Source organism: Salvelinus alpinus, chromosome 9 (assembly GCF_045679555.1).
Source record: "Salvelinus alpinus chromosome 9, SLU_Salpinus.1, whole genome shotgun sequence".
NCBI lineage: Eukaryota > Metazoa > Chordata > Actinopteri > Salmoniformes > Salmonidae > Salvelinus > Salvelinus alpinus.
In genome coordinates this window covers 46,481,543-46,553,631 of record NC_092094.1, presented here as the reverse complement: position 1 = coordinate 46,553,631, position 72,089 = coordinate 46,481,543, and the positions used below count along the sequence as shown (strand labels likewise).

The 72,089-nt window shown below is 41.9% G+C and overlaps 1 protein-coding gene and 1 pseudogene across 1 annotated transcript; one reads left to right on the top strand and one right to left on the bottom strand.

Moving 5' to 3' along the window:
* Positions 1-40,474: 40,474 nt before the first annotated feature.
* Positions 40,475-42,660, bottom strand: LOC139530222 (cytosolic 5'-nucleotidase 1A). The gene is made up of 6 exons (XM_071326429.1): positions 42,318-42,660; positions 42,073-42,195; positions 41,763-41,892; positions 41,548-41,670; positions 41,205-41,374; positions 40,475-40,953 (listed from the first exon to the last, which is right to left on the bottom strand). Exons 1-6 carry the CDS (start codon positions 42,351-42,353, stop codon positions 40,681-40,683), a joined length of 855 nt encoding a protein of 284 aa, XP_071182530.1. The 5' UTR covers positions 42,354-42,660; the 3' UTR covers positions 40,475-40,680.
* Positions 42,661-45,897: 3,237 nt separating this feature from the next.
* LOC139530221 (synaptotagmin-1-like) lies at positions 45,898-55,338 on the top strand (annotated as a pseudogene).
* The last annotated feature ends 16,751 nt before the right edge of the window (positions 55,339-72,089 follow it).

The window sequence follows — 72,089 nt, the reverse complement described above, 5'->3', positions numbered from 1 at the left end:
GTAAATCACCGTCCATGGGAACGGCTGGAGGCAGCTCGGAGAGCGGAGGAAAATAGAGAGAGGAACCGGCGTTATGAGGGGACGCGTCTTGCACGGAAGCCCGAAAAGCCCGTGAGTAACTCCCAAAAATTTCTTGGGGGGGGGGCTAAGGGGTCGTGGGCCTAGGGCAGGTAGGAGACCTGCGCCCACTTCCCAGGCTAACCGTGGAGAGCGGGAGTACGGGCAGACACCGTGTTACGCAGTAGAGTGCACGGTGTCTCCTGTACGTGTGCATAGCCCGGTGCGGGTTATTCCACCTCCCCGCACTGGTAGGGCTAGATTGGGCATTGAGCCAGGTGTCATGAGGCCGGCTCAACGCGTCTGGTCTCCAGTGCGTCTCCTCGGGCCGGCATACATGGCACCTGCCTTACGCATGGTTTCCCCGGTTCGCCTACACAGCCCGGTGCGGGTTATTCCACCTCCCCGCACTGGGCGGGCGACCGGGAGCATTCAACCAGGTAAGGTTGGGCAGGCTCAATGCTCAAGAGAGCCAGTACGCCTGCACGGTCCGGTATTTCCGGTGCCACCTCCCCGCCCCAGCCTAGTACCTACAGTGCCTACACTACGCACTGGGCTACCAGGGCATTTCCAGAGCCCTGTTCCTCCTCCACGCACTCTCCCTATAGTGCGTGTATCCAGTTCGGTGCCTCCAGTTCCGGCCCCACGCACTAAGCCACCTGTGCGTCTCCTAAGTCCTGTACACACTGTCACTTCTCCCCGTACTAGTCCTGAGGTGCCACCAGTGCCGGTACCACGCACCAGGTATAGAGTACGCTTTGAGAGTTCAGTGTGCCCTGTCCCTGCTCCCCGCACTAGTATGAAGGTGCGTGTCCTTAGCCCGGTGCCTCCAGTTCCGGCACCACGCACCAGGTCTACAGTGCGCCTTATCCTATCTGAGCCATCCGTCTCCCGAGCGCCATCTGAGCCATCCGTCTCCCCAGCGCCGTCTGAGCCATCCGTCTACCCAGCGCCATCTGAGCCATCCGTCTCCCCAGCGCCATCTGAGCCATCCGTCTCCCCAGCGCCGTCTGAGCCATCCGTCTGCAATGAGCCTGCAAAGCCGCCCGTCTGCCATGAGCCTGCAAAGCCGCCCGTCTGCCATGAGCCTACAGAGCCGTCCGCCAGACAGGAGCCGCTAGAGCCGTCCGCCAGACAGGAGCCGCTAGAGCCGCCCGTCAGACAGGATCTGCCAGAGCCGCCAACCAGACAGGATATGCCAGAGCCGCCAATCAGACAGGATCTGCCAGAGCCGCCAATCAGACAGGATCTGCCAGAGCCGCCAATCAGACAGGATCTGCCAGAGCCGCCAGCCAGACAGGATCTGCCAGAGCCGCCAGCGAGCCATGAGCAGCCAGAGCCGCCAGCGAGCCATGAGCAGCCAGAGCCGTCAGAGAGCCATGAGCAGCCAGAGCCGTCAGAGAGCCATGAGCAGCCAGAGCCGTCAGAGAGCCATGAGCAGCCAGAGCCGTCAGAGAGCCATGAGCAGCCAGAGCCGTCAGAGAGCCATGAGCAGCCAGAGCCGTTAGAGAGCCATGAGCGTCCAGAGCCGTCAGCCTGCCATGAGCGTCCAGAGCCGTCAGCCTGCCATGAGCGTCCAGAGCCGTCAGCCTGCCATGAGCGTCCAGAGCCGTCAGCCTGCCATGAGCGTCCAGAGCCGTCAGCCTGCCATGAGCGTCCAGAGCCGTCAGCCTGCCATGAGCGTCCAGAGCCGTCAGCCTGCCATGAGCGTCCAGAGCCGTCAGCCTGCCATGAGCGTCCAGAGCCGTCAGTCAGCCATGAGCTGTCCCTCAGCCAGAAGCGGCTAGTAATCCTGAACTGCCCCTCAGTCCAGAGCTGTCTCTCTGTCCGGAGCTGCCCTTCAGTCCGGAGTTGCCCCTCTATCCTGAGCTACCTCTCTCTCCTGAGCTACCTCTCTCTCCTAAGCTCTCCCTCTGTCCTGAGCTATCCCTATGTCCTGAGCTACCTTGTCCCAGAGCTGTCCTTGATTCTGGTGTTGCCCCTAAATTTAGGTGGGGTTATTTGGAGGGTGGTCATTGTGGGGAGGCTAAGGAAGCGGGGATTGATTATGGTGGGGTGGGAACCACGCCCGGAGCCTAAGCCACCACCGTGGTCAGATGCCCACCCAGACCCTCCCCTGGACTTTTTGGTGATGCGTTCGGAGTACGCATCTTGAGGGGGGGGTTATGTCACGTTCCTGACCTGTTTTCTGTTTAGTTTTGTGTGTTAGTTGGTCAGGACGTGAGTTTGGGTGGGCATTCTATGTTATCTGTTTCTATGTTGGTTTAGGGTTGCCTGGTATGGCTCTCAATTGGAGGCAGGTGTTTGGCGTTCCTCTAATTGAGAGTCATATTTAGGTAGGCTGTTCACAGTGTTTGTTTGTGGGTGGTTGTCTCCTGTGTCTGTGTCGATGTTTGCACCATACGGGACTGTTTACGGTTTGTTCGTTTCATGTAGTCTGTTCCTGTTCATTTCGTTCTTCACGTTGTATGTATTTAATAAATCATTCATGTCATTTCAACGCGCTGCACCTTGGTTCAATCCCTGCTCCTCCTCTTCGGATGAAGAGGAGGAGGACCGCCGCTACATCTCCCTGTTATTGTCTCTGAGATCTCCACAGGTCAAATCATAGTAAGGAATTTGACATTGTGGGATGGAGTGAGTTACACAACCAGAATATTATGAAAAGTTTTCAATAGTATACTGCACTTCCAAAGAACCTGACTTGAGGGGAGAGTGTGAGTTGCCTGAAACCATAATTTTTTGGGGGCGCTTGGCATGCCATCAAGCAGCTCACAGTAAGCTTCTGTGTTTGAGAATTTATCGATATACTGCAAACACAAAGTCTCATTCATAAAACGTTAAGTTCAGCACCCATGTATTTATTTATATTTTTTAAGATTTGCTGAAGAATGAGCAACTCCACTTGAGATCAAGGTGTATTCTTAGGAACAGAAAACCATTGAACTGTGGCAGACGAGTGTCATTCTAAAAGCTTGACATTATCTAGTCTGTTCCTGTCGTCTCAATGCTGAAATAAATGGAGTATTTACCTGTGGGTCTTTCGTTGTCTTGCACTCGAGTTTGTTGTGTGTATGCAATGAAGGGAGCAATGGAATATAGATGTACTTGAGGATAGAAAATATGGTCCCGTCCCACTTCATAACTTATTTAAAGTTGTCATAACTTAATCAAAGTTATTCAAAACTGTAAACAGGGTTGCCGTCAATTTGACAGTCACTTACAGGCAGCTAGTAAGGTACTATATTTCATAATGCAGTACAGCTACTGTAATCTAAATACAGTATCAAAGCAAGTACTGTGTAATGACACACAGTACAATATCATAAGATGTAATGTATTATACTGCACAAAAAAGTACTGTAAATGCTTCTGTACTTGTAATGAATGGATTAATTAATTAATGGAATTCATTGAGGGGAAATGGGGTTTGTATTTCACAGTATTTTACTTTAATTACATGGGATTGGTGTTGCATGTTGACTGTGAGGTATTGTGTTTACACATTACAGCATCTCAATGAATATTTGGTGTTTAATATCACTTGCACTTCTAGAGGCCTTAACAAAGGCTTCCAAACTGACAGCGTCCTACTTAGCAAAATGATCAACCATTAAAGGGTTATTAAGACTTGCTCCCACTCCAATCTGTCCCCTATACATTTAAAGTTGATGGGGCACTACTACCACATCACAGCTAAATTGGTATAGCACTCTCACTAACGGGTGCACCAAATATAACCTCCAACAAGGCACACCTGATAATGATCCAGGAAAGACAATACCATGCCCACAGTATTGGCCCAAAGTTTTTGGCACTTCCAAAAATATGGTATGGCACTGTATTCTGAAGGATGGAATGATAGTACCATTCAAAATGTTACTGTCGATAATACCCCAACTTACTATGTCAATGACAGGTTTCCGTTACATTGAAGTTCATTGAAGTTTATTCAAGTTCACGGAAGTTTATTTAAGGCTTTATTTTCCTGAGCAGATTATTTTCTCATCAATTGTATGTCCTTGAGGATTAGATTTATGAATATGGCAATAATTAGAAGAATGTTTTAATTCCCATTGAAAATGATGGAGGCTGATATTTGCTAACTGTTTAGAACACACACACACACACACACACACACACACACACACACACACACACACACACACACACACACACACACACACACACACACACACACACACACACACACACACACACACACACACACACACACACACACACACACACACACACACACACAGAGGGAGAGAGAGAGAGAAAGATGCTACTAGAAGAAGCTCTATATGCCTTATAATTACTCTCTCTGTCCTGAATGGTTATGGAGGCAATAACATCTAGATTGGCCATACGTTCAGCCCGCATTGATGATTCTGGCTATGCTAGCTCCGTGCTGCCATCTACAGTTGTTTTTGTTCCCAACAATATTTATTATTGCCAAATACTGTAGCAGATCCAGCATGAACAGATTGTGGACTGAAGGACATTTCCAGAAACATTTAACCAATCACACAATATCACACTCATAGAGACATTTGTTGTTGAACCTTACATGGTCAAAACTGACCTGACTGGTCAGAGAATCTTACAGTACTTGTAATTGATACATCTGCCACATTAACGTGTCTGTTTTCAGTGCCAATGAGGCAAACTACCCACTGGGTTAAAACTGGTTAAATCAACATTGTTTCCACATCATTTCAACCCCAAAAAATCAATGTGATGACTTTAAATCAACATGGAAAACTGCTTGGATTTGCTAAAAGTCATCAACGTAAGGGCATTTTGTCTTTTAACCTAAATCCAGTGAAATTGTTTTTGTTGATTTCATGTTGAATTCATGTTAATTGACAACTCAAACAAATGTAAATGAAAACTAGACATTGAACTGACATCTGTTCCCAGTGGGCAAGTACTTGATAATCTAGGATCAACTCCTACATTTTAATGTATGTCAAGCAATCAGTTCTCTGACATTTATTTTTCTCAGATTTCATCATGTGAAAACACCCATATGACATGCCAAACAGTAGCAATCTGCAGCAGTTCAAACCAATTACGGAAGTGAAGACCGGTAATGTGATTGATCTCTATTAAATAAAGTAAACACGAACATCGTGCCCTGATTAGAACACCAATTACACAGAGATTTAATGACATTAGCAAATAGGAATGACAATAAAAGTATATGACAGAGAGGCAAAGAGGGTCAGTTTGATTGTGAAGGTTGCCGCTGACATCATAGCGCATCGGTTCTGTGAAGGGGGTCAATATTGTCCAGGTCTACATAAGGCGACCGCTCAGAGGGACCCTGCATTCTCTCTGAGGTGAAGGTCACTCTTCTGCTCCACGCTGCACCAGCCCAGGGTGAGTAACTTTCTGCCCTCATTCCTCTCTGTTAGATCGGGAGAGCCACCACCACTTCAGCTGAATGGAGCAGCTCAAGGTACTTCTAAGGCGTTGAGCCTCTTAGTGCTAGTCTGGTGACTCTGGCCGCTAGGTACCGGGTGAATCGCATCTGGGATTGTTAGTGTTTCACTGCTGTGTTTGTGCTCAAATCTGGTGAAAAAGGTCTCATGTAGGCTTACAGTATGATTAATTCGACTTGTATGACATCTTTGGTCAGATTATGGGACTTGAAGACTAGATCTACTGTGGGACACTGGTGATTCTCTTGTTAGTCCCAAACTATTGAAGGATTTTATTTTTCCAAGGTAAAATCATGGCCTTTCTCATCACCTTGGGACAGATGCTACTGCTCACAACAGTTATCTTCCACCACACAGGATCCCTTCCTCTGTGGGAGAGGTAAGATTCTCTTTTCCACTAATTTAGAGATCACCTTCACTCCATTTGGTCCTCTGCAACTACATCATTTCAACCAGTTTTGCCCGCTGGGATCATACATAGGTAATATAATAATGTATTAGATTTAGCAGACACTTTTAATTTGGTGGTTCCGGGAATCAAACCCACTATCCTGGCGATGCAAGTGCCATGCTCTAGCAACTAATCTATAGAGGACCATGTGTAGTGGGTGTACGTAGCTGGTGTATGTTATCCTACAACATAATATCATGTCATCACTACAGTAACCAAGGGGATCTGGAGGGGATCATCAGGAGTGAGATCAGTCGTTTAAACACCCAGTCCCTGTTCGCCAGGAACTATGTGAATGCCCTGGTTGAAGCCAGCCTGAGGTAAGTTACAGAGGCCCCGTCCATGCTCCTCATATCAACCAATCTCTCTTACTATGGAGGCTTCATGTGTGACATATAACTGCATTAGTTAAATATCCTAATAAGACCATATTGGCAATATAAGCACGAGTACTCACGTTTTCACCATTTCAATTATCCGCCTGTTATTCCACTCAATCCAGATCGGGCCCACAGACGAGACAGTTGGGGGACATTGAGTTTTCCAATAGATACGCTGAGTACTTGAGGTCCAAAGCTAAGCACAGCTCAATCTGCGCCTTCCTCCGACGCATGCAGAGTGCTAAGAAAAGGTAACGTCAGTGTCACCCGTAGAAATAGAATTACTATCACAGAACGTTGACTTGAACGTGGATGTCAGTTTTATAGCTTCTAGTTCTATGACGTCACCAGGGTCATCATATTGTCTCTCTCTCTCTCTCTCTCTCGCTCTCTCTCTCTGTAACAGAACATGAACTAAGTAACAAACATCTTTATGACCATGATGTGTTGTTGTTTCCTGGTGTACTTATCAAAACTCGTAACAGTTTAACACAGGGATGGGCAACATGCACTTTTGTAGGCCCGCTGATTTTTCCCCCCATGGGCCTACAAGTTGCCCATCCCTGTGTTAAACTGTTATGAGTTTTGATGCGTACAGCAGGAAACACCAAGGCATCATGGTCCTTAACCAATCTTTTGGATTGGTAGGGTAAGTCTAGTCAGGTATCTAAACTTGTAGAAATCATAGTCGAATTACCGACCGGGGGCTCACATTGAGTTTGTCACTCTCACTCAGATATCAAAATTTCACTTAGGGCCCCCAAATGGCTAGGTCTGGCTCTGACTGCATGTGTGGGTACGGATGTGGGTATGCAGACCGGGCCGTGAGCCACTGTGGCTCCTCATGATGAGTTGATATTTTTTGTGGCCCCTACCCACATCAAAGTTCCCCATCCCTGATTTAATATATCATAATATATCACTCTGTATGCTTGTCCACAGTGGGTTAGGAGGAGATACAGAGAAGGTCAACCTGCTGTTGAAGCAGTACATGTGTCCCAATGTCTATCACTGGGCGGCTGAGTTATAACTAGAGGACAACAAGGTTGGAAATGTGGGAAACGACTGAAGTCTCCAACTGGACAACTATGGAAGTCTGACTGCCTAATGTTACAGTAGTAACCAGTGGGCTGCTTGAACATTTTAAGATACTATTCTATTAGATTATGTTTAATCAGTCATGGAAAGTTATGACATTTGGAGGTCTCAGGGGTAATACATATGTTTTATTAAATTAGACTAATCTGTAATTATTTGAATGAATTTATTGATACAGAAGGAACATCAGTTGTGGCAAGTTGGATAAGATAAATCTAACGATATGTAGTGAACATGTAAACAGCAACATTCACACATGACAGATATAAATGCTTACAAGACAAACACAAGTCACACAAATAAAATGTTCACTTAAAAGATGTACTGATATCGGTACAAAACTGTTAGTGGATCTCTTGGTTTAAAGAGAACCTGAGTCTGTGCCCTGATGGCACTACCGTATATTGACTGTTCAGTGGATGTGTAAGATCCAAAACTATTCCTTTACCCCTCTTACATGTGCACTCTTTGTAAATGTCTCAGAAAGCCATATATATATATACAGTATATATATATATATATACAGTATATATATATATATATATATATATATATATATATATATATATATATATATATATATAATCTCCTACCTGTACCACCAGTGTCAGTACCACTTTACAAATAATTACTTTCATGATTAAGCATTAATAACAAACTATTCATAAATATGTACTTCATTATTTGTAAACATTTATAAGCATGACTATTTATGAGTATTTATAACACTTTTAAAAGTAATGGCTAATTTACGAAAAATGTTACCCAAGAATCTATAGACTGGGTAGTTAAAATGATTCCTGAACCTGATACTACACTCTTAGAAAAAAAGGGTTCCAAAAGGGTTCTTTGGCTATTCACATATGAGAACCCTTTTTGGTTACAGGCAGAACTCTTTTGGGTTCCATGTAGAAACCTCTGTGGAAATGGTTCTACATGGAACACAAAAGGGTTATTCTACTTGGAACCAAAAAGGGTTCTTCAAAGGGTTCTCCTAAGGGGACAGCTGAAGAACCTTTTCGGTTTTAAAATGGCACCTTTTTTTCTAAGAGTGTATATAAAGACTGTCATGGATTTACCCTTTTCTTTGTAAATGTATCTGATAACAATTCTGAAATGTCACATGATGTTCCTTCCTTTATTGTCATTGTTGTGAATAAAGAGTATTTGACTAGTTGTATGCTGTTTATGTCCATGTGTTTGGTGTCAACACTGAAAGCACAAACTACTTTTCCTCAAGCCAAGAGACCCTTGTCAACTAATTTGCACCATTTAATTTTTATTTCACCTTTATTTAACCAGGTAGGCCAGTTGAGACAAGTTCTCATTTACAACTGTGACCTGGCCAATATGAAGCAAAGCAGTGCGACAAAAACAATAGCACAGAGTTAAACAAATGTACAGTCACTAACACAATAGACAAATCTATGGACAGTGTGTGCAAATGTAGAAGAGTAGGGAGGTAAGGCAATAAATAGGCCATGGAGGCAAACAAATTACAATTTAGCATTAACACTAGCGTGATAGATGTGGAAATGATGATGTGCAAGTAGAGATACTGGGGTGCAAAAGAGCATAAGTAACAATATGGGGATGAGGTAGTTGGGTATGCTATTTACAGATAGGCTGTGTACAGGTACAGTGATCGGTAAGCTGCTCTGACAGCTGATGCTTAAAATTAGAGAGGGAGATACACCTGCATTGCTTGCTGTTTGGGGTTTTAGGCTGGGTTTCTGTATAGCACTTTGTGACATCAGCTGATGTAAGAAGGGCTTTATAAATAAATTTGATTGATTGATTGATTGATTGAGATATGACTCCAGCTTCAGTGATTTTGCAATTCGTTCCAGTCATTGGCAACTGGAAGGAAAGGCAGCCAAAGGAAGTGTTGGCTTTGGGGGTGACCAGTAAAATATACCTGCTGGAGCGAGTGCTATGGGTGGGTGTTGCTATGGTGACCAGTGAGCTGAGATAAGGCAGGGCTTTACCTAGCATAGACTTATAGATGACATGGAGCCAGTGGGTTTGGCGACGAATATGTAGTGAGGGCAAGCCAACGAGAGCATACAGGTCGCAGTGGTGGGTAGTATATGGGGCTTTGGTGACAAAACGGATGGCACTGTGATAGACTACATCCAATTTGCTGACTAGAGTGTTGGAGGCTATTTTGTAAATGACATAGCCGAAGTCAACGATGGGTAGGATATTCCGTTTTACAAGGGTATGTTTGACAGCATGAGTGAAGGAGGCTTTGTTGCGAAATAGGAAGCCAATTCTAGTTTTAATTTTGGATTGGAGATGCTTAATGTGAGTCTGGAAGGAGATTTTACAGTCTAACCAGACACCTAGGTATTTGTAGTTGTCCACATATTCTAAGTCAGAACCGTCCAGAGTAGTGATGCTAGTTGGGCGGGAGGGTGCGGGCAGCAATCGGTTAAAGAGCATGCACTTAGTTTTACTTGCATTTAAAAGCAGCTGGAGGCCTCGGAAGGAGTGTTGTATGGCATTGAAGCTCATTTGGAGATTTGTTAGCACAGTGTCCAAAGAAGGGCCAGATGTATACAGAAGGGTGTCGTCTGCGTAGAGGTGGATCAGAGAATCACCAGCAAAAAGAGTGAAATCATTGATATATACAGAGAAAAGAGTCGGCCCGAGAACTGAACCCTGTGACACCCCCATGGAGACTGCCAGAGGTCTGGACAACAGGCCCTCCGATTTGACACACTGAACTCTATCGGAGAAGTAATTGGTGAACCAGGCGAGGCAGTCATTTGAGAAGCCAAGGCTGTTGAGTCTGCCGATAAGAATACGGTGATTGACAGATTTGAAAACCTTGGTCAGGTCGATGACGACGGCTGCACAGTACTGTCTTTTATCGATGGCGTTATGATATCGTCTAGGGCTTTGAGCATGGCTGAGGTGCACCCATGACCAGCTCTGAAACCAGATTGCTTAGTGGACGGTACGGTGAGATTCGAAATGGTTGGTGATCTGTTTGTTAACCTCTCTAGGGGGTGTGGGACGCTACCATCCCACCTGGCCAACATCCAGTGAAATTGCAGAGCGCCAAATTCAAAAACAGAAATACTCATTATAAAAATTCATAAAACATACAAGTGTTATACATCGGTTTAAAGATTAACTTCTTGTTAATCCAACCACGGTGTCAGATTTCAAAAAGGCTTTATGGCAAAAGCATACCATGCGATTATCTGAGAACAGCGGCCAGCAGACAAATGATTACAAACAGTTACCAGCCAAGTAGAGGAGTTACACAAGACAGAAATAGTGATAAATGAATCACTTACCTTTGATGATCTTCGTATGGTTACACTCTCAAGACTCCCATTTACTCAATAAATGTTTGTTTTGTTCGATAAAGTCCCTCTTTATTTCCAAAAACCTCCGTTTTGTTCGGTAATCCACAAGACAAAAGCTTCGTCAATATAAAAAGAAAACAAGAAAGGCGTGCTCTCGGTCGCGCGCATGAAAAACCTCAGGGACACTGAATGGTCCACTCATTCAAAGTGGTCTTACTCCCTCATTTTTCAGAATACAAGCCTGAAACAATTTCTAAAGACTGTTGACATCTAGTGGAAGCCATAGGAAGTGCAATATGAGTCCTAAATCAATGGATACTGTAATTTCTTTGGGGGATTTCTCTCAGGTTTTTGCCTGTCATATCAGTTCTGTTATACTCATAGAAATTATTTTAACCTTTCACGAGCCTCTACCCCGGGTCCGGGATCACCCCCCACCCCCCCCACACACTGATTAGCATAGCTAGCATAGCTTCACAAGTAGATAGTAGCATCTAAATATCATTAAATCACAAGTCCAAGACACCAGATGAAAGATACAGATCTTGTGAATAAAGCCACCATTTCAGATTTTTAAAATGTTTTACAGGGAAGACAAAATATGTAAATCTATTAGCTAAACACGTTAGCAAAATACACCACTATTCTAACTCCATCAGTTTCTTACTCCTTCAGGTGCTATCACCAATTCGGCTCAACTAAGATATTGATAGCCAATAACCTATAAAAAAACCCATCAGATGACAGTCTGATAACATATTCATGGTATAGGATAGTTTTTGTTAGAAAAAAGTGCATATTTCAGGTAGAAATCACAGTTTACAATTGCACCGACCATCACAAATCGACTAGAATTACTAGATAGAGCAACGTGTATGACCAATTTACTCATCATAAAACATTTCATAAAAATAGACATAGCATAGCAATGGAAAGACCCAGTTCTTGTGATTTCAGACCATATTTCAGATTTTCTAAGCGTTTTTCAGCGAAAACACAATAAATCGATAAGTTAGCATACCACATGTGCAAACGTTACCAGAGCATCGATTCCAGCCAAAGAGCGCTATAACGTAATCACCGCCAAAATATATTAATTTTTTCACTAACCTTCTCAGAATTCTTCCGATGACACTCCTGTAACATCATTTTACAACATACATATACAGTTTGTTCGAAAAGGTGCATATTTAGCCATACAAAACCGTGGTTATACAATGGAAATAGTCACAACTCAAGCCTCAAAATGAGGAACGTCAGCTTTCAGAGTGATCTAGTTTAATCGAAAGCTAATCATATACTTGACTAAAAAATACAGGGTTGACAGGAATCGAAAGACAAATTAGTTCTTAATGCAACCGCTGATTTACATTTTTAAAATGATCCTTACTTTTCAATACAGGGTTCGCCAAGTGAAGCTATACCAAACAAAATGGCGAAATATGCGTTTAAAATATTTCGACAGAACAATGATTTATCATATTAAATATTGCTTACTTTGAGCTGTTCTTCCATCATATTCTTGGGCAATGTATCCTTTCTATGTTATAAACGTCTTTTGGTCGATAGATGTCCTCTGTCCTTCGAAATATCCACTAACGATCGAACGGGACCCCAAAACGTGTCCAAAGTTTCAGAGTGCACAACAAAGAAATTCCTCAAAATCGCACTAAACGGATATAAATTGCTATAAAACGGTTCAAATTAACTACATTATGATGTTTTTAACAACTATAACGACTGAAAACATGACCGGAGAAATATTGCTGGTTAGATAAGGATTTGGAATGAGGCAAGTCCGATGTCCTTCACGCTTCAGGCGCGCGACGAGAAAGGGCGGTCCCTATACATTTTGTGGTTTTATAATGGCTGGGATTGTGCAATAGACTCCATTCAAAACGTGATGACGTACAGACACCCAGAGGAAGACGTAGGCAGTGTCGGTTTCTTCATAGCATTCACTGTTGCCTTAAAAACAGACTCCAGATCAGGGGTAAAAATTTCTGAAATCTGAACCCTGTCATGAAAAGTGCTGTAGATATTGTTCTGTACCACTCAGAGACAAAATTCCAACTTCTATAGAAACTAGAAGGTGTTTTCTATCCAATAATAACAATAATATGCATATTGTACGATCAAGAATTTAGCACGAGGCAGTTTAATTTGGAGACCCAAATATGCTAATGCGGAACAGCACCCCCTATAGTTGCAAGAAGTTAACAGTTCTGGAAACTTTAGGGTGTTTTCTGTCCAAATATACCAATTATATGCATATCCTAGCTTCTGGGCCTGAGTAGCAGGCAGTTTACTTTGGGCACGCTTTTCATCCAGAGGTGAAAATAGTGCCCCCTACCCTAGTGAAGTTAACTTGGCTTTTTAGATTTTAGATCTTTGGGGATCTCAGACGATACGAAAGAGAGTTTGAATAGGCTAGTAATAGGGGTTGCAACAAGAAAGAGAGGGTCCAGAAAGAGAGGGTCCAGATTGTCTAGCCCAAATGATTTGTAAGGATCCAGATTTTGCTGCTCTTGCTGCTCTTTCAGAACATCAGTTGTCTGGATTTGGGTGAAGGAGAAGTGGGGGGAGGGGGGCTTGGGCAAGTTGCTGCAGGGGGTGCTGAGATGTTGGCCGGGGTAGGGATAGCCAGGTGGAAATCATGGCCAGCCGTAGAAAAATGCTTATTGAAATTATCGATTATCGTAGATTTAAATTGGTGGTGACAATGTTTCCTATTCTCCAGCTGCCCAGTGCAGTAGGCAGCTGGGAGGAGGTGCTCTTATTCTATATGGACTTTACAGTGTCACAAATCTTTTTGGAATTAGTGCTACATGCATGTAATGAATATGAACACAATGTGCAGAACTGCTGAAGGAATCAGTTTTGGAAACTTTAGAGTGTTTTCTATCCTAATCTGTCAATTATATGCATATTCTAGCATCTGGGCCTGAGAAATAGGCCGTTTACATTGGGAACGTTATTTTTCCAAACATAAAAATTCTGCCTCCTAGCGTCAAGAAGTTAAACATGTACTTGAAGCAACACATACAGATATCATGACATTTGGACTGCACACCACGCAGTTGGTTATCAAAGGTCTCACCTGGACTCTGAGGCTTCAGCTTTGAATACATTTAGTATAGACATGCTGGGTTTCTTTTTGCCAAAATATGGCCAGAGAGTCAGTCCACACACCTGGCCTCCAAGATCTAAATCTATTTTTGAACTACATAAAAACAAATAATGAAAACCAGCCATTGGTGGCTGGAGATAAATAGACTTGAGGTGTAGAATCACAGATGAGCTCAGGGAGTCTGGACAGGAGTAAAATGTTCTCTGAAACTAGGTTATATCCCATATTCTAACCCCTGTCTTGAGTTCCAGCCATTCAAAGGTCCTCCATCTCTCATCTGAATAATACAACAATCTTACTTCCAATCGTTTCCTTATTAACCCATTATATTTTTTAATTAGTGTATAGCCCAATTAAGGACCACCCCTTCTTTTCAATTTTCTCCTAAAATGACATACCCAAATCTATCTACCTGTAGCTCAGGACCTGAAGCAATAATATGCATATTATTGATACCATTTGAAAGGAAACACTCTGAAGTTTGTGGAAATGTTAAATTAATGTAGGATAATATAACACATTAGATCTGGTAAAAGATAATAGAAAAAAACATGCTCTTTTTAGTAATTTATTTGTACCATCATCTTTGAAATCCAAGAGTAAGGCCAAAATGTATTATGCCAGCACAGGCACAATTTAGATTTTACCCACTAGATGGCAGCAGTGTACATGCAAAGTTTTAGACTTATCCAATGAACCATTGCATTTCTGTTCAAAATTATGTATCAAGGCTGTCCAAATGTGCCTGATAGGTTTATTAATACATTTTCAAGTTCATAACTGTGCACTCTCCTCAAACAATAGCATGGCATTATTTCACTGTAATAGCTACTGTAAATTGGACAGTGCAGTTAGATTAACAAGAAATTAATATTTCTGCCAATATCAGATATGTCTATGTCCTGGGAAATGTTCTTGTTACTTACAATCGCATGCTAATCACATTAGCCTATGTTAGCTCAACCGTCCCCCGGGGGACCGACCGATCCTGTAGAGGTTAAATCCATTTATGGATGTTATATGGATGTAATTTACCCCAAATCATTTGTAGTGTCTGCTATATTTTAGGCATAAACGGTAAATATTGGACCAGGTCTCTCTTGGAAAAGAGATGTTCTCTCAATGAGAAAAACCTGTATAAATAAAAGGTAAAATTAATTTTTTTATTAATAATAATATCGTTAATTCCAAAGAACTGTTGGTTTAACAGTACATTACCGTAACCGCACAGTATTGCAGGATTGGTAACTAGCAATTTCAAACAACTCTGATTGGATTGAGAGACAAGGTCTGAAGTGAACCAACCAAATAAAGTTTGTACAACATACGTTTAATTTTTTTAAATCATACCGAATATTACACTATAATGGAACACTGATTTATATGATAAATGTTTACATTCATCACCAGTAAAATACTGTGAAGCATTATACAGCAGTATACTGCAAATGATGGTGCATTGTGGGATATTGTTGTGGGCGGGGAAAGAATTGCTGCGTTTCAAATGGTACTGTACCACCCCACAGAATACAGTTCCGTACCGTAATTTTGGAGCCCCCAAAACCTTCTGACCACTAGTGGGTAAATGGTATTGTTGTTTCTGAGGCATGCCTTGTAAGAGGCCCGTTAATGTGAGTGCTGTACCAATTTAACAGATATGTGATAGTACAATGCCTTGCAAAAGTATTCATCCCCCTTGGCATTTTTCCTGTTTTGTTGTATTACAACCTGTAATTTAAAATTGATTTTTATTTGGTTTTCATGTAATGGACATACACAAAATAGTCCAAATTGGTGAAGATGAAATGAAAAAAGTAACTTGTTTCAAAAAATAAATAACGGCAAAGTGGTGCGTGCATATGTATTCACCCCCTAAATAAGATCTGGTGCAACCAATTACCTTCAGAAGTCACATAATTAGTTAAATAAAGTCCAACGGTGTGCAATCTAAGTGTCATATGATCTGTCACATGATCTCAGTTTATATATACACCTGTTCTGAAATGCCCCAGAGTCTGCAACACCACAAAGCAAGGGGCACCATCAAGCAAGCGGCACCATGAAGACCAAGGAGCTCTCCAAACAGGTCAGGGACAAAGTGGGGAAGAAGTACAGATCAGGGTTGGGTTATAAAAAAATATCAGAAACTTTGAACATCCCACAGAGCACCATTAAATCCATTATTAAAAAATGGAAAGAATATGGCACCACAACAAACCTGCCAAGAGGGGGCTGCCCACCAAAACTCACAGACCAGACAAGGAGGGAATTAATCAGAGGCAACAAAGAGACCACAGATAAACCTGAAGGAGCTGCGAAGCTCCACAGCGGAGATTGGAGTATCTGTCCATGGGACCACTTTAAGCCGTACACTCCACAGAGCTGGGCTTTACCTAAGAGTGGCCAGAAAAAAGCTATTTTGGCTCTACAAAGTACTGACTTTGGGGGGGGGTGAATAGTTTTGCATGCTCAAGTATATTTTTTTGTCTTATTTCTTGTTTGTTTCACAATAATAAAAATAGAAATAATCTTCAAGTGGTACGCATGTTGTGTAAATCAAATGATACAAACCCCCCAAAAATATATTTTAATTCCAGGTTGTAAGGCAACAAAAGAGGGAAAATGCCAAGCCACTGTAATGCTCCAAAAATGTGGATTGGAGACAGTTTGGAGTGGCAGCCAGTTTTGACACATTTGTTAAGGCCTCTAGAAGTGCAAGTGATCTAAAAAAACAAATATGAATTGAAATTTCGTCATTTCAACACATTACTTAGCAGCCAACCTGCTTGCACCAATCCCATGCAATTATGGTAAAATACTGTAAAATACAAACCCCATTTCCCCTAAATTAATTTAATTAATTACAATTATTGTAAAAAGATTACAGTAACGCACTGTACTGTTTTATGGTAAATTACAAGCAGCCAGTTAATGTAAAAGCAACGGTACAACATATTACAGTAACAGTATTGGCTACAGTAAAATTCAGTATGGTAACATACTGTACCTTTTTTTACTGTAACTTACAGACAACTCACTGCATGTACAGTAAGTTACCATAAAAACAACCGGAAATGTGTTATGGGGTAATTAACAGTGATGCTTGCATAGTCAGTAATATAGGCCTATCTGTCTCCTGCTTCTGTTCCCTCCTTATACGAGGCAGACTCCCACTGGCCAACGGTTTCCTGTTCTCTGTGTGTTTGGTTTGTGTGTGGTGCCATAGTAAAATCATATTACGCAATCATTCGTCATGCTGTCCCTTTTCACAAAGTCAAAGCAAAAAAAAACTGAAGATTTCTTGTAACTTCTGTTATTTGTTGTCTGGCTCATGTGGATGGTTGTTGTACATTTACAGCACACAGGCATGACGTTTATAGCCACTGACTAAACGTGCCTCCACACATTCCAGTTTTCATTATCCTTCAGAACTTGTGTCCTAGTAGTTCCATAATTGAACCATATACGGCCTTATTCCTCGTATTTTAGGGAGGCTTACATTATTTCTTCATACAGGTTATTCACTCTACTTTAACACATTTCGGTTCAATTCTCTGTATGCTATAGCCTATAGGGCTGGATACAGTATGCTCCCATACTGCCCTCAAAACAGATAACGTGCACATTTCTCATATAATGATCAGACAAATAGATCTCATCTCAATCTCAAAAACAGATCTGCTTTCATTAACTTCTTTGCAAATGAAACGGGAGTCATGCGGCTCGCATTATTGTCTGACGCCTCCAGAACAAATGTGTGTGTTTAATGAGTGGAAAAGTCCAACATAGACATGCTCCTCTCCTCTGATCATAAAACAACAGATAAGCCCTATAGTTACAAAGGTTGGGACTGAAGTCAGTTCTCTCTCCTCAGGCCAGACTGACACTGCATACAAGTACCCAGCGGGTATGGAGGCCACACTATTCCTACCCTTTTTCATTGGGATTGATAGTACAATTGAACAGGGCAATGGAGCAGGGCATGTTTTAATCTTGGATGTAGTATTACTCAGTTTAGTAATACTTACTCTGTTGAGCTTGAGTTGATCTGTGAAGCAAATACACAAGCAGAAAGCTCAACATGGTCCTCAAAGAGAAGTGTGGATATTTGACCAAAAGTACAGTATGTGGACACGTTGACCAAAAGTACAGTATGTGGACACCTGCTCGTCAAACATCTCATTCCAAAACCATTAATATGGAGTTGGTCCCCCCTTTGCTGCTGTAACAGCCTCCACTCTTCTGAGAAGGCTTTCCACTAGATGTTGGAACATTACTGCGGAGACTTGCTTCCATTCAGCCACAAGAGGATTAGTGAGGTCGGGCACTGATGTTGGGCGACTAGGTCTGGCTCGCAGTCTGCATTCCAATTCATCCCAAAGGTGTTCGATGGGGTGGAGATCAAATCAAATTTATTAGGTCTTACATCAGCTGATATCTCAAAGTGCTGTACAGAAACCCAGCCTAAAACCCCAAACAGCAAGCAATACAGGTGTAGAAGCTCTGGGCTCTGTGCAGGCCAGTCAAGTTCTTCCACAGCGATCTCGACAAACCATTTCTGTATGGACCTCGCTTTGTGCATGGGGGCATTGTCATGCTGAAACAGGAAAGGACCTTTCCCAAACTGTTGCCACAAAGGGCGATGCTGCGGCTACTGTCTCTGGCTGCGTGTAGAGTAGGCCTAATCCACGTAGAACCTGTGCCACAAAAGGAGTGACAAAACATGTTAGATCATTTCAAGTCATCAGTCTCAAGACAAAGTTGAGTCCCGAGACTTGAGGTTCCAAGTCAAGTCTCAAGTTATTTTATTTTCTATCAAGTTGAGTCTCAATGTCTGAACTGGGTCTAATGAAAATAAGGACACAAACAACAAGCGGATCGGATAATGGGGGACGGAAGACAGGGTGGTGAGGCAGGTGCCGCTTCTCATACGAATGCTGTTATTTTATCTAAAACATCAGGTGTACGCCGACCCCAGCTAGGTAAATCATGCAAAGAGTTAAAGCGCAATTATGTGTTTTATCTCCAGTACTTTGCCATGATTGTCAGTTATGTAGCTGCTCTACTGATAATCTCAGTGCGTCCTTGCTGGGATGACACAAATCTACTGCCGGAGAATACCAACACCAAACACATTGGTTCACCGTTCCACGGGAGCGGACAGTACACAGCATACCATAATGTTCTGAATAATGGCCAAGTCTACCTCGTTCCCTATTCCACTGAACCGCTTAGGCGTAACAAACACAAGTCCAACAATTATCGGAAACTGTTAAACTACCTGTTCACTACCCTCCTGCTCTCCGGGGATGTGCAATTCAATTCTTGGCCTAAACCCAGAAACAAAAACGGCCTAAACCCAGCGGTCAGAAAACACAGAAAATGTAACTTTTTTCAATGTGTCAATCACTCTCGGGTCATCTGGGACCCACGAGCTAAGCCCAAGGGACTACTAGGGGGGCACTTGAACATTCGTAGTGTCATTCCAAAAAGTGATCAAATTCAACATCTACTCACAGACTCCAACCTTGACTTCCTCTGCCTCTCAGAGACATGGCTCCATAAAAACTCTCCATATGCTGCTTTGAATGTGCCTGGCTACAATGTTTTCAGGAAAGACAGGATTGAAGGAAGAGGAGGGGGTGTGATGATTTACAGTAAAGAACATATCCGATGTAAACAAATTGAGTGGTCATGTGATAATGAACTGGAATATAGTGGCCTGAACGTTACACTGTCTCCCCAAATGTCTTTTACCCTTATTGGAATGTATAGGCCACTATCCACCAAAATTGTGTTTTTTGATCAGTTTAATAACATGCTTAGGGAATGTGATTTTGGGAAAGAGGTCATCTTAATGGGAGATTTTAATATTATTATGAAGACAAGTCTTGTAGGAAAACCCTCAAACGGATCACTAATACCTTTGACCTTACGCAGTTAGTTAAAGGACCAACCAGGGTGACTTGTTGCTCTAAAACACAGATTGATTTGGTGTTCAGTAATAAACCAGAGAGAGTGACTAAATCATTCAATATGGTTACTGGGCTATCTGATCATAATCTGACACTTATAGCCAGAAAGCTTTTCTATCCACAATCCAGACTACAATAAATGTTTCCTAAAGAAAATCAAATCCTAACCTGGCCAAAAGAGCACTCTTCCGTGGCTAAATGGAGAAATCTGGAAATTGATAAAAGAACGAGATTATGCTCTAAAAATAGCCCTAAGATCCAAATTAGAGCATGACAGACTTAGGTTTACCATGTTGAGAAATAAGGTGATGAAAGAAATCAGACAGGCCAAGGCAAACTTCTTTATTAACATAATTGGTGAAGCAAAGGGAAATTCTAAATTGATCTGGGAGAATCTAAAAAAGTTAACAGGGAAAGACCATAGTAACACTGCAAAAAGACTAGACATCATGGTGAATAACAATCTAACACAGGATGCAGTCGAAATAGCAATAGCCTTCAATTCCTACTTTATTGACTCTGTCAGGGTACTGACACAGAACCCCTCCACTGGTTTCTTGGGCTCAGTGCTAGTGAATGACGCTCAACCTGTCTTCATCATAAGGGAGATTTCTGAGTCAAAGGTGAACAAGGTGATTAGCTCACTAAAGAACTCTAAAGCCAAATATGTGTTTGGGCTGGACTCTACCTTTCTTAAAAACTACAAAGAGTCACTCATTGGCACCATTACTAAGGTCACCAACACAGCTATTGGTCTGGGGGTGTTTCCAAGGGTATGGAAGTCGGCCATAATAACGGCCATCTTTAAATCGGGCGACCCTGCTGACGTGAGTAACTACAGGCCCATTAGTATACTATCTGTGGTGTCGAAGGTTGTTGAAAAGTGTGTAGCAGAACAATTCACATTACACTCCATGCAGTTTGGCTTCAGAGCAAAACACTCCACAGAAACGGCCAACTGCTTTCTTCTGGAAAATGTGAAGTCCAAGATGGACAAAGGGGGCGTTGTTGGGGCTGTGTTTCTGGACCTAAGAAAGGCTTTTGATACTGTTAACCATGAGATTCTCATCACAAAATTGTCCAAGTTCAACTTTTCCCCCGATGCCTTGAGATGGATGAAATCATACCTTGAAGGCAGAACTCAGTGTGTCAGAGTGAACAAGGGTCAATACTGGGGCCCCTCCTGTTCAGCCTGTACATTAATGATCTGCCTTCTGTCTGTACTGGGTCTGAAGTTCAAATGTATGCAGATGATACAGTGATATATGTGCATGCAAAGAGCAAACAACAAGCTGCACAAGAACTCACTACTGTAATGGTCCAGGTTACAAAGTGGCTCAGTGACTCACTACTGTAATGGTCCAGGTTACAAAGTGGCTCAGTGACTCACTACTGTAATGGTCCAGGTTACAAAGTGGCTCAGCGACTCGTGTTTGCAACTCAATGTGAAAAAAACTGTTTGCATGTTCTTCACAAAGAGGGCAACAGATGCTACTGAGCCAGATGTCTATGTGTCAGGGGAGAAGCTCCAGGTGGTATCTGATTTTAAGTATCTTGGCATCATACTTGATTCCAACCTCTCTTTTAAAAAGCATGTGAAAAGGTAATACAAATAAACAAATTCAACTTAGCTAATTTCCGATTTATACGAAATTGTTTGACTACAGAGGTAGCAAAACTGTACTTCAAATCTATGATACTCCCCCACTTAACATACTGCTTGACTAGTTGGGCCCAAGCTTGCTGTACAACATTAAAACCTATTCAGTCTGTCTACAAACAGGCTCTCAAAGTGCTTGATAGGAAGCCCAATAGCCATCATCACTGTTACATCCTCAGAAAGCATGAGCTCCTGAGTTGGGAAAATCTTGTGCAATACACCGACGCATGTCTTGTATTCAAGATCCTAAATGGCCTGGCTCCCCCTCCTCTCAGTATTTTTGTTAAACAGAAAACCCAAACATATGGCAGCAGATCCACAAGGTCTGCCATGAGAGGTGACTCTATAGTTCCCTTAAGGAAAAGCACCTTTAGTAAATCCGCTTTCTCTGTGAGAGCTTCCCATGTCTGGAATACACTGCCATCAGACACACATAACTGCACCACATATCATACTTTCACAAAATGCATGAAGACATGGCTAAAGGTCAATCAGATTTGTGAACATAATCCCTAGCTGTGCATTGCCGCTTTACATGTTGTCTGTTGCTTGTGAGGTGAAGAAACACTTTGTTGCTTTTATGAATTTTGTCTTGCTGCTTTGTGTTCAATGTTGCTCTGTCTGTATGCTATGTCTTGCTTGTCCTATGTTGCTCTGCGTGTGCTCACTGCTCAATGATTGTCTATAGTGTAATTGTTTTTAATAACCTGCCCAGGGACTGCTGTTGAAAATTAGCCGGCTGGGTAAAACCGGCACTTTTACTGAAACGTTGATTAATGTGCACTGTCCCTGTAAAAATAAAATAAATTAACTCAAACTCAAAGTTGAAAGCACAGAACCGTCTAGATTGTCATTGTACGCTGTAGCATTAAGATTTCCCTTCACTGGAACTAAGGGGCCTAACCCGAACCATGAAAAACAGCCCCAGACCATTATTCCTCCTCCACCAAACTTTACAGTTGGCACTATGCAATCGGGCAGGTAGCATTCTCCTGGCATCCGTCAAACCCAGATTAGTCCATCAGACCGCCGATTCATCACTCAGGAGAACACGTTGCCACTGCTCCAGAGTCCAATGGTGGCATATTTAACCACTCCAGCCGACGCTTGGCATTGCGCATGGTGATCTTAGGCTTGTTTGAAACTGCTCGGCTATGAAAACCCATTTAATGAAGCTCCCGACGAGCAGTTCTTGTGCTGACGTTGCTTCCAGATTCAGTTTGGAACTCTGTAGTGAGTTTTGCAACCGAAGACAGACAATTATTACGTGCTTCAGCGGGCCCACTTCACGGCTGAGCTGCGGTTACTGCTAGAAATTTCCACTTCACAATAACAGCCCTTACAGTTGACTGGGGCAGCTCTAGCAGGACAGAAATTTGACAAACTGACTTGTTGGAAAGGTGGCATCCTATGACGGTGCCACATTGAAAGTCACTGAGCTCTTCAGTAAGGCCATTCTACTGACAATGTTTGTCTATGGAGATTTCATGGCTGTGTGCTCAATGTTATACACCTGTCAGCAACACGTGTGGCTGAAATAGCTGAATCCACTAATTTGAACGGGTGTCCACATACTTTTGTGTATATAGTGTATCTTTGAGGACCGTGTTGAGTTTTCTGCTTGTATTTTTGCATCACAGATCAACTCAAGCTCAACAGGGTAAGTATTACTAAACTGAGATTATTATTTGACATTGACAGGGACACAGCTTCAGGGGGTCTACAGCTTTTGAAACATGTTTCAGGTTGGTTGTCCAATTTCTTTTGTTACTTACTCATGGCTGACATGGGGATATATTAATATGTTATGTTTTTTTGTTGTGTGATGTATATATATATATATATACACACACACACATTTTGGAACTGTAATTTTACCCATAGAAACCCCATATTCAGGGAAAAATACAGCATTTTTCATCAATCCTTTCATTACCAATTAAAGAAAGGCTATAGCCCACATGTATTTTCTCTCTATAATGTGTTACTTTATATCACTTTATACCAATTTCAGAAACACTTAGGGATCCGTTTAGGTTCTCATTTCTGCTGGTATTAAGCCAGCGCAATTGTCAATTTTCACCTACACTGTAATGGCAAACCTTTCTATGGTAATTTGGGATATTATCAACAGTAAAATACCCTGAATTGTTTTAGTGCAGCATACTGTAAATGATGGTGCATTGTGGGAAAATGTTGTGGGTAGGGAAGGAATTGCTGTATTTCCAAATGGTACTATAATTCAACCCCAGAAAATACAGTACTGTACCTTTGGAGCGCAAAAAAAACTTTTGACCACTATTGTTGTTTCTGGCTCATTAACATGAGCGTTCCTTGTAAGAGGTTATATTTGTTGCACCCGTGAGTGAGGATGCTGTAACAATTTAGGTCCTATGAGGTTATTGTGTCCCATAAATTTAAAATGTATATGGAACAGATTGGAGTGTCAGCAAGTGTTAAACCTTAAATGGTTCAGAATTGTGCCATGTCCTTTTGGTCTGTTTTGCCCTGTAGTGCAAGTGATATAAACACCAAATATTAATTAATATGCTGTAATGTGTAAACACCTTACCTAGCAGCCAACCTGCTTGCACCAATCTCTTTTAATTACAGTAAAATACAAACCCCCTCAAATGAATTTCATTAACTCATCCATTCTGATTAAGGTAGAATTAACTTTTTTTTACAGTATAATACAGTACATTTTATGGTATTGTACTGTGTCATTACACAGTACTTGCTTTGATACTGTACTTATATTACGTAGGTGTACTGGAATAGGAAATACAGAAATTTTACTTGCCACCGAGCTGCCTGTAAGCTACTGTCAATTTTACAGTAACCCCTTTACTTGCTATGCCCGGATTAAAGAAAGTACAGAGAGAGCCATGAAGAAAGGACTAGTAAACCCTTATATCCATAGAAAGCTTCAGAGCTGTAGAATACATTGAACTGATCCATATGTATGTGAATTGGCACAGCCTAGGCTCTGTTATCATCCTTTCTGTAAGTTTACAGACAGGACATGTCAACGCTATCGGCCTATTTTTATCGGCCTAACTTGATGGATTAGTTGGGTCTTTCCCTGGTTTCCGTATCGGCATCACTAGGGTCTTCTTCCAACTGTTAGGCAGCTTCACTTCCTGCCACACCTTATTGTAAAGGCCCAACACTTTTCCCATTGCTGTGTCACAGATGTAGGATCCTGATGTAATCTTCCCAGTAGTTTTTACCCCAGCTTTAGCACACACATCTCAGCTAATGTAAAAGGGGCATTCAATGCATCCTCCGCCACCTCTCTCTGATCCAGGATCCCTGGATGTTCACCTATGACCCTCTCTTTCCCACGTTTTCCCTCCTCTGTCAGATTATTTCAGCTGTGCACTTTCACAAATGCCTGGGCTAACATCTCTACCTTCTCCATGTCTCTCTGCAACACTCTACCCACTTTTCAGCACATGGAGATCCCAATCTCTTCTGACCCCGTTCATCCTCTTAATCATCCCCCATACCACTCCCACAGGAGTAGTACTGCCTATGTTTCCACAGAACTGACATCAATACTCTCTCTTTGCTGTCCTAATGGTCCTCCTTACTACTACTTGTGCTTGCTAACACTGTATCAAGTGCTGATAGTTATGGGACCTTTTCAACATCCTAAAAGCCCCGTTCCTGCTCTTCACAGCTTCTCTGCACTTTTCAGTCCACCAGGGAACTGCATTCCTCCTTCTCCCCCCTGTACCCATGGGTATCACCTGCCTTGCAGCCCCTTCTATTTCTCCTCTTACTACAGCATTCATTGTGTCTATATCTGCACTGAGATCCACCTGCAACATCCCCTGTTCACTCAACTCCTGAAACTGACCCCATTCCGCTTTCCCCAATATCCATCTCCTGCTGTGTCTTCCACCCTTATTCCTACCATACACATGTTTGGATAGTAATCACTATCCACTTTAGATTCCTCCCATACTTCCCAACTACATGTTCCTGCCATTGAACTTGAGATCAGAGTAAGATCCAGAGCAGATTCATTTCCAGTTACTAGGTCAACCCTGTTTCCCCGGCCATCATTAAGACTCACAAGCCCTTTCTCATCCAGGAGTTTCTCCAACACTTGTCCGTTTACATCAGTCTGTGACCCTCCCCAGAGCATATTGTGGGCATTAAAATCCCCACACCAATTTACCCGTCTCCTATCTTGACCTTCTATATTCCCAAGGGCCACCAACTATAGTCTTAAAACGGGATGTAAACGTTCACTATTACCAGATTCCCCCCTCCCAACCACACTTCTAACACTACATACGCCTGCTCAACTCCATTTCCCACAAGCCTATATGGGATCCTCTGCTTTATAAAGGTATGCGGACCACTTCTCCACATTCCCCGTATGCCTGTTCTCCCCCACACATCTCCTTTTGCCTTTACACACTAAAAGTAAACTGCCGCCACATGCCCAAATGTTTGACAGTCATAGCAACGCAATGGTTTTGGAACATAAGCTCGCACATAGTAAATCATATACCCAATCCTAACTTTTTCTGGCAGTACCAGATCCTCAAAGTTTAGTAGTACTGAAAGGTTATCCACTTTCTTCCTATATCGTGTCATCTGGAGGCTCTTCTCCTCAATAAGAGAGCCTCCCTTCAAGTGTTCCTTTATTTATTTTTCCTGTTAACACTTTTTGGAACTCCTGTAATAACCCACTGCTACGCGGTTTTATCCAGGACTCTACTGTCAACCACACCTTTACATACCTGCTTGAGTTTGAGAGCCTTCTCACGCTGTTTGGCATCGGCACACAATGCCACCAAACTTCCATTACGAAAAATGTACTCTTCAAATCACTAGTCAATTCGATCGGACTCACTGCCGTGACTCCACCAACACCTTGAATTCAAGTTCTCCCCGTACAACACTGCAAATCTGTCAACCCTACTCTCCCTTGACGAGACCTGCAGCCACAATGATGTCCAATTTCTTTGATTTCCATGCTACATGAGCCATGGAGTTTATCACAGTTGCAATGAATGCCACAGAATCCACTTTCTTCACGTACAGCACGTCTGGTTATCTTGGTTGACAAATAGGCCTATCACTATGGGCTGTGCCACATCCACTACTATTTCTTCAACTTCACTTGCTCTCTCAATTTCTTTTGATTGCCTCTCGATTGGAGCTCCGATGGACCACCATAACTTTTATCACCTCAACCTCCTTCACTCTTACAGGGCACTCGACAAACTCTGAGTCATGATCCCCACCACAATTGCAACATGGCTGTTCTTCATTCCAATCTTGTGTATACTCCACCTGTCAGCACACACTTGAAACATGGCCAAATACTTTACAATTTCCTTTACAAACCACACCTGGGATTCTCATCAGGAGGTTGTCTTCCTTAACTACCACGACACCCGGAGATGACTCGTGAGGCACACTGCCATCTTCCTTTGTTCCTCAGACACACAATTTATCAGGATAAGCCCACTGCTGGACTTTCCCAACATACGATTCACCATCTTTGAGACCCCAAACGGATCTCCCAGATAAACATAAAAAATAGATAAAAAAATAATTATAATAAATAAAACAATTATAATAATCGCACCCCATCAAGAAACAAATCCTTGTTCGAAATACACTTGACATCCCCCTTCAATTACAGACACTTATTTTTAATTCCATTCTTCGACACTACTGTTGTCCGTTCATCTTCTCCAACTTCACTCGCTTCTCGTTTCAAACTTGGCATTCACTTCCACCAAGATTAGAGGCCCATGGTTCCACTAGGACTTCTCTCAGCTGTCTTTTTTTCACAAGCAAATCTACGTCCTCACATGAGTCTCTCTGAGCCAATGAACATTTAGCAGGGACTGTTACAAAAATAGGTAATGTAGTACCACTTACATCCACTGTATGACAGTATAATGCACACCATTGGGAGCACAGCGGAGAGCTGAAAACCAACCATGCCATATTTATGTTAGATGTTTTCAGTTTATGTTTTCAGTTTTATTCGATACATTTTATTGTATTTATTTAAACAGCCTAGAACCTGTTTTCGAGGACTAGGATTTTTGTCAGCTCAAGAGGTACCCATGACCAGTCGTGTAAAGTACTTTAGTAAAAATATTTTAAAGTAGTGTTTTTGAGTATCTGTACTTTACTGTTTATTTTTTTGACTACTTTTACTCCACTATATTCCTAAAGAAAATAATGTACGTTTTACTCCATACATTTCCCTGACACCCAAAAGTACTCGTTACATTTTGAATGCTTAGCAGCAGAGAGAAACGGTCCAATTCACACACTTATCAAGAGAACATCCCTGGTCATCCCACTGCCTCTGATCTGGCAGACTCACTAAAGACAAATGTTTAATTTATAAGTGTGCTCCTGGCTATCCATAAATGGGGAAAAAAACAAGAAAATTGTGCCGTCTGGTTGGCTTGAGATAAGGAATAAGAAATAATTTATACTTATGATACTTAAGTATATTTAAAACCAAATACTTTTAGATTTTTAATCAAGTAGTATTTTACTGTGTGACTTTTACTTGAGTCATTTTCTATTCAAGTATCTTAACTTTCACTCAAGTATGACAATTTTAGTGCTTATTCCACCACTGCCCATGACATACCATGGGGTCAAAAAGTCTACTTCGAGCCAATCAATAGCACAGACTTAAATACATTTGTTGCTGTTATTTATCACTGCAGCATTTGTGTCGAATTGTAATCGAATTGTAATTGCAGGTAGCCTAGCGGTTAAAGGTTGCTGGTTCGAATACCCGAGCTGACAAGGTGAAAAATCTTAGCAAGGCACTTAAACCTAATTTGCTCCAGGGGCCTGTAAAACATCACACATCCGGTTTATGTGACATAAAAACATATTTTATACATTTGTACTCGGTCTTGACTCAGTCTTGAACAGTGAGGACTCAATTTTCAGCTTCCATTCAGTCAGGGCAATAAAACCACTTCGCCAGGACAAATATATCAAGTATTTTCTTTAAACATGAATATCTATTTAAACTATTTAAACATTAAATCTATTATAGACATGTTTGCGCAGTGGCAAACCTATTGGACTTGGGTGTGTGACAGGTTTGTGATACTGAAAGGACAGCAACCGTAATACCAGCACCCTCATGTAGGAGAGTGCACTTTCTGTAAAACCAAAGGGCTAGTGGTGTAGTGGAGGGTAGGCCTATGCAGGTATAAGCCCCATACCCACTTTTTTTTCAGTGGGCATTGCGTATACTCACTTCTTAATCCCTACTGATGCGTATCAATGTTGTGTAGTGGAGGTATTATGCAGTACAATAGAGAAATCATGCAAAGTAGTTTACACGATTTCAAAGCACGTGAAATATATTCACATGCGTGCCGCACACATAGCCTAGTTTCAAGGGAATATCATCTGCAGGTAGCAAGAGTGTGCAGCTGTCAACTGGTTTGGCATGGAGCAGCTCACAGAAAAATGACATTGGTAGCCGGTAGGGGAGGCAAGACGTTTCAACTTAAGATATCTACCAGTAAATGCTAAATAAGACAACAATGGGTATGCAAACTAGGTTGGAAAAAGTTTAGTCCGAAGTGTTGGTTAGTAGGCTATTTGTGATGTGCAATGGTCATCATGGCCTGTTTGCATCAGGGGCGTAGACATGGATGGGCCTGGGTGGACAGAGGCCCACCCACTGGGGAGCCAGGCCCTGACAGGCCCACCCAATCAGATTGATGTGGTTTAAGCATTGTTGTAGACTTAGACCATCACATTTTGGGGGGTTTTTTCAATAAAAAAAAGTGTGATTTTGAGAGTGAAAATCTGAAAATCTATAAGAAAAATCATTAAAAAAACATAGGAAAACATAGGATTTCTCACACAGGGGGATTTTCCTTCGCTGTGCTGGACGTTTGGAAACGTTTTGACAAAATTAGAGTATATGCACTTCTCCAGGCACCACTACACCACTGCATAGGGCCGATGGAAAGACAGCAGTAACACACAGCATGATGTTAAAGGATAAGCAGTCCATACACTCGGACATAATAATGAGCCAGTGGGTCACAATCATAAGAATACAAAAACACAAGCATTAAGCATTTCCCAATCGAAATGTACAACTATTACTTCCCATTGCAAAAAAAACATTTCACATTTAGCACACAAAGTAACCGGTGACCTACTTTGCAGATATGAAAACAGACAATCATAATATCAGCAAAAAATATCAAATTCCCAGTTTAAGCTACAAAACCAACTTATAAGAGGTTTTAAAAACAAGTTCGATTTGACTCAACGTTCCATGACGTACACTAAGGTATTGTTGGCAGAATAGATGGATACAGTTCAATGCATGATTAATATAATTCACCAAAACATTTCTTGGTAGTCCAAAAAATATTGCTATCGGGTTGTAAATCACAGCTGGCCTGGTACATTGTTTGCTGCCTCCATTCAGGATGCACTGTTTCAGTTTCAATGACTCAATATTCTGGGCACAAACAGACACATGTAACTAAGGCAGGGAATGTCAATACAATCAAACTAGCTAGGGCAATGATCACAAGTCAGTCGAAACTTGGCTAATAGGCTAGAATATCTAATTATGTAGCATGCCAAAAAACGGAGCCTAATGTTAGCTAGATAGATGGATGTCATGTCATGCCATATGAGGAGTGGGTGAGTGACTGACTTTTCCCTCTCATATCGTTTTTCGGTGGCTACACAGCTAGAGATGCAGGTGTTATTTGGTTAGCTAGCAAGAACTTGAATGACTGTTATGCAGTTAGCATATCTCTTGCGGTCGCAAATCCACTCTGGCTATCTACTCCGATTTCAAAGCACTCTTGTCTGAGTGTACCAGAGAGCAGAACTACTGATAAATGTATTAATGCGCAACACCTACTGAATATGATTGGTGTCAGTAAACTTAGGCAAAAAAATGAATAGTTAGTCAAGAACACTCTAGATAACATGTAAACAGCCTAACCAGCTCTGCTATGGCGAGTCAAATGGTCAAAGTGAGGTGTTCTCTCATTTGTGTCTGGAAGTACCTAGCTAGCAAGCTAGCCAACTTTAGCCAGTTAGCTCAGGTGCTTGGTTGGGACAAGCATGCATTGGCAGGCAAGCTGCAGAAGGACAAGGAGGCTACAATTCCCCATTGTTTATCAGTGCAATTTTGACAGCCAACTAGCTGAAAAAGTTTGAGAGGATTTATCTAATGTTCCTTCGTTAGATTTTAGCTCATCTTGCTCTGGCTAGCATTAGTTGTTGATCTTGTTGTTGATCTGCATAACTGAGGGAGAGAGAGCCTACCTTTTCAATAGGACTGTAAAGTTCCCAAATGTGAGAGGACACCTATGGTGTTTACATATTTGCAGAAATGTATTCAGGTGCATTTTGTGGCTTTTGGTGAACGCATTCTAATGATCTAAAGGTGCGCTGTTGCAACTGCCTGTAAACACATATGCCAGTTCAAAGTGAATAATGGCAGGCCTGTGTGGCATATGGCTTGTTTGTATAAAGGCCTACTGTAGCTCTGATTGGCTATAGTGCACATGTCTGTGTAGACTATGGTCCTGGACAAGACAGATGTTTTTATTCCGTTTTATTTACTGCAGTGTCTATTAATTGTCCAAACGCACAAACTCTTTCCCACTCTATATTACTATAGAAGTTTCACAAATGCCTTAGTATACCTAATTGTTGAAAGTTATTCTTGAAAAGGGAGAAGCTAACAAATTAGCAACAACATCCTCTTTGATAACACCTGCTGCAGCCGCTGCAAACTAGCCGACAACAAAAGCTAGCTAGCTAGACCGTGGGAAAACTATTGCTCTCCATTGCTGTTGTGACCTGTTACCTTTAAGAAGGCAGAAGTTTCCATACGTTTTTGTAAAAATGGTCCCACCCATTAAGTCAAAATGTGATTGGTTGATTTCACTGTCAATTTCCCTAATACAGTTGAATGGCAGATGCCTTTATCTAGCCTTTATCTAGCTTCTGATGTAGCTAGCTAGATGTATCTCCCCGGAGAACAGCAAAGAAAAATCCCGATTGGATCTTTTTTTCTCTTCAGTTTTAAAACCCTTTCCAACAAAAACTGAAGAGATTAAATCAGAAAGTCATTGAAAATAATAATATAATTATCTTTCTTGTTATATTACTGTAATCATTATTTTTTGTAAACATCCTTAGGCCTTTTCTGAAGGTGTAGAAGGCTCATTGTTCCCCACTGTGTTTTGGTTATTAATCACTTGTAGAGTGGCTCTATTTTCCCTCAGTATGCATTTTTTCACTATTCTGAATGTCTAAAGCAGGGCTGCCCAACCCTCTTCCTGGAGATCTTCCGTCCTGTGGGTTTTCAATCCATCCCTAATTTAACACACCTGATTCTACTAATTAGCTGCTCAACAAGACCTTAACTAGCTGAATCAGATATGCTAAATTAGGGTTGGACTGAAAACCTACAGGACAGTAGATCTCCAGGAAGAGGGTTGGGCAGCCCTGGTCTAAAGAATCAACATGTTGTTCTGAAATATGAACACAGAAATACTGGACATTTTGAACTCTTATTATGGTGGTGATTTGACAAAATTGCAATCATGGTCTTGAATTGAGCTCGCATTTTACTGGTCTCGGTCTCTGTCTTGACTCGGTCTCAATTTACTCCGGTCCTGGTCTTGAATCGGTCTCGCTTTAGGTAGTCTTGAAGATAACACTGGTAATATCACTCTTACCTAATCAGATCAGAACATAAAGTAGCCTAATATTCTCATAACATTGAATAATGCACATGTACAGTATGCATGTACCCAGGAAGAAAAGCATGTAGAGGGCATCTGGGCTAATGACAGTCCATATACTGTAGATGAGACTGAAGTGGAAGGGTCAAAGGAAATCACATTCATTTCCTCATGGCAACAGCCAACCATAACACATCCTGATAAACATTGCTGTTGGTGCAACATCGCAGCTACACCCAATCAGCTGCATTTACTCTGAAAGAACACAATGTACACAGGAAAGGCCAAATAACTGGGTGTTAAGTCTTTATTTGATTCATTCATATCTTCACAAGGATATACTGACAAGATAGTCTCTGCCCTAACAATGAAAGTCATTGTCAACAAATCGGCACGGCGGGCTGCCTATCCTTTCTTTGGATTGGTGGATACATCTCATTATTGTGATCCTTTTTTGAATATTCGATGAGGTTGTTAACGTCAACCGCCTGTATTCAATGGAGAGAGATGCTACGCTACTAGCCTCATACCATGAATATGCATAGCCTTCTCGAGACAACTTCAATAGAAAGCGTTTGTCCTCAAAGCTGCCGGGATGTCACATGCCCTACTTATATCAGTACACTTGTAACAACTTAAGCATTACAAAACTTCTATTCAATCAAATAAACCATACATTTTTTTGTTGAACAAATTCGACACGCTCTCATTGACCTCCATACAAAAACTCCTTGATTGTTGGGCGAAACAATGAAAAATCGCCACCTGCTGGAGGGAGACAGATTTTCTGCTGAGTTGGGCCTCTCTATTCCCCTTCCTCTCTTGATCTACTAACAAGGTTGTATAGTGATGGTATGCTGCCCTCAACTGATCAAAGTGAGTAGTACATTAAGTTTATTCTACAAACTGCCTGTTCATGAAGGGACTTGTAATCTACTGTTGTTCTCCAGTCAGAAGTTAGACCCTTCAACTGATCGTGAAAGAGACAGTGGGGAGGCAGTTTCTCAAAGTCAACCGTGTACTGTGAAACAACAGGGAAATGACAGCTAGCGTTTAACAACAGTAACCAGCTCCCTCTCACAGTTTACACCCGTGAATGGCATTAGAATCTCTAGAGGGTTGTGAAATGGGTATTCAAGGACCTCTTTAAGGACCTACCTAAACGCAAAATAATTTGTACCCTCTTGAATTTGGGAGATACAAGAAGGATACAAGAAGGACATCAGAATGTAAAAAAATAAAGGATTATTGGATGATTCTAGAAATGTAATATGTCATCTGTTATGTCCTACTTTTCCATGGTTCCAGGGCACAGATCCAACAGCCTTCTGCAGAGCGTTGATCTCATCATAGGGGCTGAGGATCAGGGAGGTGCCAGTGCCCACCACGACCTCACAGCCATCTTTACACAGTGTACGTCCCCAATGCTAATTCTGCCAATGACACTCAACTATTTAGTTAGGGAAACAGAATATAGAGGAGCAGTTGTTTTTAAGAAGTTTGATCATGCACATAAAGTTGATCTCTCAAGTGGGTGTGGGATGGGGGGTAAAAACAGAAGCCTTTAGTCTTCTCCTCCATTTCAAACTTACTGTGTATGTATCCTGGCTGAGATACCTAGTTACACTTCCAGTCCATAATACATTGAATAGTCTCTTCCATCCTTGACATATGTGCTGGACTTGGTTTCATTGTATTTCCGATGAATCACTGCAATACAACATTAAACGTCTCATCCGTTTGATATGGTGTTTTTTGAACAAACTAGCTAAGACATGAAGCTACAATTCTCATGTTTATTCCTATCTTAGAAAAAAAGGTGCTAAGGAGAACTATATAGGGTTCTTTGGTTTGTCCCCATAGGGCACTCATTCCATGAGTTTGACACGTGCCATAGGGGAACCCATTTTGGTGGTGTGTAGAACCCTTTGCAGAGGGTTCTACCGAGAATCCTCTATTTTGGTTTCTTCATAGAAGTAAATTATTCTATATAGAACCCTCTATGAAGGGTTTTGCCTAGAACCCCCTATAAATGGTTCCCCTGAGAACATTTTTATCTTTGAAGGGTTCTTCGTAGAACCCTCTATGAACGGTTCCACCAGCCTCATTATCCTTTATAATGAGTTTTTATGACAATACATTACAAATATCATAATACATATATTTGAGGTCCTAGTTATACCCTAACACAGTGATGTTAGGAAACTCCAGGTTTCCAGGCTACATCAGGCCTGCAAATCACATTATGCTGGCTTGCAAAGTGATGTGTAATTCCTATTGGAATCCAGCCAGAGTGAGGACATCCAACAATTGGAATTAATCACCCTCAACCTGCATTCAGAATGACTACCAGTGAAAGGAAGATTGAGTAAGGACACTACCTAAATCATCTAAACTGGAGAAAAAAAACATCTCAGTAACAGGTGCAATAAATCCAACTACTAACAGATTGGATTATTTTAGAAAAATGTATGTTATTTAGCTTTGTGTGTAGAATAATATTAATCAACAAATGAATGTACATGCAATAAGAAAGATATTGAAACAAACAATTCTGAAAATCAACCAGCAATAGAGTATGCTGGGAAATATTATAATGATGAACGTGGTTTTGAGTGTTTTACCTTACACAGAGTAAATATGACAAAAGCACACTCAACTCTGGTTATGAACACCAACACTGTGGTTCTTTTACACCTGTGAGTGTCAAGTTAATTTAACTCCTGAATCAACACTATACATGTTACAGTGAAAAATCAACACTTGGTAAAACTGGCCAATTTGCTGTGTACCGTACAATACACAGCTGGTTCACTTATTCCCTTTTATTCTCCTACTCTCAGCTTAATAAAATCACAGAAAATAATCATTTGAAAGACAGAAATCATGTCAAAAATATCCACTATGTCTACTGTTTATGTAAAATTATTAAGGATATACCAGATACATGCACAAATATTCCCATATAGGTACAGTTTAAAACATTCTCACACCTATATTTTTTACACTTTCAGATTACTCACTCCTGATGTTAAGGTCCAAACACTGAGGTAAACACTAATGCTCGGTCACTATTTCAAATAAAGGAAAAAAATACGATAAAAAAGCTTATTCAGATTCAGAAGGGTTCTATGTAGAACCTTACCTTCCAAATAATCTTTCTTGCATTCCAAAGAATCATAAAATAATCCTTTCTTCAAAAAACGGTTCTTAGGATGATACAAGTTCTAGGTAGAACCCTTTGCCTTACAAAGGTCCCTCATCTCCCAAAAAAGGGTTCTTCAGATAAAAACTGTTCTTGGTAGAACCCTATTCCCCCTGTCCTTTGTCAAGTTAATCCATCTGACTGACAGGTGTGGCATGTCAAGAATCTGATTAAACAGCATGATCAAAAAAAAAGTAATATAATTTGTCACATGCGCAAAGTACAACAGGTACACCTTACAGTGAAATGCTTACTTACAAGCCCTTAACCAACAATGCGGTTATAAGAAAATCCATATAAAAATAAGAGATAAGAATAACAAATAATGAAAGAGCAGCAGTAAATAACAATAGCAGGGCTATATACAGGGGGTACCGATACAGAGTCAATGTGTCAATGTGCGGATGGCACCGGTGTCGAGGTTATTATGTCCATGCAGGTAGAGTTATTAAAGTGGCTATGCATAGATAATAACAGAAAGTAGCAGCAGCATCGGGGGGGGGGGGTGCAAATAGTCTGGGTGGCCATTTGATTAGCTGTTCAGGAGTCTTATGGCTTGGGGCTACAAGTTGTTAAGAAGCCTTTTGGACCTAGACTTGGCGCTCCGGTACCGCTACCCCTGCGGTAGCAGAGAGAACAATCTATGACTAGGGTGGCTGGAGTCTTTGACAATTTTTAGGGCCATCCTCTGACACTGCCTGGTATAGAGGTCCTGGATGGCTGGAAGCTTGGCCCTGGTAATGTACGGTAATGTACTGGGACGTAATGCCTTGCAGTCGGAGTTCGAGAGGTTGCCATACCAGGCAGTGATGCAATCCGTCAGGATGCTCTCGATGGTGCAGCTGTAAAACCTTATGAGGATCAGTCTCCTGAGGGGGAATAGGTTTTATCGTGTGCTTGGACCATGTTAGTTTGTTGGTGATGTGGACGACAAGGAACTTGAAGCTCTCAACCTGCTCCACTACAGCCCCGTCGATGAGAATGGGGGCGTTCTCGGTCCACCTTTTCCTGTAGTCCACAATCATCTCCTTTGTCTTGATCACATTGAGGGGGAGGTTGTTGTCCTTGCACCACATAGTCAGGTCTCTGACCTCCTCACTATAGGCTGTCTCATCGTTGTCGGTGATCAGGCTGTTGTGTCATCAGCAAACTTAATGATGGTGTTGGAGTCGTGCCTGGCCGTGCAGTCATGAGTGAACAGGGAGTACAGCAGGGGACTGAGCACGCACCCCTGAGGGGCCCCTGTATTGAGGATCAGTGTGGTGGATGTGTTGTCACCTACCCTTACCACCTGGGGGCGGCCCGTCAGGAAGTCCAGGATCCAGTGGCAGAGGGTGGTGTTTAGTCCCAGGGTCCTGAGAGTAGTGATGAGCTTTGAGGTCACTATGGTATTGAACGCTGAGCTGTAGTCAATGAATAGCGTTCTCACATAGGTGTTCCTTTTGTCCAGGTGGTAAAGGGCAGTTTGGAGTGCGTTAGAGATTGCATCATCTGTGGATCTGTTGGGGCGGTATGCAAATTGGAGTGGTTCTAGGGTTTCTGGGATAATGGTGTTGATGTGAGCCATGATCAGCTTTTCAAAACATTTCATGGTTACAGACATGAGTGCTACGGGTCAGTAGTCATTTAGGCAGGTTACCTTAGTATTCTTGGGTACAGGGACTATGGTGGTCTGCTTGAAACATGTTGGTATTACAGACTCAGACAGAGAGAGGTTGAAAATGCCAGTGAAGACGCTTGCCAGTTGGTCAGCGCATGCTCGGAGTACACGTCCTGGTAATCCGTCTGGCCCAGCGGCCTTGTGAATGTTGACCTGTTTAAAGGTCTTACTCACATTGGCTGCGGAGAGCATGATCACACAGTCGTGCGGAACAGCTGATGCTCTCATACATGTTTCAGTGTTACTTGCCTCGAAGCGAGCATAGAAGTTAATCAGCTTGTCTGGTAGGCTCATGTCACTGGGCAGCTCTCGGCTGTGCTTCCCTTTGTAGTCTGTAATAGTTTGCATGCCGTGCCACATCCGACGAGCATCGGAGCTGGTGTAGTACGATTCAATATTCGTCCTGTATTGACGCTTTGCCTGTTTGATGTTTCGTCGGATTTCATATAAGCTTCCGGGTTAGAGTTCCGCTCCTTGAAAGCGGCAGCTCTACCCTTTAGCTCAGTGCGAATGTTGCCTGTAATCCATGGCTTCTGGTTGGCGTATGTACGTTCAGTCACTGTGGGGACGATGTCCTCGATGCACTTATTGATAAAGCCAGAGACTGATGTGGTGTACTCCTCAATGCCATCGGAAGAATCACAGGACATATTCCAGTCTGTGCTAGCAAAACAGTCCTGTAGTTTAGCATCTGCTTCATCTGACCACTTTTTTATAGACCGAGTCACTGGTGCTGGAATCAGGAGGATAGTTATGGTCAGATTTGCCAAATGGAGGGCGAGGGAGAGCTTTATACGAGTCTCTGTGTGTGTAGTAAAGGTGGTCTAGAATTGTTTTCCTTCTGGTTGCACATTTAACATGCTGATAGAAATTCCCTGCATTAAAGTCCCTGGCCACTAGGAGCGCCACCTCTGGATGAGCATTTTCCTGTTTGCTTTTGTCGGAATACAGCTCATTGAGTGCAGTTTTAGTGCCAGCCTCGGTCTGTGGTAGTATGTAGACAGCTATAAAAAATACAGATGGATGAAAACAGATGAATGAAAACTCTCTAAAGATGAAAACTCTCTAGGTAGATAGTGTGGTCTACAGCTTATCATGAGATACTCTACCTCAGGCGAGCAAATCCCTGAGACATCCTTAGATATCTTGCACCAGCTATTGTTTACAAATATGCATAGGCCCCGGCCTCGTGTCTTACCAGAGGCTGCTGCTCTGTCCTGCCGATAGAGTGTATAACCCACCAGCTGTAAGTTCTTAATGTCGTCGTTCAGCCACGACCCGGTGAAAGATAAGATATTTCAGTTTTGAATGTCCCGTTGGTAGGATATACCTGCTTTCAGTTCATCCCATTTATTTTCCAGCGATTGAATGGTAGCTAGCAGAACGTAAGGCAAGGGCAGATTAGCCACTCATCGCCTGATCCTCACAAGGCATCCTGATCTTTTTCCGCGAAACCTACGTTTCCTTTTCCTGCGAATGACGTCGATCTGGGCCTGGTCGGGTTTCCATCCCTCGCGTCCTCGTCCAATTTCAGGTGAGTAATCCCAGTTCTGATGACCAGAAGATCTTTTTGGTCATAAAAGATAGTAGCAGCAACATTATGTAACAAAACAAGTTACGAACAACGCGAAAAAACAAACAAAATATTATGGTTGGTTATGAGCCGATAAGACGGCAGCCCTACCCTTCGCGGCCATCTTTTACTTATCATGACACAGCTGAACCTTCTGCTGGGGACAATAAAAGGCCCCTCTAAAATGTGCAGTTTTGTCACACAACACAATGCCAGAGATGTCTCAAGTTTTGAGGGAGGGTGTAATTGACATGCTGACTGCTGGAATGTCCACTAGAGTTGTTGCCAGAGAACGTAATGTTAATTTCTTTACCATAAGCCGCCTACAATGTCGTTTTAGAAAATTGTGCAGTAAGTTCAACCGGCCTCACAACCGCAGACCACGTGTAACCACGCCAGCCCAGGACCTCCACATCCGGCTTCTTCACCTGCGGGATCGTCTAAGCCCAGCCACCCGGACAGCTGATGAAACTGAAGAATATTTCTGCCTGTAATAAAGCTCTTGTGGGGAAAAACTCATTCTGATTGGCTATGCCTGGCTCCCAAGTGGGTTGGTCTATGCCCCCTGCGCCCCTGGCCATTCATGTGAAATCCATAGATTAGGGCCTAATGAATTTATTTAAATTGACTGATATGAACTGTAACTCAGAAAAATCTATGAAATTGTTGCATTTATATTTTGGTTCAGGATAGTTCCTTTGCTGGGTTCACCTTCATCGTCGTCAAAGGTGTTGCTGTAGGAATCAAGGAATAGATGACAGAAATCCCTTTCTGAGTCAAAAATAGATTGCCTCAAGGTCTTGAACTTTGTGAAGGGAAAACTGGATAGCAAACCAAACAGAAATGGTACACAGGATGCTATAAGGATCTCCTCAGTGCCCCTAGGACCTGTCAAGCCTTACGAACAAAAAAGGTCCTTAGACTACTAATAATGGTTCAAGCAGTATCATTTTACCATGATCTGCAGCAATCTTATCTTTGTCACTACACAATTCATATATAATTACTGCATAATATAGGCAATGTCCAGTTGCTAACCACACATGACTAATGCAGTTAATAGTACACTCCACTCCATTTTATGAATTTATGAATTCATTTTTTTTTTACCTTTATTTAACTAGGCAAGTCAGTTAAGAACAAATTCTTATTTACAATGACAGCCTACACCGGCCAAACAAGGGCCAATTGTGTGCCGCCCTATGGAACTCCCAATTACGGCCGGATGTGATACAGCCTGGATTCGAACCAGGGACTGTAGTGACACCTCTTGCACTGAGATGCAGTGCCTTAGACAGCTGCACCACTCGGGAGCAGCAAGTGTTAAAAACATATATACTTTGTATCTTACTGTATGAGTGACTCAGACATCAAGCTGCTAATACACAGAGATGTCTAATCTTTATTTTTAATTAATTAATTTGTTTGTTGTTATGCAAGTTCTGATGGCTTCTCTACCACTTCTGTGGTGTTCGACTGTAAAGGATCCATACACTGGATACAGTCTCTCCTGAGAGGTGTTCATGCACATCATTGGTTACTTGTTGCTATTTACCTGTCATTCCTGTCACGCATCACATGACTTACCTGAGGCTAATTCACAGGTTCAAATATTGGAGTTATGGTCATTCTTATTTACGCAGGCTATATGCACCGCACCACCTGAGAAAAATTGTGTGTCATTCAGAATGCATTATGTGCTGCTCAGAGTTTATTCAATTTTTGTAGTTTGTAAAAATTAAATAATCAAGACTAAAGGAATATTTAAATATTTATTTACACAACAATCTGTTCAAGCAGTTGGTTCATTGATATACTGAAGTTGGCATCTGTTGTATGAATGATAAAAATGCTGGTGAGTTCAAATAAAACTCGAGCCAAAAAGCATACAAGAAAGCTTCTATCCAAAAATGTAACAGAAAAATACCCAAACATACATCTTCTTCCCATTGGTCTGCCATCCATCATGACATTGCAGTGAACCCCTCCATGTGATACAGGCCATCGAGGCAGAGTATGTGAGGCTGTACCAAGTTAAGGATGGGGCTACGAGGGGCTCCGGCCAGGCAAAAGGCCTCATCCACAAGCAGTCCCCAGCCTCTTAGAGTCTTCAGGGCGCTGGCACACACATCCCTGGAGCTCCACACTGTCATCAGGCCGGTGCAGAGGGGGCTGCCCTCCAACCCAAACCTCTTCCTCATCTCTCCCATCAATACGGCAAACTCTTTCACGGAACCCTTGAGTACAAACAGCAATACTTTTATTTAGTGAAAGCCAGTAATTAATCCAACTCACATATAGTAAGTGCATTATCAATGGAAACCCATACAGTATTATATACACTGCTAAAAATAAAAGTGCTTTGCAGTTCTATATAGAACCTTTCTGAAGGCCATATGAAGTAAGCCATTGAACCCGTTTTGGTTCTATATAGTCATGTATTCTAGAAGGGTAGGACAGGTATGTTGTTATACCACAACTACTGTACCTTTGCAGTTTTAAAGCCCTGCAGCTGGGTCTCGGTGAAGCCCTGTTCTCTTAAGCCATGCAGCATCTCCTCTGAGGATCCAATCACATCTCCTGAGAACACCACTTTGAGCTGATCCTCTGTCTGATGATGTGGGTCTGTCGGACGGTACAGTAGGGCTGCTGGAACACCTGAAACAATGTCCAAAGAAACAGGGGAATTTAACAGTTGGGTTGAGAGAAAGATTGTGTGTGTGTGAGAGTGAGTGAGTGAGGGCGGTATTTAATTAAAACCTTTACGATAACAAATGTTCACCAAATTAAGGTTTGTTTCTGAGTTAATGTAAGACTTCGAAACACCATACCTTTTTGTAAGGCCTTGCACACATCATTAGTATCCGTTGACAGAAACAGTTTCACGTTGTTTGATTGCAGGCTCTCAATGGAATCCTCCTTGTTGCAGAAGCAAAATCTGCCAATATCAAGACCTTTTGGGGAATACAAGAAATACAAAATAGTGATTAATCTTACATACAGTACATACCCTTATTGTAGGCCTAATTCGGAGTGTATGCCGTACCATAATGTTTTGCACTGGCAATGATCCGTGAGTGTTTTTCTTCGCTGTCATTGGACAGCAGAATCACATCGAACAGCAATGTCTCATCAGAGTTCATGGTCAGCAGTCTTTCATTCACTACCTGGATGGCCTGATGAGGATGAAAGCATGCAAAACCATAAAAATATAGTCCATATAAATATAGTACGGCCAACTAAATTTCTGTAAAGACTGTAATTCCATTTCTATTATGCATAACACTTTTAAATGTCACTTCGTAATACTGCTACCTGTGCATACATTATGGGTGCTTAAAATAATAAATTTTCACCTTCATGAAAGAAAAAGCATCTCCCTTTCTCAAAGGTTCTGTTGCTCCATGGACTTGCTCAACTTCTGGGTCAAAAATTGCGTCTGATGACACTGCAACTACCACAGCCTGAGCTGCGTCTCTCTAGAGACAGACATAAACATTCAACAGCAGTGCTCAAACATAGACGTATACAAGTCGTTTTTCTGTTGACGATTATGAAAATACAGTTTTGCCGCAGGATATGTGACATGACGTTGTCTCACCTGCTTGACATCCGGGTTGCGCACCATTGAATCCATCCTGCTCGATAAACCAGTTTGAACGATAATAGTTTGAAAAATAATAACGCAAACAATCTCCAAACTCTATAGTTTCTTAACCATGAAAACGAAAGTACAAAGCCAATTGACTTTCAGGAATACTTTAGAAGGCATTTGTTCTTGCAAAATGGTCTATTTGAATAGGCTATAATGACAAACCTCCACATATGTTGAACAGATTATGCAGAATAAAGAACCATTTGAAACCAGTAGCCTTCGTGTATGCGAGTGCCTAAGCGAGTACGGTAAAATTGCCCTCCCTTTCTACAGTGTTTTTCCGTAAAAAACATCTCAGATACTTATCCAATACTGCCACCCGCTGTACAGGAGTAGTAGGACTAGCAGACAGACAGAACTACACAAATTATGAGATTATGTTGTTTATTTGTCATGGCAACCATATTTATAAATTGCATATTTATAAAACCAAGTGGACTTAAAAACTTAAAATACAAAGTAGTCAGATGTGTGTAATTTGAATACAGGAAAGTAATGGGATAAATATAAATAGTTAATGAGATGATAGGAGAGGTGACTATTCACTCATGGAGGGACGGTTGTCACTTTTCACAGTGGTGTAACAGAACCGTTTTTTATGCTAATTCATATGTAAATGAAAATGCTTCTGTTTACTCTTGCTTTCCCTCCAAGATGTTATTTGATACTCTACTGTAGAAGGCTATTACCCCATGTGCATAAAACATTTCCAGACTATTGTACTATCTCCTAGTCAATCGAATGTCTCTCCTCTTCTAATCCTGAGATGGAGCCAAGCATTCCAATGTTGTACGTGTTCCCTGACACACAAACACACGCACGCACGCACGCACGCACGCACGCACGCACGCACGCACGCACGCACGCACGCACGCACGCACGCACGCACGCACACACACACACACACACACACTGTGTGGTGTCACTGTGTGTACATGAGTTGTTGTAGCCACTGCCTCTGTTACTTGTGTTAGGGTATACATCAAAGTTTCTTACAGTGGAGGCTGGTGGGAGGAGCTATAGGAGGACCGGCTCATTGTAATGGCTGGAATAGAATAAATCGAACGGAATCGAACACGGGATTTGAATTGTTTGACGTGTTTGATACCGTTCCGTTGATTCCATTCCAGTAATTACAACGAGCCCGTCCTCCTATAGTCCATCCCATCAGCCTCCACTGGCTTCCTACCATACCTATCTACAAGTTGTAACAAAATAGAGGGAAGGGATGATTGGGATCAGCACACATCATTGGAATAACAAGTTCTGGAAACAAACCTATCTGTTATCATTGCACAAAAAGTTAAGTCAAGCAATATACCAGTGCAATATTTACACATTTAAAGAAACCCACTCAGGCCTCTCCAAAATGTGCTTATCACGTGACTGTCCAACAGACATGTGTTTTTGAGTAATATAGTCAAGATCATGGGTGGTTCATTTTGGAAACGTCTTTGTTGTGTTACTCGTTAGGTATACTGACACATGCATCAACTCTGGCAATAGATTACCTAAATGTGTGTTTGTAAAGTGTAAACACTGTATGGCTGAAGATTGAGTACTTAAACACGGCAGAAAGATGTGTGTAAACCAGAATACACAGCTTATTGTGTTGTTAAATTCTAGTGATACGCACCTGTAACATAGGTTACTCAAAAATGGTATTCTAAACGAAACTGTGATACTGTAGTTGGAACAATAGTAAAGGCTACAGCCTAACTAAGTTGGCCTTTTATCTACTTAGCAATGAACTATGCAAAATGCATAATGGTATAATATTTATCTTCCCCATGTGATCACGTCTTCTTCTCACTGATCAACACTTCATACAGAACGTTTATGGGCTGATCCAGCCACTTTCAGACTTTCAGGGCAAAGTGACTTCCTTCCCCTCGTTTGTTGTTATCCTGTAACTCCCTTTTGCTGGAGAACTGCATGGATGAAGGATAGAGTAATACAGTCTTCAAGTAGGCTACGGTAATAAGGATACAACCTACACTGGTCCTGAAACAGTGAGTGTTAACTCGGTGCTTACATATTCGTTTTCCTATATTGTAAAACTTGATTCTGTCAGAATATAGGTATCTTTTGATTACGTTTTTTTGGGGCTATTGTATGGTTGTTGGTTGTGGTCATGGGAACAAAGACTCAAGCTCTTGTGGTACTTTTTCTTTCCACTTTTGTTCTAACGCTCAAATAATGTGAACTGTATTTAATACACAGCAAATTCTCCAGGGTTAAATAAACACTGAGAGTATTACATTTAACACTGTTCCAGTGTCTATACAGGTCCACACTTTTCAGTGTTAAATTAACACACTGCTTAGTTTAAAGCCTTATTTGCATATTTCCCAAAGTGCTTTTCAATGAATTGTAGAGTTACCACCCATGACTGTATTGCTACTGACAGAAACATGGTTGCTGCATTCATTCATTTTCAGTTGTGTGGACTTCACCAAGTGAGATCCTAAGTGAATATGTTATCATTAAAATGTAATTCTTTAAAACAATATAATACGTATTTCATAAGGCCTTATTTTGAGGGCCCAGTTTTAACCTAATACAGTGGCCTCAAACTCATGGTTTACAGGCCACGTCAGGTCTGCAAGTCACATTATGCTGGCCAGTGTGGGGATATCCAACATTTAGAATTTTTATTCACCCGCAACCTGCATTCAGAATGATTGCCAGGGTCAGGAAGACTAAGATATGAGACTACCTAAAGCATCTAAACTGGAACAACCATTTTAGTAATGGTGCAATAAATTAAGTAGCACATTGGATTATTATTAATCAATCTATGTCCCTGAAAAAACATAGATATTGAAACAAACAATTCGAAAAATCAACCTACAAAAGAGCATTCTGGGATATATGATACTGATGGGTGTGGTTTTGGTTCAACACTGGTTGTTAACACCAACACTGGGGTTCTTTAACACCAATGAGTGTTGATTTAACACTTACATAGTTAATTTAACTCCTGAATCAACTCTAGAAATGTTACACTGAAAAATCAACACTAGGTAATACTGGCCAATTTGCCGTGTACAGTGTAAGAAAGTAATCCTCTGTGCTATGGCCATTTTGTCTCAAATAATGTTATCAGGGTGTGCAGCACACCCTCTTTTAATGAGCTACTGCCTGTGTGGAGCTGTCAGCACTCAACTCTGCAGTTGTTTAACAATGGTTATGGCTAAGTATCCGCTCTCTGTCACGGCAACCACGTTTTTGCAAGCAGAGGCACAATGTTTTTAAAGAATGGATGTTAAGAAAGAATGGGTGGGGGCATAACTTGAGTTTGAAAATAGTTTCAACATCAAAGCTATGAAAATGATTAGTGCTTTATGTAACCAGAAGAGGCTGCTGTGGAGCAACAGTACGGTAGCTGTGTTAAAGTAGCAGTTGCCGTCAGCAGACAGAGTAACAACCTGAGCTATGAATTACCCAAATTGCTTTTCCTCATAGCCTGTTTTTGCTGTTTCCTCTTGATTCTAGGTCTCAGCTATTCACCTGTACATATACCATGTTTCCTAAAACCCCATTAGCAAACGGCAAAATAACCCCTACTACTACTTAATAACAAAACTACTGCCAGCCCCACTAACGCCGCCTTCGGGTTTATAGACCATCTGCTGCACAAGATTCACTGTAAGTAACCACCTAACTGCCCACACCTCTTCCACCACTCCCCCACCCCCACCACATCTCTCCCTCCATCTATCTTTCCACCCCCTCTCTTCTTCTGACACCCCCCCCACACACACTCTCTCATGAGTGGGCACCCCTACGCTGCCCCCCATCTGTCCCACTTTCAACAGACATAGCCGAGTAGAGCAGCCTGCCTGCCTGGGCACCTGTTTCTATGTGACATATCTAATTCCAAATTCCACTTCAAGCGCACATTTTTTAGCTCTCAATTTTCACTTGTTATATATGTTAATATATCCTGCTGGCTGTGCTCTTTGCTGCATGATTCAGATGTGTGAGACTACTTGACTACACTGACTCTCAGGACTCGGCAGCTAGGGGCTGCTGCTGTCAAATAAATGCAAGGCAAATGTTTTCAAATAGCTCTCCATTTCAACTTGTTACAAGTTTATCTCTCCTTAATCTTGCTGGCTGTGCTCTTGCCTCATGCTTCAGAAGTGTGTCATAATGAGACAAACTGCTGTCTTTTTCTATCTCACGCAGTGCCAAGATGGGCCATTTACACCATCTTTGCCGTCATCGTCTTGCTGTTTTTGGTGTGTATTATTTGGGTCTTTGAGAAATACTGCTGCAAGAGCAAGAAAAAGAGAAAGAACAAGCCGGACCATCAGATCAATCTACAAGGGGCGACTGGTTCCACGACTACATCGCTAGTAAGTAAAGGTAGTAGTAGTAGTACTAGCTTGGTCTTCTTGGGATAACTCAGAGCATCCGCTCCATTCTATCCATTTCTTCTTGCTTGGATTGGTCGCCGTTGTGGGGGAGTAAAGTAGAGGTGTAGCCTTAGCTCCTTATGTACAGTCCCAGTCAAAAGTTTGGACACACCTACTCATTCAAGAGTTTCTCATTATTCTTTTCACTATTTTCTACATTGTAGAATAATAGTGAAGACATCAAAACTATGAAATAACACATATGGAATCATGTAGTATCCAAAAAAGTATTAAACAAATCAAAATAGATTTTAGATTTTAGATTCCTCAAAGTATCCACCCTTTGCCTTGATGACAGCTTTGCACACTCTTGGCATTCTCTCAAACAGCTTCATGAGGAATGCTTTTTCAACAGTCTTGAAGGAGTTCCCACATATGCTGAGCACTTGTTAGCTGCTTTTCCTTCACTCTGCGGTTCAACTCATCCTAAAGCAATTGGGTTGATGTTGGGTGATTGTGGAGACAAAGGTCATCTGATGCTACACCGTCACTCTCCTTCTTGGTCAAATAGCCCTTACACAGCCTGGATGTGTGTTTTAGGTCATTGTCCTGTTGAAAACAAACGATAGTCCCACTAAGCGCAAACCAGATGGGATGGTGTATCGCTGCAGAATGCTGTGGTAGCCAGCCACGCTGGTTAAATGTGCCTTGAATTCTAAATAAATCACAGACAGTGTCACCAGCAAAGCACCCCCACACTATCACACCTCCTCCTCCATGCTTCACGGTGGGAACCACACTTGCGGACATTATCCAAAAATCTCAAATTTAGATTTATCAGACCAAAGGACAGATTTCCACCGGTCTAATGTCCATTGCTCGTGTTTATTGGCCTAAGCAAGTCTCTTCTTCTTATTGGTGTCCTTTAGTAGTGTGTCCTTTTCAGCAATTCGATCATGAAGGCCTGATTCACTCAGTCTCCTTTGAACAGTTGATGTTGAGATGCGAATGTTACTTGAACTCTGTGAAGTATTTATTTGGGCTGCAATCTGAGGTGGAGTTGATTATAATGAACTTATCCTCTGCAGCAGAGGTAACTCTGGGACTTCCTTTCCTGTGGCGGTCCTCATGAGAGCCAGTTTCATCATAGCGCTTGACGGTCTTTGCGACTGACTTTCATGTCATAAAGTAATGATAGACTGTCGTTTCTCTTTGCTTATTTGAGCTGCTCTTGCCATAATATGGACTTGGTCTTTTACCAAATAGGGCTATCTTCTGTATACCACCCTTACCTTGTCACAACACAACTGATTGGCTCAAATGCATTAAAAAGGAAAGAAATTCCACAAATTCCCTTTAAAAAGGCACGCCTGTTAATTGAAATGCATTCCAGGTAACTACCTCATGAAGCTGGTTGAGAGAATGCCAAGAGTGTGCTAAGCTGTCATCAAGGCAAAGGGTGGTTACTTTGAAGAATGTCAAATATAAAATATATTTTGATTTGTTTAACACTTTTTTTTACTACATGATATTACTTACTACATTATTCCCTATGTGTTATTTCATAGTTTTGATGTCTTCACTTTTCTTCTACAATGTAGGAAACAGGACAAATAAAGAAAAACCCTTGAATGCGTAGGTGTATCCAAACTTTTGACTGGCACTGTATGTTAGGATGGGCCACTGCTTGAGGGATTGATTGTGTAACCGATGAATGTGATTGGCTGGTTTGAGCTATGACAGTGTTCTTGATGGGCAGGTCCAACCTGCCTCGGATGATGCAAACTACGGCTCAGCTAAAAACCGTGGAAGACTACTCTACTCTCTGGAATACAAGGCACAAGAGGTTAGTTAGTCTTTTGAACTTGTAACTTTCTCAAAACACCGTAGCCACCACAAGCCAACATCTCATTCCAAAATCATGGCCAATAATTTGGACTTAGTCCCCACTTTTCTGCTATAACAGCCTTTGCTCTTCTGGGAAGGCTTTCCAGTAGATGTTGGAACATTGCTGCGGGAACTTGCTTCCATTCAGCCACAAGCGCATTAGTGAGGTCAGTCACTGATGTTGGGAGATTAGGCCTGGCTCGCAGAGAACGCGCTTCCACTGCTCCAGAGTCAAATGGCGGCGAGCTTTACACCACTTCAGCCAACGCTTGGCATTGCGTATCGTGATCTTAGCCTTGAAACATATTACATTTAAGTTTTTACTGCAAATAAATCAAGGGAATAGCCCCCCCCCCCTTAAATATATAATCTGGTTAAAAAAAATGAATAAACAGCTACATTTAAGGTCTAACAGATTGAAAAACTACCAGGAATGATACAACAAAAAACTCAGCTTGGCCATGGAAACCCATTTCATGAAGCTCTCGATGAACAGTTCATGTGCTGACATTGCTTCCAGAGGCAGTTTGGAAGTCGGTAGTCAGTGTTGCAACCGAGGACAGGCGATTTTTACGCGTTACGCACTTCAGCACTCAGCGGTCCCATTCTATGAGCTTGTGTGGCCTACCACTTCAACGGCTGACCCGTTGTTGCTCCTAGAGGTTTCCACTTCACAATAACAGCAGTTACAGTTGACCGGGGCAGCAGTAGCAGGGCAGAAATTTGACGAACTGGCTTGTTGGAAAGGTAGCATCCTATGACAGTGCCATGTTGAAAGTCACTGAGCTCTACAATAAGGCCATTTTACTGCCAATGTTTGTCTATGGAGATTGCATAGCTGTGTGTTAGATTTTATACACCTGTCAGCAACGAGTGTGACTGAAATAACCAAATCCACTAATTTCAAGGGGTTTCCACATACTTTTTTATATACAGTATATTGTATGAATTATTACACATTACAAGAGCAAAATGTCTGATTTTTCAAAATTTAATTTAAGTATACTTCAGTGTGTCTTTATTTTTATACCATACAACAGTTGGAATTACAGTGGTCTTGCATGTGTGTGTGTGGCCCTTTATCTTCCCCTACTGTCCTTGACTCTCCTACCGTCTCTCATCCCCTGCAGCTGACAGTGGGGATTAAACAGGCTGTAGCACTGCCAGCTATGGACCTGGGAGGCACCTCTGACCCCTATGTTAAAGTCTACATCACCCCCAACAAGTCAAAGACATTCGAGACTAAGGTCTACAGGAAAACCCTTAACCCCGTTTTCAATGAACACTTCACATTTGAGGTATTAGATTGATATTCCTATTGTATGTTTTATATGTTTAAGAGCTTTTTAGCCAGTCTATTGTTTCATACACAGTGTTAGTGAGTCTGTGTCTCTGCCCCACTCTTCAATCTCATCTGACTGTCTTGTGTCCAGATTGACAAAGCTGAGCTCAATGAGTCCACCATAGTCATGAAGGTGTTCGACTTCGATAGGTTCTCCAAACATGACATCATCGGGGAGCTGAGGCTGCAGCTCGGAACCATCGACTGGAATCATGTGATCGAGGAGTGGAAAAACCTTAGTGAACCCTCCAAGTCTGAGGTTAGGATGTGACTTGATTTTTGGACCTGTCATAATGCTGATACAAGGACAGGAAGTCTACCTCTACCTAATTTTCCTTGAGATAATATTGGCCTACATACTGTATTTCCACCTGGTTGTTCATGTCGTTTCTGGTTACCTTCTGTGATTACAGGATATCATTCTGGGAGAGATCTGCTTCTCATTGCGTTACGTCCCGACCACCAGCAAACTGACTGTTGTCATCCTGGAAGTCAAGAACCTAAAGAATATGGATTTAAGGGGCTCATCAGGTAGGTCCAAGCCCTGGCTCTCTGAGAGGAAGACTGAATGGTTGTATTTGTGAAGAGGCTAGTTATGATTAGCCTGGAATCCAGACCGGTTTTGTGCTGAAATTCCACTCCTTGTACTAAGCGTCATATGCCAAACATATGACATGGAGTAACAAGGAGTGGACTGTTATAAAACAGGTCAGGATTCCAGGCAAAATTATGAATATTACAAATAATACTACAGGATTATTGTGGCCAGTTTCGATTATTACAAATAATACTGGATGCTCAAACTACATTCTACTGTCATTCATGTACACTGTAGATCCCTATGTGAAAGTGCAGCTAGCTCTGGACAAGAAGAAGTGGAAGAGAAAGAAGACATCTGTTAAAAAGTGCACACTAAATCCCTACTTCAACGAATCTTTTACATTTGTGGTGTCATTTGAACAAATTCAAGTAAGTATGATCGTATCTCAGAATATGGCTAAGATTTTACATTTACATTTAAGTCATTTAGCAGACGCTCTTATCCAGAGCGACTTACAAATTGGTGCATTCACCTTATGACATCCAGTGGAACAACCACTTTACAATAGTGCATCTAAATCTAAGATGCTGTTAAAGGAATTTTATTCCTATGTTTATCAACCAGTTCAATTAAAACACTCTGCCCATACATAAGAATTTGTAAGATACTTATCAGCATAAAATGGGCAGAAACCAGTCTTAAAATCAATCAATCAATAGCGTTTATTCTCGAGAGTACTGATCATAATACATTTTACATCAGGTTATATAATAAAGATGATGTCATAGGTTTTAATGTCCATCCTCCTCTCGGATACAATGGCAGTATAGTTAGAGTTCTCATTACTGTCTGCCACCTGTTAAACTATCTGCAACCAACCCAAGGTCTTTCCCCTCCCTGGGTAGAGACATCATTCTAGCCTGTCTGAAGATAAACCCATTCTTTCTAACAAGGAACACATAACATTCAACATTATGATTATAATAAGATTCATTCTTACAGTAATATAGTAGTATTCTGTTTGGTTATAATTCTAAGTCAAATGTATACATATTTTAGTCATTAAACACAAAAATCCCGTAACAGATGCTCTCCAGACAGTTTCAAGCTCAGCTGCCTGCATGTTATGGAGCTCCAGAAAAGAGGCCATCCCTTTACAATCCATTGTTATATTTTGGCTAAAATAATTTCAATCGTCAATCTGCGATTTGTACATCCATTTTTACTCTTTTTAAAGAATGCACTGTTTGAAACTGTAAGTTATATTTAACGAAACTGTAATTTATATGGTAATTTATGGTATTATCAACAGTTAAATACTCAGAAACGTTTTACTGAAGCATACTGTAAATGATGGTGCATTGTGGGAAAATGTTGTAGGCGGGGACATAATTGCTGTATTTAGAATGGAATTCCATTCCATCCCATAGAATACAGTACTGTACTGTACCTGTGGAGCGTCAAAAACCTTTTGACCACTAGTGGGTGCATGGTATTGCTGTTTCTGGCTCATTATTATATTTTGAGTTCTGCCTTGTAAGAGGCGAACCTCTTGCACCCATGAGTGATAATGTTATACCAATTCAACTCATAAGTGGTTATAGTGCCCCATCAATTTAACATGTATAGGGGTCAGATTGGAGTAGCAGCAAGTCTTAAACCTTGAAGGGGGGCTGAACTTTCTGTTTTAGCCTCGGTTTCAATTCTCCTCATTATCTAATTTGACTGAGAATGAGATTTGTGTCTTGGAGGAGTGCTTTGATATGTGTATCTCTGATGTGGGTATCTTGTGAGAAGCGTTTGTTCTTTCACTCTGCAAAACAGTACACAGTTACAGTCACTCACATTTCTAGATAACTTGAAACAGTTTAACCAGGTCTTGTGTTTGGAAGTAGCCTGGACTAGCTAGCAAGCTAGCCAACTTCTTTAGCCGGTTGGTGTGCGACCTGTGGCAAAATTGGTTTGACTTTGGATTGCCGATCTGTGGGGATAGTTAGGGACCGTCAATGAACTACACAATGTAAATAGGACAATATTTTCATGTTGCACATCTTTTAGTTGTCTCATTAAATGCTTTCAATATTTGTATATGAATTTCTACAGTTTATAATTGGTTTGAGGTTTTTAAGTCATTGAAATTTGGAGCATTTGACATTTTAAAATATTGTCCCCTGTACATTGTGTAGTTGACTGATCGTCCCTAACACAGGAGGTTGGTGGTACCTTAATTGGGGAGGACGGGCTCATAATAATGGCTGGAATGGAGTCAATGGAATGGTATCGAACTCATCAAACACATGGTTTCCATGTGTTTGATACCATTCCATTCACTCCATTCCAGCCATTATTATGAACAGTCCTCCCATCAACAGTGGTCCCTAACTTGCCCATAGGGATATTGAATGTCAAACCAAAGTGCAAGTGATATAAAACACAAAATATTCATTAATATGCTGTAATGTTTAACACTTTACCTAGCAGCCAACCTGCTTGTACCAATCCCTTACAATTACAGTAAAATACTGTGAAATACAAACCCCTCCCCTCAATGAATTTCATTCATCCATTCATTCCTTCAGATTACGGTAACATGTACTTTTTTCTACAGTAAAGTACAGTCAACTTTACGGTATTGTACCGTGTGTCTATCACAGTACTTGGTTTGATACCGTATTTATAGTAGAGTAGGTGTACTGTAATATGAAATATATAATTTTACTTGCCACTGAGCTGCCTGTAAATTACTGTCAAATTAACAGCAACCCCTTTACAGTGTGATATAAACAAATACATTTTTAAAGAATATAACTTAAACATGCCTCATGAGCTGAGTTCAACTGTTGTACCCCATCAGAACCCAAAATACACTGAGCAAACAAAATATGAGTATTGAGTTTCACCCCCTTTTCCCCTCAGAACAGCCTCAATTCATCGGGGGCATGGACTCTATAAGGTGTCGAAAGCGTTCCATAGGGATGCTGGCACATGTTTACTCCAATGCTTCCCACACTTGTGTCAAGTTGGCTGGATGTCCTTTGGGTAGTGGACCATTCTTGATACACACGTGAAACTGTTTTAAAAAAACTAGCAGCGTTGCACTTCTTTCCACACTTAAACCTGGATTCACCTGGTCAGTATATGTCATGGAAAGACCAGGTGTTCCTAATGTTTTGTACACAGTGTATAAGCTTGTTTTACTCCACAATTTGTAAATGATTTCATTGTAAACAAACACTGTATAGCATCAAAGCACGGTTAAACTATCATTTTGATATAATGGATGGTCAGTCCGTGCATCCATAGCTCTGTCTATACATTTGAGAGTGGTTATATATTTTCAACCCCATTCCTCAGCTGTTTACCAAAACCAATATTGTTTGTACTGCAGATTGCCCCTTTAAACAAAAAGGTGATGGGACCTCTGTAGTACATTTTGCAGTGACTGTTGTCTGCTGTTGCTCCCTCCAGAGGCTTCAGCTGGTGATCTCCGTGTGGGACCATGACAAGTTTAGCAGGAACGATGCTATTGGGAAGATCTTCCTGGGTTGTGATGCTACAGGGAACCAGCAGAGGCACTGGGAAGACATGCTGTCCAACCCCCGTAAGCCTGTGGCCCAGTGGCACAACCTGTTTTCCAGTGAACAGGTGGACTCCATCCTCGAACTCAAACACTCAGTCAGGATCCCCTTCATTAATAAGAACTTTTGAGAAAACTTAGACTTGCCTGCCAGACTCATGGCACTCCAGCGACTGTGGGAAGAGGCTAGAAATAACCAACTTCCGTCCTCTACTTCACTAAGCTAATAGCAGCTTGGAGGCTCTACCACTTTTAAAACACTGATAAAATATTCCAATATGTATGCTGGACATCCGGATTTAAATAGTTGCAATTTTTATAGACATTTTATGAAATACATACGTCATAGGTTAAGAATAGGAAAATAATCTAACTATTTTCCATGTAGCCCATTGTTTATTGGTTTTACACTCAAGTTGAATATAGCATTACAGTCAAACTTGAATGCTGCACAGACAGTATGACCAGCATACAAAAATACTCCATGGCCTGGGAGAGCATACTGTAGGCCCACCAACTTGGGAGCCAGGCACACACACTGGGAAGTCAGGCCCAGCCAATCAGATTGAGTTTTTCCACACAAAAGGGCTTAATTATTCATCAGCTGTCCTGGTGGCTGGTCTCAGATGATCCCGCAGGTAAAGAAGCCGAATGTGGAGGTCCTGGGCTGGTGCGTTACACGTGGTCTGCGGTTGTGAGGCCAGTTGAATGTACTGCCAAATTTTTGAAAACAACGTTGGAGGCGAATTATGGTAGAGCAATTTACATAAAATTCACTGGCAACAACTCTGGTGGACATTCCTGCAGTCAGCATGGCAATTGCACACTCCCTCAAATTTTGTGGCATTGTGTTGTGTGACAAAACTGCACATTCTAGAATGGCCTTTTATTGTCCCCAGCACAAGGTGCAGCTGTTTAATCAGCTTCTTGATATGCCACACTTGTCAGGTAGATGGATTATCTTGGCAAAGGAGAAATTATCACCAACAGGGATGTAAACAAATTTGTGCACAAAATTTGAGAGAAATAAGCTTTTTGTGCATATGGAACATTTTCTGGGATCTTTTATTTCAGATCATGAAACAACGGACAAATACTTTACATGTTGCATTTATATTTTTGTTCAGTATATTTGACTCAATTGTAGAACAAATGTCATAGTGTCTGCCTCAAGTTATTCAACAAACACTGCCCCTATATGGAAATACTCTAATACTCGTAATTAATGGAAATATGCAATAAATCCGTGTATGGCTTCTCATTTCCGCAAGCGTCTAATTGACTGTGTCTGATTGAATTTCATGTGAAAATATCATGTGGCTTACCGTGGCTCAATTAACCTGAGTTCAGCAGCCTCCTGTCTCCCAAGTGACACAGGGTTGGGACAGTGGGAAATCAGGGAGCCACAGCAGTGTCAGCCTATAGGACCTTATGATACCTCATTAACAGGGATGAAAACAACAGATCAAGGGCTTGGAGTCTCAGCCAGAGATGGTTTATAATGTTTATACAGGCTTTGTCTCAGTGTCATCAGCACCTACAGTACACAGGTTCCTTAAAACCTCCTAATAAGGAGCTGGTTTTACTGGGATATTGTTTACAGCTCTCACAGGTGGTCTGGTGTAACACATTAAATGGTATGACAGAAGTAAATACATTTATTTTATCATTTGAGGGCATGTTGTCAGACATATCCTCAATACAATAATATTGCAACACATTTTGTAATATTGCAACAAATATGAAAGCTTGGGTGTAACTCAGAAATGTTTTGACTTTAAATCATGGTACTTTGTTTGACCCGGATTGTAGTCATGCTAGATTTCTGACAGTTGAAGTCGAAGAAGAAGATATGACTTTAAGAGGAAATATAACTCAATAAGGATTTAAAGAAAATGTCCTCAATTTCCAAACGTTTTTTATTGGAAATCAAATGGAGTTTCTCTCGTTTCCATTTCAAATGTTTCATTAAAAATCAAATAGATTTTTTTTCTGAATGATTCTGGTGAATTGTTGCTACTTTTTGGAAAGAGATGAATGGATGACAAGTGTGTGTGAGTGCAGAACTGCAGATGTGTTCCCAGAACCTGAGTATCTAAGTGATCCAGCAGCAGATCCAAAACCAAATGTCATGACTCACACTGCTGTCTATTCAGTCAAAAGCCAAAGGTCATGTTCACGGTCCTGTGACACATGGCCTCCCGCTGGGTGACCTGGCCTGTGGTAAGCCTCCCAAGGCTGGGCACAGTTACATCAAAGAACTATGAAACCTCTGTTTTCTGATCGTGACTATGGGCCTAATCAATAAACCATGGATGGCATACTCCCTGGTAAAATATCAGATACATCACATGACACCAAGAGCCATTTGGCATGAGGCCAATGGACAGAAAACAAGCAGATTATCTGTCAATGGGGCTCCATCTAATTCAAAATGTTGGTGTTAGCTGCCCAAGCCACGCTGCACACTCAAAGTCTTTGAAGTCTGTTTGTCGTCAATGTTTTTGTAACAGGTGTTGAATAATAGGCAGGGTGGAGAGAGAAAGGCCTTGGGGGGGCAGGTGTCTTGACAACAGGCAGGTGGGGCCTTCCCTGGTCGTCTGACGAAGTTCTTATCGACGCACGTCATGCACCTGGAAATGAAGAGCTGAGGAGATGAAGGGGGCTCTTTGAGATGTAAATTATGCCCACCCACCCTGTGGACGTTGTGTGTCTGTCTCCATGCATTCATAAGCATCCAACACTGCACCAACACTTCATTCACACCGACACCGCAAATGCCCTGGACATTTGCCAGTAAATGTGCAGTATGACACATTGCCGACTGACTCTTCTGTCATCAATACTATAAATACCTTTTGAGTTTACCTATTGGTATCAAATACATCGAACACATGGTTTCCGTTCCATTCACTCCGTTCCAGCCATTATTATGAGCCGTCCTCCCCTTAGCAGCCTCCACTGGTTTTAAGGACACAATTACAACATCTGGCCTTTACTCTCTCCCTATCCCACACCCTATATCGCGTGAGTTCCCTCTGTCCTCCATAGGCTATTATATCTATTCTATCTCCGCGGCTATGTGCTCAGCTCCTCGGTATGCAGCAGGGTGACATCGTGGGACTAGCGTTTCCAGGATACCTGGAGTGCGACTAGGCTGTCCAATTAAAGCGTGCATTGAAATCATTGCCTCATAAGTGATTGCTCTTAGTGAGGGTTTGCTTCTTTCAGATTTCAACCAGTGCATGATAAGACGGATCTTTTGTCATTTCAGAGACGACGAGAGCGAATCCAACAAATTCATAGGCTACTACTACACACGGTGAGTGTTTAAACTTTTCTGGAATGTGAATTAGGCGTACAACTGATTAAAGGAACAAATCTGTGATAGTGTGCTGTTCAATGGTCATTTAATGTAATGACATGCTCATCTGATTCTTGAATAATATACAAAAGCTACGAGCCTACTCTGTCCTAACACAAAATATAAGGTTGTTTTATACCATGTTTTTGTTATGTGAGGTCTTTAAAAACACACACATAGCTTCAAAATATGTTTAAAACATATATCATGTCATTCTCATGGGCTGCCAGTCCCTTGCATCCATAGCCCGTCTATGAAATTGAGTTTGCCTAATTTCCCCAGCCCAGCAGATTTATACCAAACCAATTGGTAAAGCTGGATTACTTTAGGCTATTTAATGTTTTATGTTTGATTATTTTATCAAGTAATCATTGATTACATTTGGATACGTTTAATTCAGCCAATATTGAGCATTTTTCTTAAACCTTGTGTAGTCTTAAAACTTCTTATGGCTGCAGCACGACGCCGGTACACCTATGACAACATCCAGCTCAAGTGCAGGGCGCGAAATTCAAAATCTATTTTTTTTTAAATATTTAACTTTCACACATTAACAAGTCCAATACAGCATTTGAAAGATAAACATCTTGTGAATCCAGCCAACATGTCCGATTTTTTAAATGTTTTACAGAGAAAACACCACATATATTTATGTTAGCTCACCACCAAATAAAAAAGAGGACAGACATTTTTCACAGCACAAGTAGGATGCAAGTAGCATGCACAAGCCAACCTAACTAACCTAGAACCAACCTAAATAACCTAGAAAAAACTACCTCAGATGACAGTCCTATAACATGTTACACAATAAATCTATGTTTTGTTCAAAAATTTTGCATATTTTAGCTATAAATCAGTTTTACATTACTGCTACCATCATAGCTACAGTCAGAAATCGCACGGGAGTAGCCACAGAAAATACAGACACCAACGTCAACTACTAATTACACATCATAAAACATTTCAGAAAAATATATGGTGGATAGCTAATGAAAGACAAAGATCTTGGGAATACAGCCAATATTTCCGATTTTTGAAGTGTTTTACAGCGAAAACACAATATATCGTTATATTAGCTTACTACAATAGCTAGCACACAGCAGCATTGATTCTAGTCAAACGGTAGCGATAGCACAGTTCGACAGATATATGAAAAAGCATCCCAAATTGGGTCCTTATCTTTGTTGATCTTCCATCAGAATGTTCTCCAAGGGGTCCTTTGTTCAGAACCGTCTTTATTTGGATCCAGAACGAACGATTTCCTTCTTGAATTAGCAAGCACACTGGCCGTGCGGCGCTAACCTCTCCTTCGTGACAAAATTCTTGCGTCGCATCACGTCTAAAGTCCAGAATAAATTTCAATAATATAATTAAACTATATTGAAAAAACATACTTTAGGATGATATTGTGACATGTATCAAATAAAATCGAAGCCAGAGATCATTCACCTTTAACGAGGGTTTTCCAGGAGCCGAGTCCAGGTCCAAATTCGCGCCCAGGAAAAAAAATTAAGTGCGCACATCTCACTCCAAGAGGTTGTGTTCAATCCCAGGACGAGATAATCAAGTCATTTCTGCTCTCACTTCCGCATGACACCCAGGGGAAGGCGTATGACGTGTTTCTACAGTCCTAAGTGACATGCCCTTTTATAGACAAGCTCTTGAAGAGAGACATCGATTTTGGAAATCTCACTTCCGGATAGGAAATGGGCTGTAAAAAGAGTTCTGTTCCACTTAGAGAAATAATTCAAACGGTTTTAGAAACTAGAGACTGTTTTCTATCCAATAGTAATAATAATATGCATATTGTACGAGCAAGAATTGAGTAAGAGGCCGTTTGAAAATGGGCACCTTTTTCCAGTTTTTCAATACGCCCCCTGCAGCCATAACAGGATAACATTCTGTATGCTCCCCTTGTCCTAAGGGAAAAAAATGACCCGCTTCACTAAACCCCTAAAATAAAGCAGCTTAGTTGAATTTTAAACCCCAAATCAATTTTGCATGAAGAAACAACCTGCCATTCATCACAAACGTTGTGAATATCTGGGTTTTCCCTCTTCACAATGCAGAACGACTACATTTAATCAGTGGACACCACTCGTTTGTATTATAACACACTTGTCATAATTGTTTTCTTTATTAAAGTAGAGGTTTATTATTATTATTAGTATTGCTAAAGGCACTGCATAGGTGTAGACATACATTTTTTAGCAAGAGATAGCACTTGTGTAGCCTAAGAAAGTAGCAGAAATGTGCAGAAAGAAGTTTTGAATGCATTTTATTGAAGGGAAACAATAGTGATATATTCTTATATACTGTACAATGAGGAATTAAACTACAAAATACTAGTCTTCTCCCATTTTTTAACCATTGCCCCCACCTACAAGTGTATAAACAACAACAATAAATAAGAATAAAATAAGAAAATAGATACAAAACAAAAACGTGAAGAAAATAAATCAATCAACTCTAATTAGCACATGTGGGACAGTATTGAAGTGTGTGTATGGAATTTGCAGATGTATTTCTCACATGTGCAGCACATAGTATTTGTTTTACAGTCCTTCTTTGCGGGGCAGAATTGGCATCTCCTCCTCTTGCCTGCCCCAACTGCAGCCTCAGGTCGATCAGGACAAGATTCAGCCCCCTGACAGCTTTCACAAGCACTGCAGAGTGTGTGGGGTTACAAGTGCCTTTCCCAGCTGCTCTAGGAACACCCTCCTCTTGTTCCGCTTATCAGGCATCCAGGTAGAGTGGATCTTGTTCCATATCACAAAGGCATTGTATGAGGACACATCAATAATGTTATGGAAGATGACCAGGGGCCAGCAGGCAGTCATCCTCCTGCAGCTGTAAGTTCCAATCACCTTGTCCAGGTTGTCCATGCCTCCTTTGTTGTGGTTGTAGTCCAGGATGATGGCTCACGATCATTGATCTCAGCCGTTTTGTGCAGTGTGCTCAGGAGGATCACATTCTTGTTCCTCTTTGGGAGCTCAGGCTTGTTCTTTCTAACTGTGCCAATCATGGGGAGCTGGTGGCTGAGTTCATAAGAGGTGAAGAAATTGTCACACGTGACATTGTGCCCCCTCAGTCCATCTGTCACATCAAGCACAACACGCATCCCCTGGTTCTTCTCCGGGCCTCCACTGGTCGGCTTCCCTGTGTAGACTTGCATCTTCCAAGCTTAACTGGATTGTGCGTCACAGGCCACCCATATCTTGATGCCATACTTGATGCCATACTTTGCTGGCTTGCTGGGCATATACTGCCGGAAAGGACAGCGACCTTTTGACAAAAGAGATAACTATCAGTAATTAGTATCAATGTCACAGAAAACAATCACATAAATCAATGATATTACAGCAATACATAATAAAATTAACAGTGAAAATCACTTATATTACAAATATGAAGAAAAAAAAAATGACCTCTGAATGGAACCAGTTGCTCATTCACTGTTACTTCAGGCCCAGGGTTGTAGAGGTATGGTAGATGCTCCACCCACTTTTCCAGACCTCTCTTCTCACACGTCTTGCAGGTCTTGACTCATGGTTATCAAATCGTAGCATTCTTGAGAAAGTGTGAAAGACTTTCAGTGGCATCGTGGCATGGAAAATCTTCTGACATTTTGTGCTGCCATCCTGCCCTGGTTGTCATATGGTGACAAGGACCATGTTATTCTTCTGTTCTTTAAGCTTTCAGCTTGGGGGATTTCTTCTTCATCTGAAGATTATGCATCGTGCTCTGGGTTGTATTGTTCCCCATCTTCTTATTCAGATACCTCCTCTTCTAAATCATTGTTCTCTTGTTCCTCCTGGACATCTGAAAAAATCTGATCTACGACCTGTCGGGCACTGAAACGTGCACTCATGGCTTCAGCAAAGAGAGATATGGGGGGACTGTCATCTGCAGTACCTTTATAGACTCTGACTGCATTCCCCATTAGGAAACAATTCTTTCAAGAAATGTTTATTTTGTCTGAAATTGTTTTAAATTTTGTCTGTGAACTTCAGTCATATGTGGGATTGTGGAGGAGAGATGCTGCACATGCAAAATAATATTCAATCTCAATTTCTCATTGTGTGTGTGTGTATGTGTGTGTCTCTGTGGTTTTTGTGGTGTGTAAATGATTTTATAACTGCCGGGTCAAAAATGACCCTAAGACAATCTTTGTACGCTGGTGGTGTACAGCTTTCATGGAAATATGAACAAAGGCGATGTTTCACTTTTTCTAATGTTGGGGTCACTCTGGGAAAAGTCATCAAATTTCAAGTTGAAAAAACATAATTTAGGGGGTTTTCTCTACTGTTAAACACAGTGGCGGGTCATTTGTGACCCTTAAGACAACACAAGGGTTAAGTTTCCTCTCACGAGCTCTACAAACCAAAATTATATTTTAATGTACTTGACTGGTTGTCCATGTGGTTGGTCCTTTCGGCGGTAGGAATGTGGGACATTATATCCACAGGAATGTAGAATTACATCAACTTTTCAAAGCACTGGTAGTGCTACGTGTTCAGATTTTCAGCATTCACAAGATAAAAACACATGCATGAGACTCATGCATACTTGCCGAGCTCGTGAACGTGTTTACATGTTTTATGCAAGATTCAGGTGATTGAAATCTGAACGCACTACCAGTCCTTTGAAAAGTTGATGTAATTCTACATTCCTGTGGATATAATGTCTCACATTCCTACCGTGTGTCATCATGATCAAGGGCTAGGGTTGCACTTGTAGTAATGTACACACATAATGTTGGTTAGCTAGTCATTGGGTATGAATGAATGGTAAATAACACAGATGGAACTGCAAAGATCAATGTTCCTTCATTCACAGGAATGGTTGCTAAGCATCTTCACAACACATTCAGACTTCAACATAGTTTGCATAGACAGTCCATCACTTGCTCAGAATATGCCACTGGTAAGAAAACATTTGACCTTTTTACCCTTTCTTATCCTGGTAATATTTCAATGTTGAATCCTGTTTGAGCACTGCATCATAAATGTTGGGTTTTAGCCTTTAGTTTGATAACAATCTGTTTTACAACTATGTATTAGCTACAGCATATATATATATCCCTAATGTGGTGATGCTTTCCAATGTGTACAGCATAGCCACGCACAGTTACATAGAAATGACTCTGCCGATTGTCAGTGGGGTTGGTCCTTCAGCTCGTCGAAATTTGAGACAAAACATCCACTAAAAGTTTTATTAAACTGACTTCAAAACGTGGGTCTCTGTGTGTGGCAATCAAGATGTTTGCTCATGATCTAAGGCACGTACAAAAGACGGAAGTACATGCATGCGTATCAGGGGAGAACGCATGCCCCCTCTCATTGAAGCCACAGAATATTCAAGGCCGACCACGGAACTGCAGGCCTTGTTAGCAGAAAAAAGGGTCCCCCATTATAGTGCATGGAAAAGTGGAAATCTTCATGGTCAATCTGTGTGTAATAAATCATTCGAAGACAACCATGGTACCAATAATTGCTTCTAATACACCAGATGTAAGTCCTTAAGTGTAGTTATTATGCAATTACTGCGTCCAAAATACCACAGTCGACTTCAGTTACTGCACTTTTGCTGCAGTTTCAAAACTGCTATAATTTTTTGGAAGGGTTGTTTCAGACTGTATACAAATTATTAGTACAGTATCAGTCTGATTTATTAGGCAACAGCACATCCCTAGGATTCATGGGGTTCATAACTAATCACATTTGACACATCCCTTGTTCTTTGTAAATCAGGGATGTCTGTGTTAATGTTTAGTCCCTTAGCAAGCAACATTTGGTCTGATATAACAGACTCTATTTAGTAGAACAGAAATGGCAATGTTCACGCAGTGGTTAAGCTGTAGATAAAATCAGAGTAGTCTTTTTGCTTGTGAGATCCACTATGCTGTTGAGGCCTTTCTCGTAGTTTTTAAGAAACTGTGCAAAGTTACAGAAAACCTGGATGTCTTCCCTGTGTGTGTAATTCAGGCTCCTGTCCAAATTTGATGATGAGTAGGAATAAGCACCGTGAGCCTTGGCCTGTCCCCATGGCCCTTGCCCCCAAGTTGCCCCCAAGGGCCCACCGCCCTCTCTGCCTCTCCATCTCCTCAGACAGCAATGGCCGCTTCAAAGCTCTGGAGACCCAGGAGTGGAAGAACAACCTCAAAGCCCAGGTCTGTCTATTAGGCCTACACATACTGGTGGATTTTCTCCTCAGTGACTGCCGCTAGCTATGTGGGTGGCTGTAGTACTTACATTGTAACACTTTAGGTCCACTATGCGCGTGGTGTTGCTTTGCTATCAGAGTTGTGTCAATGTGACGTTCTACCTGCTACACAGAGCGCACTGTTTTGAGAGCTGAGAGGAGCAGAGGCGAAGAACGTCTTTATTCTATTTTTCCCTACTGTAATGTACCGTATTCATCGATTATTGCTTTGGTCCAGTTTTTAGCATGTAGTTTAGCATGTAATTGTTGCTAGTGGTTGTACTAAATTATCCTCTAATTACAGAAGTTGCTTTTGTTTACATTGCGAACATAGTCATTTTAGCTAGCAAGAGTTTATGCTAGCTACTAGCTTATTGACTTCATATATCTTAGTACAATAACCAGTGGTATAGGCGACTGTCACGATCGTCGTAACTTTGAATAGAGGACCAAGGCGCAGCGTGATAGAATGACATCTTCTTTTATTATGAAGACGAACAAAAACAACAAACGACCGTGAAGCTATACAAACAAAATAGTGCTGACACTAAACACTACACATAGACATAGACAATTACCCACAAAAGCCTACTGCCTATGGCTGCCTTAAATATGGCTCCCAATCAGAGACAATGAATGACAGCTGTCTCTGATTGAGAACCATTCAGGCAACCATAGACTTACCTAGACACCTACACTCAACACAAACCCATACACTCTACCAAAACCCACTATACCATACAACCACCCCAGACGAGACAACTATACACAAACATCCCCCCTGTCACACCCTGACCTAACCAAAATATTACAGAAAACAAAGATAACTAAGGCCAGGGCGTGACAGCGACTCCATATGCAACCAAAATCAACTTTCTTTCTCATTATTTAAATTCACAAGATATAATGAATGTGTGTGTCAGCCATCCAAAATTTAACCTCTGCAATTATTGAGGTTGTCACCATTTGACGTGACACAACCGAGCGCAACACGGGCAGTAAAGCAGCTTTCATTGATTTCAAAGGAAGCATTTGAATATAGAGTAGCAGGGCTGTAACTGTATGTATGCTAACTGCATTCTATTGTTTTTGTTTATCTAGTATTTTAATGTATTGCTGACCTCTCAAAATGAATTTCCTTGAAAACTGATGATTGTCATGTCATTATGGTATCGTATCGCACTTAAATGTAGACTCCTGCATTGGGTTGGATTCCCACGGTTCCCCTCCAGTTACCTGCAAAAAAATCCGCTGGTGGGTGGAAAAATTATTCTCTCAACCAGTGGGTCGGCTCGCAGTTCAGAACAATTATATTGTGGGTCGATAAACGTTTTAAATCAAGATAATAATTGATTTTAGAAACCTAGGAGCTTGTTGTGTTGCATTGTGTTGCGAATTATTTGCCGGGTAATGGATCGGCTCTGGGAACAATTCTATGTGGGTGGGTCGGGTTGCAGAGAAAAATATGTCCTGATGGGGCTCGGAATTGATATGGACAGCGCAGGTGGGTGCAGCTCCAAAAAACCCATGCAGGACTCTACATCAGTGTGCTGTGTGTGTGTGTGTTTGATATTGTTTGCGTCTTCCTACAATTGGAGCAGGCCCACAGTGCAGGAGCAGCCGGCAGCACAGGCTCTCTGGAGAGGGACTTGTTGTTTTGTGCCTCTGGTTCCACCCCGGCCTCCAGCTCTGGCCTGTCCAGCCCCTTGGAGAACCTCCCCAAGATCACCAGCCGCTTCTCCCTATTCTTCCCTCCCTGGAACAGCAGCTCAGAGTCCGACTCCAACCCCCCCTCCCGCTCCGGCTCCAAGAAGCTGTGTAACTACAGCATTAGGGCGGCCACAGGTCCGGCCGGGGTAGGCGTGGGGTCAGTGGGCAGGGTGGGTCCACCAGACACCCCAGACATGCACAAACAGAACGTCCCGGAACAATTCCAGTACTCTGTGCCCATCATATCGAAAGTGACGGACTACATCTTCGTGGGCAACCTGAACACTGCATACAATGGGCGCGTGCTGTGCCGCAACAACATCGACAGTATCATCGACATGAGCAGCCTGCCGGGGGACCCTGGCCCCAGCCTCTGCCTTATCCCATGCACCTGCTCCCAGGGCGCCCGCCACAGCTGGTCCCGCCTCAAGGTGGACATCTGCGACGTGCCGGACGAGCTGGGCGAGGGCAGCCCCGCCCTAAAGCAGTGCTGCTTCGAGGACATCAACGAATGCATCGAGGCGTCCACGGAAAAAAGGAAACGTGTGCTGGTCCACTGTCGTGACGGGCACTCCCTGGCACCGACCTGTATCATCCAGTACCTCATGGTGAAACAGAATATGCATCTGATCGCAGCCTATGAGCTGCTGAGGGCCAAGTATCCTGTCAACATCAGGGAGTGTCACCAGAATGTGCTGGTGACCCTGGAGAGAGCTCTGCGGCCTGGAGGAAACGTGGACCCAGAGTGCTTCAAGCAGGCCATCTCAAGGAAAGTGGCTTGGACTTGACCGGACTCCCTCCCCTCTCGATACAGTTCGGCCCTCTTTATTTTTCAAATCTAATCGTGGCATTCACCGGATCATTTTTTATGGAATTTTTTTTTAAAGGCAGCATTTCTTTCTGTCATAGTCAACTGGATATATTGATGTTGCACCTACTTGCGGATCATGCAAGTTGATGTAAACTCAGCAAAAACAGAAACGTCCCTTTTTCAGGACCCTGTCTTTCAAAGATGATTTGTAAAAATCTAAATAACTTCACAGATCTTCATTGTAAAGGGTTTAAACACTCTTTCCCAAGCTTGTTCAATGAACCATAAACAATTAATGAACATGCACCTGTGGAACAGTCGTTAAGACACTAACAGCTTACAGACGGTAGGCAATTTAGGTCACAGTTATGAAAAATTAGGACACTAAAGAGGCCTTTTTACTGACTCTGAAAAACACCAAAAGAAAGATGCCCAGGGTCCCTGCTCATCTGCTTGAACGTGCCTTAGGCGTGCTGCAAGGAGGCATGAGGACTGCAGATGTGGCCAGGGAAATAAATTGCAATGTTCGTACTGTGAGACACCTAAGACATTGCTACAGGGAGACAGGATGGACAGCTGATTGTCCTCGCAGTGGCAGACCACGTGTAGCAACACCGGCACAGGATCGGTACAACCGAACATCACACCTGCGGGACAGGTATAGGATGGCAACTGCCCGAGTTACACCAGGAACGCACAATCCCTCCATCAGTGCCCAGACTGTCCGCAATAGGCTGAGAGAGGCTGGACTGAGGGCTTTAGGCCGGCTGTAAGGCAGGTTCTTACCAGACAGCACCGGTAACAACGTCGCCTATGGGCACAAACCCACCGTCGCTGGACCAGACTGAACTGGCAAAAAGTGCTCTTCACTGACGAGTCGCGGTTTTGTCTCCCCAGGGGTGATGGTTGGATTCGAGTTTATCGTCAAAGGAATGAGCGAGGCCTGTACTCTGGAGCGGGATCGATTTGGAGGTGGAGGGTCCGTCATGGTCTGGGGTGGTTTGTCACAGCATCATCGGACTGAGCTTGTTTTCATTGCAAGCAATCTCAACACTGTGCGTTACAGGGAAGACATCCTCCTCCCTCATGTGGTACCCTTCCTGCAGGCTCATCCTGACATGACCCTTCAGCATGACACTGCCACTAGCCATACTGCTCGTTCTGTGCATGATTTCCTGCAAGACAGGAATGTCAGTGTTCTGCCATGGCCAGCAAAGAGCCCGGATCTCAATCCCATTGAGCACGTCTGGGACCTGTTGGATCGGAGGGTGAGGGCTAGGGCCATTCCCCTCAGAAATGTCCGGGAACTTGCAGGTGCTTTGGTGGAAGAGTGGGGTAACATCTCACAGCAAGAACTGGCAAATCTGGTGCAGTCCATGAGGAGGAGATGCACTGCAAAACTTAATGCAGCTGGTGGCCACACCAGAGACTGACTGTTACTTTTGATTTTGACCCCCCCTTTGTTCAGGGAAACATTATTCAATTTCTGTTAGTCACATGTCTGTGGAACTTGTTCAGTTTATGTCTCAGTTGTTGGATCTTGTTTTGTTCAAACAAATATTTACACATGCTAAGTTTGCTGAAAATAAACGCAGTTGATAGTGAGAGGACGTTTCTTTTTTTGCTGAGTTTATTTGCCGACTTATAACCCTATGAATGTATGACTTGGTGATGTTTCTCAGAAGAGGAAAGAGATTAAATGTTTTACTGTATACAGGTGCTAAATATGGAAAAAAATTGTGTCTTCAATCTGAAGAAGCTCTGTGTCAGGTTGGTTTTATTGCGCCCGTGCCAGTTAGAAGGCCAGCGTCCCGGAGTCGCTTCTTCACTGATGACGTTGAGACTGGTGTTTTGCGGGTACTATTTAATGAAGCTGCTAGTTGAGGACTTGTGAGGCGCCTGTTTCTCAAACTATACACTCTAATGTACTTGTCCACTTGCTCAGTTGTGCACCAGAGCCTCCCACTCCTCTTTCTATTCTGGTTAGAGCCAGTTTGAGCTGTTCTGTGAAGGGAGTAGTACACAGCGTTGTACGAGATCTTCAGTTTCTTGGCATTTTCTTACATGGAACAGTCTTCATTTCTCAGAACAAGAATAGACTGACGAGTTTCAGAAGAAAGTCTTTGTTTCTGGCCATTTTGAGCCTGTGTTCGAACCCACAATGCTGATGCTCCAGGTAATCAACTAGTCTAAAGAAGGCCAGTTTTATAGCTTATTTAATCAGAACAACAGTTTCCAGCTGTGCTAACATAATTGAAAAGGTGTTTCTAATGATCAATTAGCCTTTTAAAATGATAAACTTGGATTAGCTAACACAACGTGCCATTGGAACACAGGAGTGATGGTTGCTGATAATGGGCCTCTGTACACCTATGTAGATATTCCATAAAAAATCTGCAGTTTCCAGCTGCAATAGTAATTTAAATCATTAACAATGTCTACACTGTATTTCTGATCAATTTGATGTTTTTTTAATGGATTTAAAAATATATAAAAAAATTAAACAAGGACATTTCTAAGTGACCTCAAACTTTTGAAAGGTAGTGTACATGGGGCTTTGCACATGGATACCGATTGTAGTTGTTGTAAATCCCTCCCTCACAGCTCCATTGGTCTGTGATCCTCCTGCCCTCTGCAGACATTTTCCATTGTGGTTCAGAAGACCAGGCGGAAGATGATGAATTACCCTGTATCATCCTCCTATGAGGAAAACTAACTGTCGGAATCGTAAATGACATACCTTATCCCTTTTACTCACAATTGCAATAACTTGCTGTGGTACTTCTTGGAAACTGTGACTTTGTGATTTCAGCTTTTGTGTATGCAGTGAAACTTGACGGTCAGTATCTATCTCTCTGGAATGTCAGTATATTATGAATCTGACTGAATGGTGATTCAGTGTTGTACTGCGAGAAATTCTATTGCACTACCTGACCATCTGCATGTCAACCATTTTATCTCAATCAGTTACACGGGAATATGCATTTAGATCTAAAATCTCATAAGAAATGTTTTACAGTAAGGAATGTTACACTATGCTATTAGTTGGTTCTGTTATGTACTGTACAATACTATCATTATGTGATCTTGCAGACATTGATTCAGCTTTGATCTAACTTTATTAAACGAGCACCAATCGCCAGAGTAGCTTGTTTTCTACGAGTAGAGAAGAGTATCCACATGCACAGAGGCTTCAGAGTGGCTGCGGATGACACTTTTCTGGATCTTTCTTCCTGGGGGCTAAAGGGTCCAAAGAAATCGGATTCTGTGGTATAGAAATGTAATTGTTTTGAAGACTTGTGCTCTAGTGTTCGATTCAGTTCATTTGGTCCCAATATTTCTCCCTTAACGGGGCAGTTTGTTCAATTGTAATAATTCCATAATTTAACTTATCTTGGAAGAAGTCATATGCCAGTAGTGACTGTGTCTATGATTAGGGTTTCATTACCTTGCTTCAACCACCACAGGCTAAATGTTACCATCCTCTACCCCAAAACCCAAGGGTTGAATGTTGCCCAGTTTAGCACTGTCTGAATTGCAAAATCAACTCAAAGTAACATCACATTGGGAAGCAGCACTTTCCCATAGGAAATTGTGTAGAGGCTCATATGATTTCAAAAATGGTTACATTACTGTTTAAAAAACTGTTTTCTCTGACAGAGATGTAGTATTAGAATGAATTATTTTCGTCGGCAGTGGTGGTTATACATTTTTGTTCCTTTGTGACCAGTATGGGTGGAATGGTAGCTATCAGAGTACTGTACGGTGACACTTGTACACTTTGTATGCAGTTGTTGGGCATCAATAAAAGTTTTTTATGCTGTAAAATGTTGTCTATTAATTGATGCTATCAGTGTTTTAATTGGAATACATGATGTAATGATTTTATGAAATAATACAGTTATGTGAAATGGTTATTTCTGTATTGCTGTAACTGTTTTGGACCCTTAACATATTTTTAAGTTACCAGAATTTTGCAACCCTAGATGTGGTCATTGAACATTTTGTGCACACCATATAATTTAGGCCATGATATACCTAGACACATGTTTTAATATTTTCAAGGGGAAAATGCTATATTTAAAAATAAACGTTATTGAAGGTTAATTTGACCCTTGTGGTGAGTGTTTGGGTCGTCTCTCAAATTGTTTGGTTTTACAACTTGTTCTTAGGTGAACTGTATAATCATGGCCCAGAATGTTCTGACTGAACTGAATATAAAACCAGAATATGTGAAGAAATGTATTTCCTGTGTCATGTTTTTAAGAGTCAAATGTATTGGTAGGTCTAAATATAAAATAAATACCTGATACATTGTTGCCATTATGTATATTGTTTGACTGGATCATTCTGTATAGGCTTAAACAAAAACCTGAATGAGTTTTTTCTTGATAGTGTTCCCAGGAACGTTTTCATTAGTGCATTCCATAGCAAAATGTTTATGCAACAAAAAGGAGAGTTTCTTATTAGTTAAGGTAGTCCCTCCCCAGGCCTCCCGGGTGGCGCAGTGGTCTAGAGCACTGCATCGCAGTGCTATGCTGCGCCACCAGAGTCTGGGTTCGCGCCCAGGCTCTGTCGCAGCCGGCCGCGACCGGGAGGTCCGTGGGGCGACGCACAATTGGCTTAGCGTCGTCCGGGTTAGGGAGGGTTTGGCCGGTAGGGATATCCTTGTCTCATCGTGCTCCAGCGACTCCTGTGGCGGGCCGGGCGCAGTGCGCGCTAACCGAGGGGGCGGGTGCACGGTGTTTCCTCCGACACATTGGTGCGGCTGGCTTCCGGGTTGGAGGCGCGCTGTGTTAAGAAGCAGTGCGGCTAGGTTGGGTTGTGCTTCGGAGGACGCATGACTTTCGACCTTCGTCTCTCCCGAGCCCGTACGGGAGTTGTAGCGATGAGACAAGATAGTAATTACTAGCGATTGGATACCACGAAAATTGGGGAGAAAAGGGGATAAAATTAAAAAAAAAAAAAAAAAAAAAAAAAAAGGTAGTCCCTCCCCATTTCGGTCCATTTTCTTCTGTTTGGTGTCTAGTGAATACAACCCAGTATTTACATAAGGGTCATTTCATCTTGGATTCCCCCATCAATATCAGTCGTGATGTAAACAAATGCACACTCAGGGAAAAGCAATCCTAGGAAACTAGGAGAATAGGGGCTTCAAGGTCTGAGGTTCAGTATAAGGAAACTCTTATTCTGCTCTCTGAAGAGGAGAAAATCACACATGGTGGGGTTGTGTGTCTATTTGTCAATAACAGCTCGCGCGCGATGTCTAATATTAATGTAGTCTCGAGTTATTGCTCGCCTGAAGTAAAGTACCTCATGATACGTTGTAGACCACACTATCTATCGAGATAATCTCTATTTTTTGTCTATTTACCACTACAAACCGACACCGGCACTAAGACTGCACTCAACGAGCTGTATAAGGCCATCAGCACCGAGCTGAAGGCTAGAGCTGCCGCTTACAAGAGCGGAGCACTAATCCGGACGCTTATAAGAAATCCACCAATGCCCTCAGACGAAGCATCAAACAGGCAAAGCGTCAATAAAGGACTAAAATTAATCCTACTACACCAGCTCTGATGCTGGTTGGATGTGGCAGGGCTTGAAAACGGATAAGGACTACAAAGGGAAACCTGTCCACGAGCTGCCCAGTCATGCGAGCCTACCAGGTGGGCTAAATACTTTTTGCTCACTTCGAGGCGAGCAACACTGAAGCATGCATGAGAGCACCAGCTGTTCCGGACAACTGTGTGATCACGCTCTCCGTAGCCAATGTGAGCAAGACCTTTAAACAGGTCAACATTCACAAGGCCGCAGGGCCAGACGGATTACCAGGACGTGTATTAAGAGCATGCTCGGACCAGTATCTTCACTGACATTTTCAACCTCTCCCTGACCGAGTCTGTAATACCAACATG

Coding starts and splice junctions, on each gene's coding strand:
- LOC139530222 (XM_071326429.1), bottom strand. CDS start 42,353: ATGGATTCAATGGTGCGCAACCCGGATGTCAAGCAG. Junction 41,893..42,072: donor ATGCTTTTTCTTTCATGAAG/GTGAAAATTTAT, acceptor CATCCTCATCAG/GCCATCCAGGTAGTGAATGA. Junction 41,671..41,762: donor TGCCAGTGCAAAACATTATG/GTACGGCATACA, acceptor ATTCCCCAAAAG/GTCTTGATATTGGCAGATTT.